This window comes from Pararge aegeria, chromosome Z, assembly GCF_905163445.1.
Source record: "Pararge aegeria chromosome Z, ilParAegt1.1, whole genome shotgun sequence".
NCBI classification, from domain to species: Eukaryota; Metazoa; Arthropoda; class Insecta; order Lepidoptera; family Nymphalidae; genus Pararge; species Pararge aegeria.
In genome coordinates this window covers 22,305,352-22,370,168 of record NC_053208.1, presented here as the reverse complement: position 1 = coordinate 22,370,168, position 64,817 = coordinate 22,305,352, and the positions used below count along the sequence as shown (strand labels likewise).

At 35.6% G+C, this 64,817-nt stretch overlaps 4 long non-coding RNA genes across 5 annotated transcripts; all 4 read left to right on the top strand.

Annotated features, from left to right (window-relative positions):
* Positions 1-20,540: 20,540 nt before the first annotated feature.
* LOC120636010 lies at positions 20,541-21,094 on the top strand. The gene is made up of 3 exons (XR_005659330.1): positions 20,541-20,612; positions 20,791-20,881; positions 21,060-21,094. It is a non-coding gene; the product is annotated as an uncharacterized LOC120636010 (long non-coding RNA).
* A 1,182-nt stretch (positions 21,095-22,276) lies between these two features.
* LOC120636008 lies at positions 22,277-23,740 on the top strand. Its single transcript, XR_005659328.1, has 3 exons — positions 22,277-22,314; positions 22,736-22,869; positions 23,709-23,740. It is a non-coding gene; the product is annotated as an uncharacterized LOC120636008 (long non-coding RNA).
* A 21,242-nt stretch (positions 23,741-44,982) lies between these two features.
* Positions 44,983-49,219, top strand: LOC120636226. The gene is made up of 3 exons (XR_005659359.1): positions 44,983-45,107; positions 48,061-48,202; positions 49,200-49,219. It is a non-coding gene; the product is annotated as an uncharacterized LOC120636226 (long non-coding RNA).
* A 1,343-nt stretch (positions 49,220-50,562) lies between these two features.
* Positions 50,563-52,897, top strand: LOC120636224. 2 transcript variants are annotated; one of them, XR_005659356.1, is made up of 6 exons: positions 50,563-50,635; positions 50,814-50,904; positions 51,352-51,443; positions 51,622-51,712; positions 52,269-52,354; positions 52,772-52,897. It is a non-coding gene; the product is annotated as an uncharacterized LOC120636224 (long non-coding RNA). The 2 variants fall into 2 exon arrangements; XR_005659357.1 differs by lacking the exons at positions 52,269-52,354; positions 52,772-52,897 and adding an exon at positions 51,891-51,955.
* Positions 52,898-64,817: the final 11,920 nt, after the last annotated feature.

The window sequence follows — 64,817 nt, the reverse complement described above, 5'->3', positions numbered from 1 at the left end:
TCAGCTGCATACGTAAATATAGGAAAAATAAGTGCGCGGACCAGACGCACTTTTGTCTTGATTGAGATATTCCTGTCTTTCCAAGTCCTATGTAGCTGTGACATTGCGCTTTTGGCCAATCCGATTCGCCTTCGAACTTCAGTTTCACAAGAACCAGTGGCACTAATATTGGAACCCAGGTAAATAAAGTTCTCCACGATTTCGAGATTTAGCGAGCCAGTGAGCTCCAACCTTCCTGCACGATCTACCACCATAGCTTTAGTTTTGGATCTATTTATGAAAAGACCCATGGCATTGCTTATTCGCTCCATCCTGTCCAGTAGAGACGTCATCTCAGTCTCAGATGCTGCTAGGAGAGTTGTGTCATCAGCGTACCGTAAGTTGGTCAACTTTACTCCACCTATTCTGACACCACCATCCCATCCTTCGAGAGTTCGCCTCATAATGTATTCCCCGTATATATTGAACAGAATGGGGGAAAGCACACAGCCTTGCCTAACTCCTTTACGGAATTTGAAGGGTTTAGAGGTAATCTCATCTATCCTTACAACTCCTTCACTGCTGCAATAAAGATTTTTGAGCAGCGCTATTAGATGTTCTGGCACTCCTAATTCTGTAAACACTCTCCATAAACAGCTCCAATCAACGCAATCGAAAGCTTTACTGTAGTCAATAAAGCACATGATAATTGGCGTATTGAATTCATAGGCTTTTTCAACTAGTTGCCGTACATTTAGGATTTGTTCACGGGTGCCTTTGCCTTTCACGAAACCCGCCTGCTCTTGCGGAATTTGCCAATCCAGGTAGTGACGGATGCGGTTATTAATTATGTAGAGCAGTATTTTGCCGGCGTGGGATATGAGCGCTAGTGTACGATAATGGTCACATTTTCGCGTACAACCTTTTTTATGTAAGGGGACAACTACTGACCTGGCCCAGTCTTTTGGCCATTCACCGTTGAGCCAGATAAGGTTGCAGATCCTGTGCAGCATGTCAACACCAGTGTCCCCCAGAGCAATGAGTGTTTCAGCTGTTATTTGATCGGGTCCGGGAGCTTTCCTCGTTTTTAGACCTTTTAAAGCTGCGAGAATTTCCGAACGAAGTATGCATGGCTCCAATTCCAGATTGTCACAGTTTACGTATGACGCTTCTGAACCATTGGAATTCTTGTATAGATCTTCGCAGTAATTACGCCATCTTTCAGCTATTGCGTCAAGCTCGTATATGGGACTGCCCTCGGAATCCTCTATGACCCACGCCTTTGGTTTGAACTGCCTAGATAAGAGTCGTACTTTTTTGAACAGGTCTGATGTTTGAAATTTTTGAGAGTGGTGTTCGATCTCGCTACATATATCTTCAATATATTTGTTCTTGTCTTTGCGACAGCTTCTAAGGATATCTTTGCATATACCAACGTAATCTTCCATCACCCCTGAATTCTGCAGTCCTTTCAGCTTTACAGCTTTCCTCCTATGTATCAATTTCCAAGTGTCTTCTGTTAACCACTGTTGTTTTCTGGGTTCAGTAGCTTTTGGCTTTGAGATTTCATTAAGTGTTTCTGTGATAGCAGTTTTAAGGTGATTCCAAAGAGAGTTGGCATCAGGATGAGAGGGAGGGTTATCTTTTAGCCTATTTTCCAGTATGTTTTGAAAATTTGATCGCTCAGAGGAGTTTAGCAGTTTCATCGGTGCAGTTCGCCTTCTGGGTGCTTTAAGTCGAAGTGAGAAATCAGCCACAAGAAGGTTGTGATCCGAGCCGCACTCAGCTCCAGGAAAAGTCTTTGTGTTCGAAACAGATGACCGCCATCTAGAGTCAATGAGCATAAAGTCAATCTGATTTCTAACTCTATCACCTGGTGACTTCCACGTGTACAGCCGTCGGGGGTGGTGTTGGAAGCATGTATTTAGTATAGTGAGATTCCGTTCTATGCAATATTCAATTAGTCTCATACCTCTTTCGTTTCTCACGCCAAGTCCATGTTTGCCCACAGTTTTTCTGATATGGTCATCTGTCCTTGTATTGCCGACTTTGGCGTTCCAATCTCCAATTATGAGTGTTATTTCGCGGCTTGGTATTTTGCTAAGAGTGGTATCGAGTACTCTATAAAAAGCGTCAATATCATCCTCCGAAGCCAGCGAAGTAGGAGCATAGACCTGTACTATATTAAGAGTACACGGTCTGGTATTTAGTTTTATTGTTATAATTCTGTCAGAAACGGGGTTGTATCCAAGAACATGTTGATTAATTTTCGGAGGTAGTATGATTCCAACGCCATAATAACTTGAGTCCTCTGATCCACAAAAATACATAGTGTTTCCGTATGCTGTCCTAAAATGACCCTGACCACGCATGTGTGTCTCGCTAACACCTAATATAGAAAGATTGTGATTTTCCATTTCCTTCTCCACGATGCTCAATTTACCCGGTTTTAGAAGTCCTCTGACATTCCAGGTAGCAATACGGTGATGGGCTCGTATTGAAGTCTTGCACAATGTAGATTTCTCATCATTAATATTTCCGTTTAAAGAGGCCTGACAAGGAACCTCTCCAACAGCCGTCAACTCACTAACCTTTTATTTTGCATATCCTCGCTCTCACAAACCATGCATCACTTATAATAGTTTTGAATAAGGTCAAAGTCAAGATATAAAATTACATGATTCGTATCACCACGAGCAAGGCTATGGTAGGCAGGAGACGATTATCTCCCCGTGGAAAGGATGAATATGTATCTTTTAATAATATACGTGTAATAAAAAACTGGGGTAAACTTCTCCTATTCCATGTTCCCGTGCTTTAGCAGGTGGATACTTTAATAATATCCCCTGTCATCGGATAAAATCGGGGGATATAATTTTTGTCATCTGCCTGTGCTAGCCGTGCTGTGGCAGCACCAGTGGTATCGTATGACACTGCCCCTGCCACGCGCTGTGCACGGAACGCAGTCGGAGTGACGCGTTCCATACAGTTTCATAGGATACGACGGGGGTCCAAGTCTGCTATTGCAATTTTAAATCAGTGGTCAATTTAGTTAAGGTCGTCCACAGTTTTGTTGTGATACTACCTTTACCTAAATAAAAAATTTGAAATTCCTTTTAGTGAACGGTTAACTTAATGTTGAAACGTGTACCAAATTGCAATATATTCTTAAAGTATATTTTAAAAACCGTTCCATGCCTTTGGTGGGCATCCTACGGTGCGATTATTCCTTTATTTCACCATCAGCAATTTAAAAAAAAAGTACTTTGTTACCAAGCAAATTGGTTCATGATCTTATACTATCCATACATATTATCACTACTTAATCCAATTTTAGCATAAAATTTCATTCATCATCAACTATCATTCATTCAACCCTCATTTACATCACGAGCAAGTGTCTGTATTTTAAAATTCTATTTGAGTACGTAGGTACCTACTATAATTAGATTTAGTAGAAAAAAAAAATTAAACTAACATTAAGTGAATTTTTTTAAGATATTGTAATTGTTTAGGCTACTTTAAGATTCTGTACGTATTTTTAAAACTTTGTTATAATAAAGTTATATAATAAGTTAATAATTTGATCGAGTATAATGACTCTCAAAGCGAGAACACTCAGCAGGATTATAGTTAAGGCTCGACAGGAATATAAATTCCTTGTAGCTAGATAGGTACTCTTTGTAATATTGATTCATTGTAAATAGAATTAAGTACGCGTAGTTTAAGATTGAACTGATTATATTCCGTTGACATTCTGCCACTCTGATGGTCTTTCAACCAGAATTTTCACAGATTCTCATACAACAAGAAATCCATAAAAGTTAAAGATACTAATAACTGTCATCGCACTTTTATTAATAGATTCACATATTTTACCAAAGTTTATTTGAAGCAGTGATAGCCAAGTTTTGCGTGGGCCGAGTTCGAATCACTTTCTTTACTTACACATATATTTAATTAAGCCCCATTTACATCAGTGAAAATAAACTGGTAATCCAAAATTGATCAATGAAAGCTGACAATATTAATGAAAATTCGTATGAATATGTGTTACGTTGTTTGTAATAAATTGCCGTAGTAGGTAGGTACTGAAATGTTGATAGCGCATTGGGCAGGAACTCGACCTCACCTTCACCACCAAATTGGTGAGTTAAATCTTAAAAATTCTGATGAGCTGCGGTTAATATATAACCAACATACATTACATTTACCAGCATTAGGTACCTACAACGCCGTGTAGAAGGTAGTGCCTGCTAAAGGATACTAATGCAATTTTACTCTTCAACCAATTATATGGGTTTAGCGCCAGACTGCCTGCATCAAGCACCAAGTTATAGGGTAATAAAAAATACTAAAACATCTGATAATATTATTAAAGCATAAATTACCTTCGCAAAAATTCTGCAAAAGACAGCTCATCCGATAGTTCACAGTTATTTTAGGATGATAATATAAATGTAAGATAATTTAAATTTAGTAGGTACCTACTTAAGATTAGGATAAACCTACTTAAGATTAGGATAGACTTATTCCGTCATTTATTATAATGTCTATGATCTAAGTATAGCGATACTTTAGTCTACTATCTAAGCATTTTTTTTATATTTTTTTGTATTTTCATATAAAAACTAATATACTAAATCTATATTTAGCTTATTTATATTTAATTTTTTTTTCTTTTTTGTCTTTTTTTAGTTTTATATTTTTTCTATCTACTTTTTCAAACTTTTGGATTAATTTACAGTATCTTATTGTCTTATATCATAACTTTTTTAAATTCTATTCTTATTATTCTTTATTTTAATATATACATTAATATTAATTAAGTGTGATTACTAGAGTCCTTTAAGCAGCAAAACCTAGATTTAGCAGTGGAAACCGCCGGATAGCTTGTGTTATAGCTATTCATTTTCCATAGTCTAAATCAAAGGCTCGTTAAGATAGCATAATAACATGCCTTTCTTAATGGTTTAAGCAAGGCATGTTATTATATACCTGCATTAATTAGTAACTACTATGATAAATTGGAAAAAAAATAACCTAATCAATATTTAGGTTTATACGTGTAATAAATAGTAAACGGGTGTAAACTTCTTCTATTCCATGTTGCCGTGCCTTAGCAGGTGGATACTTTCATTATATCCCCTGTCAGCGGATATAATCGGGGGATATAATTTTAAGGAGGTTTATAAGCAATAGGGATAATTAAGGAAATTATAATTTCAAAACTGCTGCTAGTTTCGTACAGTCGATAATAGGTAAACATAACTTAAGTTTAGCGCTAGACTGCCAGCATCAAGCACCAAGTTATAGTTAAGTAAAAAATACTAAAACATCTGATAATATTATTAAAACATAAATTACCTTCGAATAAATTCTGCAAAAGACAGCTCATCCGATAGTTCACGTTCAGTTATTTTAGGTTGATAATATAAATGTAAGTAAGATAATTTAAATATAGTAGGTACCTACTTAGATTAGAATTTAGTACCTATGTATTTTTGTAAGACTCTGCAAATAGATGATATTGATATAGTCAATACGATTTTAGAAAATAGGAAGTGACTCCGCTGATCTTCCAGCCTGCTGGACTGCAGTTTGAAAGTTACGTCTATCTCCTCGCCTTTTTTGATAACAGACTATTTGAATTAATTTCAGTCTTGATTAATACTTAAATTGAAATGCAAACGAAACCTCGATCGTACTGAAATTTATTGGATTAGAAAAAAATAATATTAAATATTGATTTTGTAAAATAGAAGAATGACTTGACCTAAACGATTTTGTCACAACCTGCACAGCTGGAATGGGCAAGGCACTACTTTCTCCCCGGGGAAAGGATAAAAATGTATCTTCTCGCACAGCTTTATCAACTCTCAGAGCATTGGCACAAAAGTGGAAATAATATCCAAATAATATACGTGTAATAAAAAACTGGGGTAAACTTCTCCTATTCCATGTTCCCGTGCTTTAGCAGGTGGGCACGTTAAATTTATCCTTTGTCAGGGGATATAATTTTTGTCTCATCCCTGTGCCAGCCCAGCAGAGGCTTCAAAATGTTACTCTCAATTATGTTTTATTTACGAATGAAGATGATATATACACTTATAGGACGTTGTGAAAAGCGTTGCAGCTGCTTGATTTACTTACTTTTCCAACCAGTTCCCAAATCGTTTTTTAAGGTAGGTTGCCAGGCCTTGTCACGGTTGCATAAGTTAGTGAATCGGGCAGCAGAAACGCACTTCGCAACGTCCTATTAGCCTGGAATAAACTCATTATTTAATAATTTATATGATACATATGGCGTTTAAATGTTATCTATACTCGTAAATAAAACATAATCCCTTATCCTTTTATCGTTTGTCATTTCACCTACCATAAAATCATTGATTTCCATTTGAATATTATATTATATTACTTAAAATGAAAAAGAAATGAAATTTAATCCTTAATACAGACACGTTAATTTGGGCCCTGCTTCTCTATTTTATTCTTATCGTAACATTATGTTAGCCTCGATAAATGATGTTTAAATTTGCATTGCGAGGTGCCTTTATGACCGTCGCAAAAAGCGGTCCGCTCGCAGGTTAATTTTTATTGATATAGAGACTCAGGACCCTTGTATCGTATCGGAAAAAGCTTGAAGATCAAGCAGAGTTACGAGTTATTGTAATTCTTATGTGCTATCTTGTTAATTATAGTATTGCTTAATATTTTTGATAAATTATATTATCTTGTAGCCAGTAAGCACAGACTAAAGGTACAACAAAAGGGGAAGCTCATATTTCCCCAATGCCTCGGCCGCCGGTGCGAATGATGCGTCTTTGGCAGGACTCTAATGCATATTACCATAATTGATGCTTTAGCCTGTGTTTACGAACTGCTTTGTCTACCTAACCTAATACTAACTCTTGTCCACATTTAAGCTCAACATGATTAAGGTTATTGTATTATTATTTTGCAAAGTTGTATCTTTAATTATTTTCTACTTAAAAACCTATGGTATAAATTTTTGACTACAATTGTATTAATCGACCAAAACAACGTTCGGAAAATATTCTTATGTTTCACAAAATGTGGAAGGGAACAATGTAAGTAGTCGCTGTGTCTGTCTTTTTCGCATTGGTTTCTCGCTCAGGAGCTCGACTTCACCGTCGGAGGGCCGAGTTCGAATCCCAGCACGCACCTCTAACTTTTCTAAGTTATGTGCGTTTTAAGTAATTAAAATATCCCTTGCTTCAACGGTGAAGGAAGACATCGTGAGAAAATCTGTGCATCCCTGTGAGTTCTACATAATGTTCTCAAAGGTGCGTGGTGTCCACCAATCCATCATGGGGGACTACGGCTTTAACCCCTCCTCATTGTGGCAGGAGGCCCGTGCTCTGTCTGGTAATGGTAAAATACTAACTACCAACATATCAATTTTCTAAATATATTTCACAAAAGAAGCCAAAAAAATTGAGAAAAGCAATACCTAAGGCCGGTGATGGAAGTCGAGAACTGCGGATTATAAATTCCACAAAAATTACCATTAGAAAATAGCAAAACGTAGTTTTTTTGAGAATCTTAGACAGAAGACTTTGAATCAAAATGCTATGGGATTTGAGCAGTGACACAAATTGTACCGAATTGAAGGAGGCTAGTGTGCATACACGGCCAATTACAGGGATAAAGCAATCACCTCTACACTTTTCAAAAGTATGGACCGTGCATTGAATAAGATGCTCTTGGCATACCTCGAGGATAAACACCGAGGACAGAGGCTTTTGTCGTAAACGACCCACGGGTGACCTTTTAGTGTAGGTATGTCATGGGCTAAGCGATCGACAAGCACGGTGAAGCGCTTACCGCTTCACTTGACGCGTCGAAGTTGTTGGTGTATAATGAAGTGTTATGCTTAGCTCGGGTTTGTGTTCGTCATAAGGGCCTTTTTTATAGTTATGAAGTACCCAGCAAACTTAAATCAATTGGACCGCACAGAGGCTTTGGCAGGTGTGGTCTTATTTTGGAGATTCCAATTTAGTCAATTTTAATACTAAACTACCAAAATCATTAAAATTGTACGACGTGATAAATTTATAATACTTTCTATAGCCAACCGCTGAAATCATTATCTTTGGATGGACTTTCTCAATAGACAACTTATGCAAATTGTTCTTAAAGTAAATATGTCACTGTCAACTTGCGGACACCACATTAGAGCGATCTTATTCATTGTTCTTAGTAACGATCATATTTATATTTTTACATCTTTGCCCTTCGATTTTATTTTAATAACAATGCACACTTGATACGTTAGTAGCACGTGTGCGTGACAGCAACCAGCTGCATCGTATGAAATTGTATGGAACGCGTAACTCCAACTGCGTTCCGGGCACAGCGCGTGGCAGGGGCAGTATCATACGATGCTACAGCTGGTGCTGCCACGCAGACCCACATCCACTGTCATGGTGTGTATTGCCCTTTAGTGTTGAGAGGAGTATTTAGAGGACTGTTTTCTACCTATCTGCATCGTAAAACGTTTCTGGGCTATAAAATTCGTTAGGTAACTTAAAAAAATAACAACTCATTTTAGTTGATACTATGTTCTTGTATCTACTTACCTACTTTGTTTATTCAAAATATCAAAACTTCCAAGTAAAAAAACAGATAAAAATTAAAGCATATAGTATATATAGTATATTATAGTCTCTAAAATACAGGTCACCTAGTGTGTAGATCAACAGCCAAGCCAAAATATTCGTGCACTTTCCATCAAAATCTCGGTAACGTCGCTACTCAAATACGAATTAGCTCGTATCAGGCTCATAATGGTACCGTTACCGAAATTATGAAGTATCCCGAAATTATTTTAATAACCAAATATATCGACATGACGCCTTATTTTCGTACTAAATTTCATATGAAGGTACCTAATCTACTTACAATATAAATGCAGATGCAGCGACGCGACGCATTACCCAACTTATTAAAACCACAGTGACATTAAGTATATACCTACTTGGAAATATTTTTTTTTTGTTTTTCTTTAGGGTAAGTCTAATTATAAAAGGAAGGAATTTATATAGGGATAAATCTATTTATTTTTTAAGGACTCTATTTTAAGCCATATCTACAATTATTTACGATACATACTAAAAATAGAGTCCATATTGCGTTGCTTTGTTCTCTACCTCGGTTTGCACCTACTTTAAGAGCACAAAATACAGGTAAAAAGAAGACTGAAAGAGTATTTTTAAAATTATCTACGTTTAAGGATATGTAGTTTGATAACTAATAACAGGGCTGGTTGCCGTAAATGGGTGAACAAATGAACTCTTTGAGTCTTTCCATACCAAACGACGTATTTTGGTCGATTAATATTGTGGTTTGTACCCTCAGTACAAGTTTAGTACGTTCGCAGTCTTAGACGTTTCGAGTATCTAAACACAATAACTCTATAGTTTAATGGATCTAAAATTACTTCTGCCATGAGAACTAGCTGAATATGTAGATAATTTCCTTTTACTCTTGAGCTTCCAGCGTTTCGATACTCGAAAATGACTTCACGGTTTGAAGTGTACTAAGCTTTCATTTTGAGGTAAGCGTAATATTATTTTTGTATGCAACATATTCTTCAAATTACTAATATGGTATTTTTAGATTTATACTTATATTAGATTTATTTTCTACTTAGATATAAGCCTACTAAGTATTCCATATAGAGGCTTCAGATGGAATCAATATATTAATTGTGCCCATTCTGGTAAAAGCAGTAGATACCTAATACCTACACAATTTACAGATTATTATCAAATACCAGAAAAAGCCAGTTTCCATACTAATAATTTTTATCTATTTAGTTAGGCCGATACCTTCTAATTTAACGCGATGATTGACTTGAAACTGAAAATTTTATGAAATCATAGTTTTATTTGATAATAGCTATACTAGTATTTAATTAGTAATAAGATTACTATTTTTATTTTGGTCCCATAGCCAAACTTTTACTGAGAGGATTATACTTAAATCAGTGTAACGAACTTTCTTTACAGAACACGTAAGAATACTACCTACTCTAAAGTTTTGGCAGATGTTTAACGACATAATTTTTGGTGGAGTTAATACGGTTTATCTATAAGTAGTTCTAGCCATTCAGTACATACTGAAAGCTATTCAACTGATCGTAAATTAGTCAGCATTCTAAATTAAAGATCAAATTCTAAGAAGAAACACGTTAAATTCCAGGTTTTGTTTAATAAAACTAAACTTTGCTTCGATTAAAACTAAAATTTCCCTTGCTCAATCTCTTCTTCTTGCTATACTGGATTATGCCGACTCGTGTTATCCTGACCTTACCGAAGAGCTTCTTAATAAGCTCGAGCGCCTTCAAAATGTACGCATCCGATTTGTGTTTGCACTGCGTAAATTTGATCACATATCGGAGTACCGAGCTAGACTAAAGTGGTTGCCTATCCCTTTACGCCGTGAACTTCATCTACTTTCCTTCTTTTATTCTATTATTAAAAGTCATTTATCTCCCTCTTATTTAAGGGATCGTTTTCGCTTTATCTCTGACTCATCTTCTCATTCCAACCTTCGATCCCGCCTTGGTAACCATCTGGTACTCCCATTTTGTAAAACGAAGTTCTTCAGTAATTCTTTCATCTTTGAGGCAATTATGCTCTGGAACAATCTGCCTGCTGAAATCAGTGGAAGTAGTTCCCTTCCGATATGTAAGAGTCGTCTGAAGGGCTACTACCTCTCTTTGAGTGATGGAATCTGAAGTATATTCTTTCTTTTAAATTGTGTGTTAAAATCTACTTATGTATATTATGTTTGTTATATATTGATATATATTATGAATATTTATATATTGCGTATATTTATTTAAATTATATATGTATTTGTATCTTTACATTTATATATCAACACTCTTGGCACCATCCCGTTCTCTCGCTGTAAGTCCTATCTACAAAGGTTGCCTGTAAGAGATTGCTTGCAGCAATAAGGCCGCCTTTGCATGTCTACATTGTGTTCTGTATACTCCTTACTGTTTCTTTTCCTGTATGTTATACGTGCAATAAAGTGTTTCTTCTTCTTCTTCTTCAAACGAATAATAACTTAGCCACTTACCACACTATAACACATTAGGTTAGATCAAATTATGATAACCGTATTGACACTATCAAATGTCGAGTATCTTAAACGTAATAAAACTAGTTGGTAATACTATCTATTTACTAAACCATTATACTTATTAATAAGTACTCATTATACTATCGCAAATACATTTTATGTTACTTTCTTTGCCTGAGTGGTTTGATTTATAGCCCTGATTACCTTTTCTAGTCACTAAGATAAATTATTGTTTTTATAAATAATTTAAATTCTACTTCCAAGAATTAAACAAGAACAAGAAAAGCAGAACAATTTTTTGAAGTAAAACTTCTTTAGGCGCGACTAGGGACGTAGGTTTTTTCTGACGGAAGTAACACTTACGTCAGACGTCTGTGTAGTTTCCGCCACTGAAAAATAATAATTTGGATTGGTAGTAAGTATATGACGTCATATAGTTCGAAGACGTTCTTTCAAGTGTCAGTTTATGAGTCTCCTAAAACTTACGATCTGCCGAATCGGTACTTTAAACGGAACCTTACGTCGTTAGACATCACATAAGATTTTTTGAAACTTTAATTTCTCTAGGATTTACTTAAATCACTAGGCATCCGATTAAGGCGACTTCGAGGTTTAGTTAAAACGGGCATAACAACACGTGAAGAAGCGTCTCTTAACGCATTGAAGACTTTTCTTAGCAATAAAATAAAGAACTTAGACAAAAGACTATCAAGTACCTATCACGAAGAACAATACACAAGACTTCCTTCAATAACTGCTACACCCGATATGACGATATTCGGCTCTAAGATTTCATCTGTTTTGTACTTACGTTTTGTTCCAGAAAAGCACACGGAAACCTTTCGTGCAGCAGTTGTATAATAGTAACTACGTAAGTAGTAGGTAGGTAAGTTTCGTATTAACTAGGTATTACGCATACCCGATATACAGAACTCTAAATATCTTGTAGTGTAACTGATGTTTTAATCTACCTTTATTCTGGTATACACGTACCTACCTAGTAACATCATAATTTATTATAAGTTCTATTAAAGTATTGCATTTGATTCGATGGTAGAACATTTTTGAAACGTGACGACATCAAACGAGTCGCTGGGAGCCGATGGAAACAAGCGGCCCAGGACTGTGGATTTTGGAACTTTCTACAAAAGACCAATGTCCAGCAGTGGACTTCAATCGGTTGAAGTGATAATGATGATGATGAAGAGTTAGTATTAGGTTATGTAGAAAAAGCAGTTCGTAAACACAGGCTAAAGCATCAATCTGCATTAGAATCCTGCCATGGCAGCAAAGACACATCATTCGCACCGACGGCACACTAACTTATAAAATATAACGGCGTGAATTAGCTTTTGACGACGTAAACTACTCTCTCGCTAAAGTGATCCAATGGTTGAAGCTAATAGTTTGGTTCTTAAAGGAAAAAAATCCAAGTGTATAAATTTTACTTCACCAAATGTTAAACACGTGAAAACCACTGCACTACTTAATAATGAGAAACTGAAACTGAAGGATACGACAGTTTTTCTAAGAATAACGTTAGATTCTTAACTTCAATGGGGCCCTGATGTACCTAAATAATTTATCAAAAAGGCTTACTTCTGCTGCCTATGCGGTAAAGAAGATACGCCATATGACCGTAGTATGCCATCTATGGAATCAAACTCGGGATCACCTAATAAGAATCTAATACTAGCTTCTCGCTCTCCTTCTGTAAACGTATTCAGTACAACTCAAACGTAACCATAGTCAAAAATACTAACCACTAGTAGCCTATTCATCATAGGTTGACGTATGAACTGAATGGTACTAACGCCAATATATTTCACGCGTCACGTTATGATGAAAAAACTAGTCTACTATTTTAATATTTTTAAATTTATCAATTTATATTTTCAACCAGCGTTTTTAAAATGTAATTACCAATCATATGTATTTTTTATTGTAATCTAAAGACTTTCTTAATGAGTCATTATTTTATGCCTAAACCCAGAAAATTAACCGATTATATTAGCGAGCACGACTTTTATTGATTTTTCTGCTTGGCATCGCCCATTTTGTTTCTAGTCTTCGCTGCGTTTGGTTTGGAGTTTTCTTCATTTTGTTAATTTAATTTTAGTCATAATTGGGCTTATTGGTTATTTCATCTTTTTGTTTTGTAATGTGTGAGGTGTGCTGCAGAAATTATCATTAATAAGGGAAATATACTACAGATACGAAGAATCTCAAGCCGATGTAAGTATTTCATAGTACGCATGCAGTGCAATATATGTATATTTTTATTTTGTATTAATAAAGTACCGACGACAATTTGTTTATTTTACTTTTCTGTGTAAGTCTTGTAAATAATAATGTTTGGCGACTTCTTTTATTTTATTACTCTTTATAAATATGCATATTACTCGTTTTATGTATCTATATCTACATATCTACATAATCTATTAAAACTTTTTTTAAATATAATCATTGTTAAAACGCCCTTTTTGAGAAGCTTGGCAAATGCAACCTTATCGCACGCATGTGCTGAATTATTTAACTGAATGATTTTTACTGTATTGTTTTAAACTTTTTTATCTTTACCTACTAATGTTATAAAAGCGAAATTTTGTATATTAGTTACTTTATACTCTGTAGACTTCCATGTAGCGGCGTATCGATGTTGTATTTTGGTTATACAATATAGAGCTAGAGTTAGTTTTAGGCATATTTTTGAGGATGAAATTCGATGTTAATATTCTCCATTACATAAAATGCACAAAATATTTTTAATAATACAAGTTTTAATAAATTAAATTTGTATTATTGGAGCAGAGATGATGCACAGTATCTATGAGAGTGCCAACGCTTTTTCACAATTTTTTTTATAGTAGGTAATAATAGTCAGACCCAGCAGGTGGGCCGCCTGATGGTAAACGGAGACCATAGCCTAAAAACAGAGCAACACTTCATAGGGCATGCAAGGAGAACGTCCTGCAACACGGCTCCGTGTCCATCGAATTTGAGCCGTCGGTGTAAAGCCTCACGTACCCTGTAATTACACCGGCAACCACGCATTTCAGACCGGAACACAGCATTGCAACAATGCTGCTTAGCGGCAGAAATAAGCATGGCGATAGTAGTTCCCCGGACGAGCTCTGTCACAAAAAGCTAAAGATATTCATACTACTAAAGCCTAATACTGAAGCGGTGCTGTAATTGCAAGAACAACCAAATGTAAGTTGGTAATGCGCCGAGGGATGTAACCGAAATTACAGTCGGTGCAGCTCATGGATCTATCCTAGGTTATCTATGTTATCCAGAATACGTAAACGAAAAATACTGTGCAAAATTCCAATATGCAGACTCAGGAACATAGCACATGCATAAATAGCTGCTAAAAAGCTAAGATCAATATTTAAAATTAATAATGCTTGACCATTTTGCCTTCACGGGCCTCCACGTGTTTAATCTTACAATCGACTATACAGATTGGCTCTGAACTGCATGCGATCCCAGCAAAAAATCGTCTTCAGCAAATTCCATACCACATTGCTCGGAGGAGACGTTGGGGTCCCAAGGTGCTGGAATGGCAGCCCCGCACGCAGCGTTGGTCGACCCCCAACGAGGTGGACAGACGACATTTAACGCGTCGCAGATAGCCGCTGGATCCAAGCGGCACAGAACCGTGGAATTTGGAACTCCCTACCTACCTAAGACCTTTGTCCAGAAGTGGACGTCTATCGGTTGATATGATGACGATAAATTTCCATACATAAAACAAATATAAAATAACAAATGTAGGTACACGCCTTAGGTGAAAGCGTTTTATTATCCATCTATTACATTTTTAGTATACTTATTATTTTTATGGAACAAATAAAAAAATGCAATACAGTATATTGAAAAAAATTCAACTGGACTGAATTGCAACTTTAAATATGATAACTCTCAAATACGATTTCTTTTTAACTTTTTTTTTATTAGTTATGGAGTAGCGCTTGACTACTGTCTCGCCTGATGGAAATTGCAGATGTGGCCTAAGACGGGACGCGCTTGCCTAGAAGATACATATTGACTCTTGAATTAAAGATACCCAAGTTGTAAGATTTAGGAAACACAAAACTCGGCAGGGCGTTGCAAATCCCAGCCATGCGTATAAAAAAAAATGCAAATCGCTTTGTGTGAGATTTTTGGGATACTAACAATATAAGGACGTAAACACGCCCGGTGTCTTACGGTGCCATTGTAAAATGGTGAAGGGGGAACGAGATCGAACAATTCCTGAGTACACTTCTCGAAGTATATCCAAAAAAACACCGACAATCTGGCTACCCTACGACTATGATCGAGATTTTGGAGTTTAGCCAAAAGTGGTGAAACCTCGCCTATAAGTCTCTTGGGACGGCAATCTACAGCATCTAAAGCGGCCAATTGATATTTGGCTGAGCCATCATAAAGCCATTACTACTTCAGTACTCCATGCACAACCGCACCTGAGCCTGATATAGGGTAACCAGTTGGTGGGGCATGAAGTACCGCCTCACATTATTGAGAATACCAATTATTTTTTGGTGGCTGGTGGTTCTTTAGATTCTATGGATCTACCGAAGTTGATGTTAGCAGAGATATCAGCTCTCAGGAGGTCAATTAGGTCAGTGTTCCGTTCGGAAATACCTTGAAAAAGTTGGAGTCAGTCAGAATAGTAAATTTGAACTCCACTAAATTCGCATCACTCCAATCAGAAACTTCTTCAAGGGAGGATTTCAAGCATTGTTTCATTTCACTCTGAGATCTACATCGCGTTACTTCTTGTGCTTGGAGTCGTAACTCTCCGTTACAGTGCTACCATCCCAAGGATTCCAGGCTTTAGCAGATCATTACGGTGCAGAAGAAACAGATATTATGTAATACTCCTAATCCAGCTACAAATAACATTATCACTACTCATAAGCAAAGTTTTAAATTATAATAACAAAATATATGCTTGGGAAATTAACTAGTTATAAGAGTAAAAAAATTGTGTTAAATCCAAATAACCATTATGTAAAATATCGACTACCTTGTACCAAGTTTAATAAAGAGCCTGGCTTTTCGATTAAGGGTCTCAAACACAAAGAAAAAAACTTTGAAAAAAGTTATTAAAAATATCATATTGTAATCGATGTCATAAATTTAAACTGACAGGATTTGAACCTGCGACTCTGGCAGTCGCAGCCTGAGCTACGGCTCTTCAACTACCGATACCGATATTAGTATATGCATTTATATCTGATATTATATCTGGTTCTGATATTATATTCTGATCAATCACTAACAATCCCAGTGCTGGCAACGGGATTGCTTGACGCATTTACTTACCTCTTGGCGGTGTATCTTCACACCATTTGAGCTATAGAATATTAAGTATTTATGCAGTTTCAGGATATTAAGATTATGGTAGGTTTACCTACTTGGAACAAATCAATTTAAAATATCAACATGATAGGGCAGCGGGCTTTCAAAATACGTGGTCACATAAACACGTCTAAAATTAGTGAATTATTGTAAAATAGCGTTTACTAGACAAACCTATCCTAATTTAAAGTGGCATTTACCACGAGATCAAAGGCGTTGGACTTCTGTATTCTTCTTTATACTGTGACTATGCAGAGGACAGAGCGCATGACGAGAGTGGCACTGCAGGGTATTGATTTTCTCTAATAAAGGAGTGGCCTGCGTCCAGTTTGGCTCCAGTCATCGTTTCGTTTGGTTGTGTCTCAGTTATTTAAGGTATATTTTTTAATTCTCTATTTAGGGTTTTTGCGTGTGTGTATAAATGCAAGAGACATTCATTAAGCAGGAAATACTCTTCAAGTGCGGAGAATATAATGTCAACGTAAGTATATTGTAATATTAAATAATATGGTATATAGGTATTTTATATATATTCTTTAGGTTGCCGGTATCTAGTATGTATCTATTAGGCAGACAATGTATTTTACGCTAGATTTATCATCTGTGTTTAGTTACAGTGCATACACCCTTTTTGCTAAGCTCGCCCGGGTAAAGCTAGCATACGCATGCGCAGAATGTACCAATTGGGTATTGGGTGTAGCTTTTAACCAAGGTGACCTGAAAGATATCTGAGATTAAAACTCAAACTTACCTAAAATCTAGCCCCATTATCTTGTCATTATATCATATTTTTCACTACAGGCAAAAAAGTTTGTCACTTTGAAGAATGGTGGTAGAATACCACCAACCCATAACTTTAATTAAAAAGAATTCAGAACTTAATTATTATTAGACATATACAAATTGGTATACTCAAAATAAGCCATAATATTCTTTTTTAACTTTTGGGCAATAGACAGTGCAGTGTATCATTCTCAATCAGTGCGAATAATTTATTAATATTTGCACTGTGACCACGCCATTTTTTAAGCTCACCCGGGCAAAGCTAGCATACGCATGCGCAGAGTCTAGTCATCATTATTGGTTTTTTCCTTCAACTTTCACATCATATTGGATGGAGCTTTTAAACTTGATGGCCTTAAAAATTATTCTGACCATAGAAACTCAAACCTCAACCTTGTAAATGAGAGTCATCTTGTAAATGAGAATGTCAAGTTTGTAATTGAGATAATGCCACTTTGTTTACTCAGGCTACCTGAAATTACGACAACGTTGCGCGGTGCATAATGCTTAGGGAACTCCTCACTTATCAGGGGAAAAAAATATAAATTCGGTTTTTGTAATTCATAAGAAAAAATTTAATAATACAAACACAAAATACCACACCTTGTGGCATGAGACACAGACAATTGGTCAGTTTTTATTGATTCAACCACGAAACCATAATCTTAATTATTATTAGTAATAGTATACGTATACAAATTGGTATTTCAAAATAGACAGCAAAAATAATCTTATTTGCTTGGTTTACCACCTAATAACGCAGCTGCATAACGCATGCGCACACTTATTGATTTGATCATAACAAAGAACGGGCCGTGTTCAGTTGGTGGATCATTCTCGATCTGTGCAAACGTTTTTTGTTCATAGGATATACAAATTGGTATTTCGAAACAGTTAACTAATAGCCATATTCTTTATTAACTGGGCTTACCCACCCAATAACAACCACCACCACTTATTGCCTTTGTTCATCGATTGAAACCGTAAACGGGACACAGGACTGATGAACCATTTCCGTTGCAAAGCAGGACAATAAACAGTGCCGTGACTCTCAGTTGGTGGATCATTCTTGATCAGTGCGAACTTTTTCGTTGAGCGACATAATGTTATCTACTTTTTATTAAAAAAAGGTAAGATTCAGCATTTTGACACCCTCTTTGTAAGCTCGCCCGGGCAAAGCTAACATACGCATGCGCAAAGTCTACTCGTCATTAGTTATTTTTTTCTTCAACTTGCCCACCGGTTTTAAACTTGATGATGATTAAACTTGATACTTGAATGGAGCTTTTAAACTTGGTGGCTTTAAAAATATTTCTGACTTTGAAAACTCAAACCGGATCCCCTTATCTTATAATTCAAATTGATAATGCCTCTTTGTTAACTAAAACCACAAGTTTGGTTCGAGTTATATTAATCGGTTTCTACGCGACATCAAACCGGAAAGTATCGCTTACCGCCTTTTTTGAGACGTATTTATCGGTAGGGTGCTATCGTGGTAGCATGCCTGCAAACAGATATAATATTCTTTGTTAGCTCGGATGACTCGTCCAATAACGCAGCTGCATAACGCATGCGCACAGTTTTTGATTTGTTCATAACAACCATATCAAAGCAAGTAACCGCTTTTTCGTGGTAAAGCACGACAAGGAACAGTGCAGCGACTCTCACTTGGTGGATCATTCTCCATTAGTCATCATCATGATCAACTCTTTGCCGGCCCACTAAGGGGCACGGGTCTCTTCTCAGATTTAAGATGTTTCAGGCTTAGTCGACCACGCTTGCAAAGTGCGGATTGGTAGACTTCACACACATTTGAGAACGTTATCCTCCTCCTTCCTCAAGATGTTCTTCTTCACCATCAAAGCAAGTGATATTTAAAATGTCTTAAATTGTCACAGCTCTCAATCATTACGAACAGTTTTTGTTGTCCGAAAAGATTTAATCCCCATTCTAAATGGTAAGACTTAGCATTGTGATTGCACCTCTTTTGTAAGCTGACAAAAGAGCAGCAAAGCTATCATACGCATGCGCTGAGCCCACTCATCATTATCGATTCTTTCCTCCGTCTGTCACAGCGTACTGGACGAAGCTGTTATAAATTAAACTTAAAACAAACCCCCTAAAAAAGTTGCATTTTCACTTTGATTACGATAAAAAGATTGTCGGTTGGTAGTGATTTTACCGCGACACTATAATTTCAATTATTATATACAAATTGGTCTTTCAAAGCCGCCAGCAAATAGCCATTAAATTATTTGTTCGTTTGTGTTAATAACACAGCTGCATAACGTATGACAACTAATAAACTAATTGATTTATTATTAGAAGCTGCACTAAGAGCGGAGACATGAAATTTCGCAAACGCATTCAATTGTGACGGTTACTTTTACTTACCGCCAAGACTGGCTGTTGCAGGTGAAGATGATTACCGACGAGGAACTCGTCAACGGCTAATTGCACAGACAAAAACATTGAACATGCGTTCAATTTTAACATTTTATTCTAAATGTCTTCATGACATAGCTGTTGCATTCTGGGTTGGCATCCGACGAGGAACTCCTCAACGAATTTGACCACAGACTCAATATTTTGCATAGGTGTTTAATTCTGATCTTTGATTCATATTGAGAAAAAATCTTGTGGATAAATTCGAAATTCCTTCTTCAGCAGATGCAGATGGTGAGGCCGAGGCTCGATGTTCGTACTGTCCGCGGAGCAAGTCCGCACGCTTGTGGATATGGCTAAAACTTGAGCTCGATGGTGAAATTCGACGCCGGACGACACAGGCGATCAGCGATAAAGTTATCCGGTAAGAAGAACTCACTACTTTAATAGACAAATACTTATATTTAAATTTATTTTAAAATTCTGTTTAAAAAGCTCATTGCTAATCGGATGCTAATCGTTTCGAATGACATTTGATCGGGCACTCGCCTACCTATCTGTAATACCTGAAGCGTGTTCTTAGATTCACCCGTTTACTAAACCCTCAGTCATCATAGCTCTCCATATTATTTTTTTCAAAGTTTCATCCTCTGCAAAAAACCATGACTGAAAAAAAAACATACAACATTTCTCAGGAGAGATGATCACTAAATGAATCAGATCAGATCGATCAAAAATTTGTAAAATAATTTACTTCAGTAAAATTTCTACGAAATATTTTGTTCTCTTGTCAGAAAAACTGTTTGAATTTGTAGAAATAATGATAGCTTAGTTACCTGAAGTATCGCAATATAAGAAAATACTGTTTCATGTTTTCAGGGTACGGCACAAACAAGCGGGAAAAGCAGGCACCGTATTTAAACAGATGAGATGAGATGCGACATATGCTGTGTGATGCATACTTAGACCAGGTAAGCAGAATTTTTAGAACTATACAGTGAGGCGAAGAAAGGCCATTTTTTACTTCAGTAAAATTTCTACGAAATATTTTGATCTCTTCTCAGAAAAACGGTTAGAATTTGTAGAAATGATGATAGCTTAGTTACCTGAAGTATCGCAATATAAGAAAATACAATTTCATGTTTTCAGGGTATGGCACAAACAAGCGGGAAAGCAGGCACCGTATTTAAACAGATGAGCTGAGATGCGACATTTGCTGTGTGATGCATACTTAGACCAGGTAAGCAGAATTTTTACAACTATACAGTCAGGCGAAGATAGGCCATTTTTTACTTCAGTAAAATTTCTACGAAATATTTTGTTCTCTTGTCAGAAAAACTGTTTGAATTTGTAGAAATAATGATAGCTTAGTTACCTGAAGTATCGCAATATAAGAAAATACTGTTTCATGTTTTCAGGGTACGGCACAAACAAGCGGGAAAAGCAGGCACCGTATATAAAACAGATGAGATGAGATGCGATATATGCTGTGTGATGCATACTTAGACCAGGTAAGCAGAATTTTTAGAACTATACAGTGAGGCGAAGAAAGGCCATTTTTTACTTCAGTAAAATTTCTACGAAATATTTTGTACTCTTCTCAGAAAAACTGTTTGAATTTGTAGAAATGATGATAGCTTAGTTACCTGAAGTATCGTAATATAAGAAAATACAATTTCATGTTTTCAGGGTATGGCACAAACAAGCGGGAAAGCAGGCACCGTATTTAAACAGATGAGATGAGATGCGACATATGCTGTGTGATGCATACTTAGACCAGGTAGGCAGAATTTTTAGAACTATACAGTCAGGCGGAGATAGGCAATTTTACTTCAATAAAATTTCTACGAAATACTTGTTCTCTTCTCGGAAAAACTGTTTGAATTTGTAGAAATAATGATAGCTTGGTTACCTGAAGTATCGCAATATAAGAAAATACTATTTCATGTTTTCAGGGTATGGCACAAACAAGCGCAAAAGCAGGCACCGTATTTAAACAGATGAGATGAGATGCGACATATGCTGTGTGATGCATACTTAGACCAGGTAAGCAGAATTTTTGCAACTATGCAGTCAGGCGAAGATAGGCCATTTTTTACTTCTGTAAAATTTCTACGAAATATTTTGTTCTCTTCTCAGAAAAACTGTTTGAATTTGTAGAAATGATGATAGCTTAGTTACCTGAAGTATCGCAATATAAGAAAATACAATTTCATGTTTTCAGGGTATGGCACAAACAAGCGGGAAAAGCAGGCACCGTATTTAAACAGATGAGATGAGATGCGACATATGCTGTGTGATGCATACTTAGACCAGGTAAGCAGAATTTTTATAACTATACAGTGAGGCGAATATAGGCCATTGTTTACTTTGGTAACAACTTAAAAGGTTAACCCGGCTCAGTTTGTTATGGGCGCGTTTGGAACCCTCGTAGCTTTAGGTTTAAGTTGGCGAACGAAGTTATCACCATCCCCTTACAATTATGTCAACAAACATTTATCGTGATAGGCCTACATGAATAAAGAAATTTTAAATTTTAATTTAATTTGGTTAAAATAGCTAACAGAAATCTATCGTCTTGTTTTAGATTGGAAAATCTGGGCAAACCACATCACATTCAACAAGCAGCATTAGGCAGCAGCAGCTTTTAAGCAGCTTTTGGCAGTACTCTGGGTACGTAGAAGCAGGATTCAGTAAACATTTATAAAATTTGGCTACATTGTTCTTATTTACATCTTTGCTCTGTTTGCCTTGGCGAAATATAATAAAGTTATAATCGATGTGTATTAGACCGCGAAAGATGATATTAATTGCGCGATAGATAGTTATGTAGTAAAAGTATAAAAGGAGGAGATAATGAGGCTGATGATAAGGAGTTTTTACACGTCAAGTATTCAAAGTACTGGTAGTGTGCGTATTTGAAGAAAATAATAAAGGAAATCAAAGATGACAGTATGTTCTGCCGAGAAAATAGACGCCTGTGAGACGGGCAACATGAAGGAGATCGGCATCGAAAAATGACAACCAACATTGATATCATCCTCTTAAAATGTGTTCTATTGTCTTCTAAAACGGTTAATCGTTTTTATTTCAGTTCTAAAATTCCTACAATACTACTGTTGGGTTAAAAGATGTAACTAGAACAATGGAGCATGTAAGGAAGATTTGATCCCGGCAGCCAAGAAGCGACACCCCTGAACACCATTTAAGAAGGACAATAATAGACAGGTACAAACTTTAAAATTTATTTTGAGGAAAATATCAATTTTGAATTGGTTTAGTTCAAACCATCTTCATCGTCATCATCATCATCTCAACCACATGAAGCCCACTCCTGAACATAAGTATTTTTAGGGATTTTAACTCGATACGATTTTGTGCAACCAATAATATCTAGGCCTTGATTTTTCTTTAAGACATGGCTTTTTACATAAAATATAATTGATATATGATTTTACCCGTCGACGCCAGTTAAAACATTCCTTTATAAAGCTGTTTGGTATTAAACTTGGGACCGACATAAATTATTTTACACTTGTTTGTACTGTAGAACTTAGAACCGCGCGCTAACCTAGTTAATCAAAATAAATAGGTTCTTGTTAGTAAGGCAGATAAATGCAGAAAATAAAACATCCTCATTATGAAACGAATAAAAACATCATAAATAATACCTTGTTATCAAAGAATTAAGAAAAATAATTCTACCCCAGCAATGGCTGGCTGAGCTTTTCAAACTATTGTACAAGCCATGACACTGCTGCACAAGGACTATCAAAAAATATTTTAATTTTATTTTTTTTAAATTGGTAGGTACTTTCTAATGCGCGCAGGTTGGGAAGTCCTGCTATGACAAATTTCAAAACCAAGATGGCCGCTACCATAAAATGGCGAATTATATTTTTTGTAACAATTGCCTTAATATGCTTAAATTGAATAATATATTATTCACTACATTCAATTACACTATATTGATAGTCGGGGGTTTTCAAATTTTAAATTGATAGATTTGTTTTGTTTAAGACAGTTTACAGTTGTCATAGAAATAATAAAGAATTTTTCTTAACTAGGTGTTGGATGGTGGAGAAAGAAGTTGGCGTTGATGATTTAAAAGGAAAGCTGGAAGCTGAAAAAAGTGCTTACAGTGTATATTAATAAATTAACGCACCCGGTGGTTTGTGTAAAAATCTGGATTTTAAGTTTTTCGATTTAAGAGCCCGGTTCTTGCCGGACTTAAAAAAGGACCTCAATAATCCGATTTCCTTCGAAATCCTAAAACTACAATGAGAGAATTATTTACTATGAAGAGTTATTTATTGACTGAGTTTGAAGTTTTGTTATAAAAATGAAACAAATTTTTATAACGAAACTTTTTGTATACTGTTATTATTATTATTGTGTAACTTAAATTTTTTTTATACATCTTAAGATACACAATACTTTATGTGTTACTTAAGAACTTCTTAGGTATTCCGATAAAAATACTTGATTTCCTTTTTAAATGTAGTCACAGATCAAGTCAACGCCACTGAAGACGCAGACCGGAAGCGGCAGTTGGTCTTTGCTTAATAGATCTTTCGAGAACGCATAAATTACTTTTATGCTTTCCCAAAAACGTTTAAAATTTGTCTATTTTTTATAGTTTTTTTTAATAAATTCTACATGTAATTGTTTAATAGTATAATACACGCGTTATATTTAAAATATAAATATTATTAAGCGATTATTATTAAGCGGTTATTATTTGGTTAAGATGTCAAATAGTGACATAATTTTTTTGCATATTTTAACAAGAAGGGATGTCATAATTTCTTAACCTCAGTTTTCAACTCTGGGCGTTCATTGCATTGAAATCTTAATGCGCTTGAAATATATATGTTGTGATATCATACAAGTAAATAACATAATCAGGGCCACATCTGTTTCGAAAAGTTGTTTTTTGGGCCATTATTCTTGGGCTCGCGTTTGGATAACCTGCGCTCAAATTGACTAGTGCAACCTTGGTGTACGACCGCTGCTTATGATGTCGGGACATATTCCGCGGATAATGGTTCTTATGCACTCGGTTTCTTAATCCGTAATGTTATAATGGCCGCGGCACGGAAGAGGACACCGTCTGTAAAAATTACCCTTAAAATGTTCGGTATAAATAATTGACAAGGCGATATAACCTTTCTTATTTTTTATTTAATAAAAACAATAAATGTATTTACACGTAATTTTCACGCGGGTTATAAGATATGAAGCATTTAAAACACGTCGAATGTACAATTAGTGGTAAGTGCTTAATATATATATATATATCTCCTCTTTGGTTAGAAATTCCAATTTAAAATTTATACAGCTATTGATTGACCCATGCTTTTGTGTTTTGAAACCTCTAATTCATTGGTTTTTTCCTCTCAGTTTACAGAATGAAATATCGCGTTATTTACGAGTACGAGTTCCATCGTGTCACCAGTGCTGTAGAAATGATTCGAAGGATTACCCGACATAGGACCTATGGCGCCGGTGTCGCCAAAGAAAACACGGTTCGTTGTTGGTTCCAACGTTTTCGTTCTGGTAATTTCGACCTGCAAATCAAGCCCCGTGGAGGGCTGGAGACCAAAGTTTATAATGAAGAATTTAAGGCTTTTGTGGAAGCGGGTCCATCGCAATCCACTTCCGAGATAGCTGCAGGCTGCGGTGTTAGTGATAAAACTGTGTTTTTTACAAATGGAATCAATAAATTATTTATGAGATAGCAAATGTGCATAGATAGAAATGGTACATACTTCGATTAAATAAATATATTATATATTAAAAAAAAAAACGACTTTATGTTCCTCTCTTTCAAAACGCCAATTTCCTCTGGAGGATGTAATATTAATAAGTCATACATACGATAAAGTTTCAAATATTGCGTAGTATGTATATACTTATTCAATTAAACCTTTACCCCACTTTCTCTTATATATTTTAAGCGTACGTGAATAATAAAATTTAATGGAAGGTCAACTGATGTTTACATCGAACGTGAAAACAGCTGGAAGCTCAGGAAATTATTCTAAGAGAGGTGACGTTGGTAAATTGACACTTAAAAAACAATACCTTTAATAATTTTTAAGATAATTTAACAAATATATAACTATATCGTAACTCTTTGTATTTAGTACTTAAAGTTTCTTCAAATCTTCTACGAAGGTGAATTTACAGGATTCCAATAGCATATAATAATATTAGCGCACTGCAGTTTTAAGGTTGAAATGAAATAAATTGGAAGTTACTGACAATTAGACAGCACTTTAGAAGAGTTTCACCACTCGCTACCTAGACCCCTTCTTTTGACTCATATGTTATTTATCTTCTAGTATGTAGGCTTGTTTAGGCTCGAGTTTCCACTGGTAATCTTTGTCGAGACACTTCCATGGCGAAAGCACCGGACGTGCGCTCTCCGCAACCCGCGAGAACTATCTATTCAAATTTTTGAACCAATCTCGCAATGATTTCTTGCTCGGTTTTCGTTGTCTTCATACTATTCATCACATGCATGCAGTTCTGCGATTAATAATCCATAATCAATGATCTTTCATTGAATACATAAATGAAATAGATCAGATGAATTTAAGATTATTCAAGATGATCGTCAAACACGAGTAATTACAGCAAAAGCGAATCAGTAGCGAATTAAATCACATTGATCCCTTCTAATATACTCGTTATATAATAATAATACCATATAGTGATTCTTCGTCCTCCCTTTTCGGGGGAATGGCCGTATGCCATCTTTAACTTTTTTCTTATTACGTGCGTTTTGGACGTTTAAATAATGGAAGGTAAAAAAAAATCGTGGAGAAAATTGCATTCTTAAAAGTTTTCATAATGTTCAGAAAGGCGTAAGAAGTCTTTGTGCACTTCGTCAACATCTTGCATCGTGGACCACGGCCTAAAACCTCTCCTTCTTGCGACGGGATACCTACAACGGTTAGCAAGAAGTAAATGCATATTATTTGAAAAAAACATTTTATTTAATATCTAAATCTATTATCTAGCTTTAATTGTTAAGGATTGACTTGACGGCGATCAAAGAACAACATGAAACGTCGGAGAATACGGTGATAGCGTTTAGCGAGGAGTTGATATCCTTACCATCCAGTCCAGTAAACTCACCGTCACCGTCGCATGAAAATGTACACGCGATAATGCTCGGAGCGACTCAAAAACGCCACCCCAATAATGCGTTTTTAACGTCCGTCGAGTTACCTAGTTCCGTGTTTTATGTAGACCTATTAGTTGCCTGAATGAAATAAATAAATAAAAACAAAGGTTATAGAAACAAAATTAAGGTTGTTGTTTTTTTATCGAACGATATTAGTAAGCTTCATCCATCTCGAAGAGCACATGAATGAGATTGTAATGTAGCATCGTATTCCCCAGATAATGCTGCTAAATTGTTTGTTAGTAGTCTAAAGTAAACTTAAGAAATATTATCAGGTTTATCAACATTACCATTGTATGTACATAAAGTAGTACATTGTGTGTATTATAGAAAGACATTGATTTTAAACTTTCATTTAGTTTAGTTCAAATAGGGCGTAAAGCCGAATTAAGGCGCGCGGCGTCCAAGAGTTCATTCTTCGTTCGAAGGTTGCATACTTAAAACCGCTAAGGACGTAGTTTGGAAGCCTTTGTTTTAGAATATCAATTGCTTTAGACCAGGGCCAGTATTCTCTTTTGACGAGAAGAAACTCTCTAGACCATAGAAATCTAAATAATTGAAAAATATTATTTTCTGAACTAAAGCACGTTGCATATGAATCTTGAACTCTTCACATATCAATCGCATATCAGTCGTTTTCGCTATCCATCCAGTTTCGATACTACTAGACGTCTTCTGGATTGTTTACGTTCATAATTTGTTCTAAGCGTACATTGTGTTATCGAGGCATAGCATACATAAACAAATGTTCCTATGAAATATTAAAACAGTGCCTGATGTAAATTTACGTAGCATACATGGGACGGGACCTGCGTACTACCTACGTGAGACCAGACTGTCTCTAGCTTTATGGTAAAGATTTACTTTGTTATCAAAGAAAATGTTGAATTTTAAACCTATTGTCTTGGTTTTCTTAAAATTGTACGCAGAGGTCTCCTCTCAGTATGAGAAACTTATAGACCATAGACCACCAAGCTGGCCAAGTATGTTGCATGAGAAGGCTTGTAAAGTATTTCTATTTCAAAGCACGATGTCTTCCTTTAGAGTTTGAACAAGTTATACAGACACAGTTTATATAGACACGCACGTAATATTGAAAAGTTGGAGAAACGCGCCGTGCCAATCCTAAGATTACGTATCTGCAGTTCCTTGATGTTCATTTTTCCCTCATTATCATTGTATAATAGAGATATTTATAACGATATTTTGCCGTGTGGTGACGGCAGATCAGAATACGGTTGTCACCACCCCATCTCTACCCACGGGTGTCGTACGAGGCGACTAAGGGACTAGCAGAGAGCGGGCAGTAGCGTCCTCTGTGCTATTACTTCCATCTACTGCGATCACTAACCCGTTTGCCCAGCGTGGTTATTAGTCAAACCGTCTCCTTGGTATTTAGTCCAGCGGTGGACTGGTATAGGGCTATTGATGTTAAGAAGGTACTTAAGAAATAACTTTTCATGTAAATCTTCCATCGCCACTAGAAGAGTAAATGAACACTGTTTCTTAAGTAACTACTTCAAGCATTAATTAAAAAGAGGCATAAAACGGTAGGAAAGAAGAACAATTTTGCAAATACGCATCGATACTGAATCAGCGTACCTATTTTAAATTAGGTTACTAGGCTCACTAAACGTGTGTGCGAACTACCAACGTCGAAAGGTCGATTAGGATATTAATCTGATATTATATGTAAGGTCTTAGTAATAGGCATTTATAAATAAATGGGATCCCTTAATTCAGTCTTATACTATCTTCTTATTATTGCCATTTTCCCATGCTGTGTTGGTCGGAACACCATGTCTTCTTCCATTAAGTACCAGTAGCCGTCAGCTCACCAACCATTTATTTTGCATATCCTCGATCTTACAATCCATTCGTCACTTTTAATAGTTTCGTATAAGGTCAAAGACAAGATATTAAATTACATGATTCGTATCACCACGAGCAAGGCTGTGAAGGGCAGGAGACAATTATCTCCCCGGGGAAAGGTTAAAAATGTATCTTTTCCCACAGCGGTATCAACTCTTAGAGCACTGGCGCACAAGTGGAGATAATGTCTTAATAATATACGTGTAATAAATAATAAACGGGTGTAAACTTCTTCTATTCCACGTTGCCGTGCTTTAGCAGGTGGATACTTTAATTATATCCCCTGTCAGCGGATATAATCGGGGGATATAATTTTGGTCTCCTGCCTGTGCTAGCCGTGCTGTGGCAGCACCAGTGGTATCGTATGACACTGCCCCTGCCACGCGCTGTGCACGGAACGCAGTCGGAGTGACGCGTTCCATACAGTTTCATAGGATACGACGGGGGTCCAAGTCTGCTATTGCAATTTTAAATCAGTGGTCAATTTAGTTAAGGTCGTCCACAGTTTTGTTGTGACACTACCTTTACCTAAATAAAAAATTTGAAATTCGTTTTAGTGAACGGTTAACTTAAGGGTGAAACGTGTACCAAATTGCAATATATTCTTAAAGTATATTTTAAAAACAGTTCCATGCCTTTGGTGGGCATTCTACGATGCGATGATTCCTTTATTTCACCATCAGCAATTTAAAAAAAAGAACTTTGCTACCAAGCAAATTGGTTCATGATCTTATACTATCCATACATATTATCACTACTTAATCCAATTTTAGCATCAAATTTCATTCATCATCAACTATCATTCATTCAACCCTCATTTACATCACGAGCAAGTGTCTGTATTTTAAAATTCTATTTGAGTACGTAGGTATCTACTATAATTAGTTTTAGAAGAAAAAAAAATTAAACTAACATTAAGTTAATTTTTTTAAGATATTGTAATTGTTTAGACTACTTTAAGATTCTGTACGTATTTTAAAAACTTTGTTATTAAATAATAAAGTTATATAATAAGTTAATAATTTGATCGAGTATAATGACTCTCAAAGCGAGAACACTCAGCAGGATTATAGTTAAGGCTCGACAGGAATATAAATTTCCATGTAGCTAGATAGGTACTCTTTGTAATATTGATTCATTGTAAATAGAATTAAGTACGCGTAGTTTAAGATTGAACTGATTCTGATGAGCTGCGGTTAATATATAACCAACATACATTACGTCGTGTAGAAGGTAGTGCCTGCTAAAGGATACTAATGCAATTTAACTCTTCAACCAATTATATGGGTTTAGCGCCAGACTGCCTGCATCAAGCACCAAGTTATAGTTAAATAAAAATACTAAAACATCTGATAATATTATTAAAGCATAAATTACCTTCGCAAAAATTCTGCAAAAGACAGCTCATCCGATAGTTCACAGTTATTTTAGGATGATAATATAAATGTAAGATAATTTGAATATAGTAGGTATCTACTTAAGATTAGGATAAACCTACTTAAGATTAGGATAAACTTATTCCGTCATTTATTATAATGTCTATGATCTAAGTATAGCGATACTTTAGTCTACTATCTAAGCATTTTTTTTATATTTTTTTGAATTTTTATATAAAAACTAATGAACTAAATCTATATTTAGCTTATTTATATTTAAAACTTTTTTCTTTTTTGTCTTTTTTTAGTTTTATATTTTTTCTATCTACTTTTTCAAACTTTTGGATTAATTTACAGTATCTTATTGTATATCATAACTTTTTTTTTAAGTCTTTTCTTATTATTCTATATTTTAATAATGATTAAGTGTGATTACTAATGAGTCCTTTAAGCAGCAAAACCTAGATTTAGCAGTGGAAACCGCCGGATAGCTTGTGTTATAGCTATTAATTTTCCATAGTCTAAATCAAAGGCTCGTTAAGATAGCATGATAACATGCCTTTCTTAATGGTTTAAGCAAGGCATGTTATTATATACCTGCATTAATTAGTAACTACTATGATAAATTGGAAAAAAAATAACCTAATCAATATTTAGGTTTATACGTGTAATAAATAGTAAACGGGTGTAAACTTCTTCTATTCCATGTTGCCGTGCCTTAGCAGGTGGATACTTTCATTATATCCCCTGTCAGCGGATATAATCGGGGGATATAATTTTAAGGAGGTTTATAAGCAATAGGGATAATTAAGGAAATTATAATTTCAAAACTGCGCTAGTTTCGTACAGTCGTTAATAGGTAAACATAACTTAAGTTTAGCGCTAGACTGCCAGCATCAAGCACCAAGTTATAGTTAAGTAAAAAATACTAAAACATCTGATAATATTATTAAAACAAAAATTACCTTCGAATAAATTCTGCAAAAGACAGCTCATCCGATAGTTTACGTTCAGTTATTTTAGGATGATAATATAAATGTAAGTAAGATAATTTAAATATAGTAGGTACCTACTTAGATTAGAAGTTAGTACCTATGTATTATTGTAAGACTCTGCAAATAGATGATATTGATATAGCCAATACGATTTTAGAAAATAGGAAGTGACTCCGCTGATCTTCCAGCCTGCTGGACTGCAGTTTGAAAGTTACGTTTATGTCCTCGCCTTTTTTGATAACAGACTATTTTAATTAATTTCAGTCTTGATTAATACTTAAATTGAAATGCAAACGAAACCTCGATCGTACTGAAATTTATTGGATTAGAAAAATGAATATTAAATATTGATTTTGTATAATAGAAGAATGACTTGACCTAAACGATTTTGTCACAACCTGCACAGCTAGAATGGGCAAGGCACTATTTTCTCCCCGGGGAAAGGATAAAAATGTATCTTCTCGCACAGCTTTATCAACTCTCAGAGCATTGGGCACAAAAGTGGAAATAATATCCAAATAATATACGTGTAATAAAAAACTGGGGTAAACTTCTCCTATTCCATGTTCCCGTGCTTTAGCAGGTGGGCACGTTAAATTTATCCTTTGTCAGGGGATATAATTTTTGTCTCATCCCTGTGCCAGCCCAGCAGAGGCTTAAAAAATGTTACTCTCAATTATGTTTTATTTACGAATGAAGATGATACATACACTTATAGGACGTTGTGAAAAGCGTTGCAGCTGCTTGATTTACTTACTTTTCCAACCAGTTCCCAAATCGTTTTTTAAGGTAGGTTGCCAGGCCTTGTCACGGTTGCATAAGTTAGTGAATCGGGTAGCAGAAACACACTTCGCAACGTCCTATGAGCCTGGAATAAACTCATTATTTAATAATTTATATGATACATATGGCGTGTTAACGTTATGTTTACTCGTAAATAAAACATAATCCCTTATCCTGTTATCTTTCGTCATTTCACCTACCACAAAATCATTTGTATATTATATTCTATTATTTATAAATATATTTATGGTGTATTGTTATATTTGGCCCGGGTTTGGGTTCGTCATAAGGGCCTTTTTTATAGTTATGACGTACCCACCAACCTTAAATCAATTGGATATCTAATACCCTATCTAAGACTTTAACCGCAGAGAGGTGTGGTCTTATTTTGGAGATTCCAATTTAGTCAATTTTAAAACAAAACTACCAAAATCATTAAAATTGTGTGGTGACAAATTTTCAATACTATCTATAGCCAACCGCTGAAATCATTATCTTAGGATGGATTTTCTCAATAGGCATCTTATGCAAATTGTTTATAAAGTAAATATGTCACTGTCATCTTGCGGACATCACATTAGAGCAATCTTATTCATTGTTCTTAGTAACGATCATATTTATATTTATACATCTTTGCCCTTCGATTTTATTTTAAGAGCAAAGCACACTTGATACGTTAGAAGCACGTGTGCGTGACAGCAACCAGCTGCATCGTATGAAATTGTATGGAACGCGTCACTCCGATTGCGTTCCGGGCACAGCGCGTGGCAGGGACAGTATCATACGATGCTACAGGTGCTGCCACGCAGACGTACCTACTGTTACCCACTTTCATGGTGTGTATTGTTCTTTAGTGTTGAGGGGAGTACTTAGAGGACTGTTTTCTATCTATCTGCATCGTAAAACGTTTCTGTGCTATAAAACTCGTTAGGTAACTTAAAAAAATAACAACTCCTTTTAGTTGATACTATGTTCTTGTGTCTACTTACCTACTTTGTTTATTCAAAGAATAGATAAGTTTTCTTTGTAAAATGTATTCATTGAAAGTAGAAATAATTACGCGTAGTTAAAGATTGAACTGATTATGCTCCGTTGACATATTGCCACTCAGATCGTTTTTCGTTTTATTTCGGTTAAATAAAATATATTTTACCACTTTCCTAAAAGCTACACTAAAGTAAATTCTAGAAACATCTTTAATAACACATAATAGTTTATTTTCATTATAAAGTGTTAAGTGATTAATAAATAACAAAGATAATACAAACACCGCCATAGATTATTATTACTATATTGTGCCACGTGGTGACGGCAGAACAGAATACAGTTGTCACCACCCCTCCTCTACCCGCGGGTGTCGTACGAGGCGACTAAGGGAATATAGCAGAGAGCGGGCAGCAGCGTCCTCTGTGTATTACTTCCATCTACTGCGATCACTAACCCGTTTGCCCAGCGTAGTTATTAGGCAAACTGGTATAGGGCTATTGATGTTAAGAAGGTACTTATGAAACAACTTGTCACGTAAATCTTCCGTCGCTCCTAGGAGATTAAATGAACATTCTGTTTCTTAGGTACCTACTGCAAGCATTAATTAAAAAGAGGCATAAAACGGTAGAAAAGAAGAACAATATTTGCAAACTTATTTTTTCATTAATATAATCATTAATAATAGGTTTATTATGCTTTCGCAATAGGTCGATTAGGATATTAATCTAATATTATATGTAAGGTCTTAGTAATAGGCATTTATAAATAAATGGGATCCCTTAATTCAGTTTTATACTATCTTCTTATTATTGCCATTTTCCCATGCTGTGTTGGTCGGAACACCATGTCTTTTTCCATTGACTACCAGTAGCCGTCAACTCACTAACCTTTTATTTTGCATATCCTCGCTCTCACAAACCATGCATCACTTATAATAGTTTTGAATAAGGTCAAAGTCAAGATATAAAATTTCATGATTCGTATCACCAAGAGCAAGGCTATGGTAGGCAGGAGACAATTATCTCCCCATGGAAAGGATGAAAATGTATCTTTTAATAATATACGTGTAATAAAAAACTGGGGTAAACTTCTCCTATTCCATGTTCCCGTGCTTTAGCAGGTGGGCACGTTAAATTTATCCTTTGTCAGGGGATATAATCGGGGGATCTAATTTTTGTCTCCTCCCTGTGCCAGCCCAGCAGAGGCTTATAAATGTTACTCTCAATTATGTTTTATTTACGAATGAAGATGGTATATACACTTGTAGGACTTTGTGAAAAGCGTTGCAGCTGCTTAATTTACTTACTTTTCCAACCAGTTCCCAAAGAATTTTTAGGTAGGTTGCCAGACCTTGTCACGGTTGGATAAGTTAGTGAATCGGGCAGCAGAAACGCACTTCGCAACGTCCTATTAGCCTGGAATAAACTCATTATTTAATAATTTATATGATACATATGGCGTGTAAATGTTATCTTTACTCGTAAATAAAACATAATCCCTTATCCCGTAATCTTTCGTCATTTCACCTACCACAAAATCATTGATTTCCATTTGAATATTATATTCTATTATTTATAAATGAAAAAGAAAATGAAATTAAATCTTCAATACAGCCAGCTAATTTGGGCCCTGCTTCTCTATTTTATTCTTATCGTAACATTATGTTAGCCTCGATAAATGATGTTTAAATTTGCATTGCGAGGTGTCTTTATGACCGTCGCAAAAAGCGATCCGCTCGCAGGTTAATTTTTAATGATATAGAGACTCAGGACCCTTGTATCGTATCGGAAAAAGCTTGAAGATCAAGCAGAGTTACGAGTAATTGTAATTCTTATGTGCTATCTTGTTAATTATAGTATTGCTTAATATTTTTGATAAATTATATTATCTTGTAGCCAGTAAGCACAGACTAAAGGTACAACAAAAGGGGAAGCTCATATTTCCCCAATGCCTCGGCCGCCGGTGCGAATGATGCGTCTTTGGCAGGACTCTAATGCATATTACCATAATTGATGCTTTAGCCTGTGTTTACGAACTGCTTTGTCTACCTAACCTAATACTAACTCTTGTCCACATTTAAGCTCAACATGATTAAGGTTATTGTATTATTATTATGCAAAGTTGTATCTTTAATTATTTACTACTTAAAAACCTATGGTATAAATTTTTGACTACAATTGTATTAATCGACCAAAACAACGTTCGGAAAATATTCTTATGTTTCACAAAATGTGGAAGGGAACAATGTAAGTAGTCGCCGTGTCTGTCTTTTTCGCATTGGTTTCTCGCTCAGGAGCTCGACTTCACCGTCGGAGGGCCGAGTTCGAATCCCAGCACGCACCTCTAACTTTTCTAAGTTATGTGCGTTTTAAGTAATTAAAATATCCCTTGCTTCAACGGTGAAGGAAGACATCGTGAGAAAATCTGTGCATCCCTGTGAGTTCTACATAATGTTCTCAGAGGTGCGTGGAGTCCACCAATCCATCATGGGGGACTACGGCTTTAACCCCTTCTCATTGTGGCAGGAGGCCCGTGCTCTGTCTGGTAATGGTAAAATACTAACTACCAAAATATCAATTTTCTAAATATATTTCACAAAAGAAGCCAAAAAAATTGAGAAAAGCAATACCTAAGGCCGGTGATGGAAGTCGAGAACTGCGGATTATAAATTCCACTAAAATTACCATTAGAAAATAGCAAAACGTAGTTTTTTTGAGAATCTTAGACAGAAGACTTTGAATCAAAATGCTATGGGATTTGAGCAGTGACACAAATTGTACCGAATTGAAGGAGGCTAGTGTGCATACACGGCCAATTACAGGGATAAAGCAATCACCTCTACACTTTTCAAAAGTATGGACCGTGCATTGAATAAGATGCTCTTGGCATACCTCGAGGATAAACACCGAAGACAGAGGCTTTTGTCGTAAACGACCCACGGGTGACCTTTTAGTGTAGGTATGTCATGGGCTAAGCGATCGACAAGCACGGTGAAGCGCTTACCGCTTCACTTGACGCGTCGAAGTTGTTGGTGTATAATGAAGTGTTATGCTTAGCTCGGGTTTGTGTTCGTCATAAGGGCCTTTTTTATAGTTATGAAGTACCCAGCAAACTTAAATCAATTAGACCGCACAGAGGCTTTGGCAGGTGTGGTCTTATTTTGGAGATTCCAATTTAGTCAATTTTAATACTAAACTACCAAAATCATTAAAATTGTACGACGTGATAAATTTATAATACTTTCTATAGCCAACCGCTGAAATCATTATCTTTGGATGGACTTTCTCAATAGACAACTTATGCAAATTGTTCTTAAAGTAAATATGTCACTGTCAACTTGCGGACACCACATTAGAGCGATCTTATTCATTGTTCTTAGTAACGATCATATTTATATTTTTTACATCTTTGCCCTTCGATTTTATTTTAATAACAATGCACACTTGATACGTTAGTAGCACGTGTGCGTGACAGCAACCAGCTGCATCGTATGAAATTGTATGGAACGCGTAACTCCAACTGCGTTCCGGGCACAGCGCGTGGCAGGGGCAGTATCATACGATGCTACAGCTGGTGCTGCCACGCAGACCCACATCCACTGTCATGGTGTGTATTGCCCTTTAGTGTTGAGAGGAGTATTTAGAGGACTGTTTTCTACCTATCTGCATCGTAAAACGTTTCTGGGCTATAAAATTCGTTAGGTAACTTAAAAAAATAACAACTCATTTTAGTTGATACTATGTTCTTGTATCTACTTACCTACTTTGTTTATTCAAAATATCAAAACTTCCAAGTAAAAAAACAGATAAAAATTAAAGCATATAGTATATATAGTATATTATAGTCTCTAAAATACAGGTCACCTAGTGTGTAGATCAACAGCCAAGCCAAAATATTCGTGCACTTTCCATCAAAATCTCGGTAACGTCGCTACTCAAATACGAATTAGCTCGTATCAGGCTCATAATGGTACCGTTACCGAAATTATGAAGTATCCCGAAATTATTTTAATAACCAAATATATCGACATGACGCCTTATTTTCGTACTAAATTTCATATGAAGGTACCTAATCTACTTACAATATAAATGCAGATGCAGCGACGCGACGCATTACCCAACTTATTAAAACCACAGTGACATTAAGTATATACCTACTTGGAAATATTTTTTTTTTGTTTTTCTTTAGGGTAAGTCTAATTATAAAAGGAAGGAATTTATATAGGGATAAATCTATTTATTTTTTAAGGACTCTATTTTAAGCCATATCTACAATTATTTACGATACATACTAAAAATAGAGTCCATATTGCGTTGCTTTGTTCTCTACCTCGGTTTGCACCTACTTTAAGAGCACAAAATACAGGTAAAAAGAAGACTGAAAGAGTATTTTTAAAATTATCTACGTTTAAGGATATGTAGTTTGATAACTAATAACAGGGCTGGTTGCCGTAAATGGGTGAACAAATGAACTCTTTGAGTCTTTCCATACCAAACGACGTATTTTGGTCGATTAATATTGTGGTTTGTACCCTCAGTACAAGTTTAGTACGTTCGCAGTCTTAGACGTTTCGAGTATCTAAACACAATAACTCTATAGTTTAATGGATCTAAAATTACTTCTGCCATGAGAACTAGCTGAATATGTAGATAATTTCCTTTTACTCTTGAGCTTCCAGCGTTTCGATACTCGAAAATGACTTCACGGTTTGAAGTGTACTAAGCTTTCATTTTGAGGTAAGCGTAATATTATTTTTGTATGCAACATATTCTTCAAATTACTAATATGGTATTTTTAGATTTATACTTATATTAGATTTATTTTCTACTTAGATATAAGCCTACTAAGTATTCCATATAGAGGCTTCAGATGGAATCAATATATTAATTGTGCCCATTCTGGTAAAAGCAGTAGATACCTAATACCTACACAATTTACAGATTATTATCAAATACCAGAAAAAGCCAGTTTCCATACTAATAATTTTTATCTATTTAGTTAGGCCGATACCTTCTAATTTAACGCGATGATTGACTTGAAACTGAAAATTTTATGAAATCATAGTTTTATTTGATAATAGCTATACTAGTATTTAATTAGTAATAAGATTACTATTTTTATTTTGGTCCCATAGCCAAACTTTTACTGAGAGGATTATACTTAAATCAGTGTAACGAACTTTCTTTACAGAACACGTAAGAATACTACCTACTCTAAAGTTTTGGCAGATGTTTAACGACATAATTTTTGGTGGAGTTAATACGGTTTATCTATAAGTAGTTCTAGCCATTCAGTACATACTGAAAGCTATTCAACTGATCGTAAATTAGTCAGCATTCTAAATTAAAGATCAAATTCTAAGAAGAAACACGTTAAATTCCAGGTTTTGTTTAATAAAACTAAACTTTGCTTCGATTAAAACTAAAATTTCCCTTGCTCAATCTCTTCTTCTTGCTATACTGGATTATGCCGACTCGTGTTATCCTGACCTTACCGAAGAGCTTCTTAATAAGCTCGAGCGCCTTCAAAATGTACGCATCCGATTTGTGTTTGCACTGCGTAAATTTGATCACATATCGGAGTACCGAGCTAGACTAAAGTGGTTGCCTATCCGTTTACGCCGTGAACTTCATCTACTTTCCTTCTTTTATTCTATTCTTAAAAGTCATTTACCTCCCTCTTATTTAAGGGATCGTTTTCGCTTTATCTCTGACTCATCTTCTCATTCCAACCTTCGATCCCGCCTTGGTAACCGTCTGGTACTCCCATTTTGTAAAACGAAGTTCTTCAGTAATTCTTTCATCTTTGAGGCAATTATGCTCTGGAACAATCTGCCTGCTGAAATCAGTGGAAGTAGTTCCCTTCCGATATGTAAGAGTCGTCTGAAGGGCTACTACCTCTCTTTGAGTGATGGAATCTGAAGTATATTCTTTCTTTTAAATTGTGTGTTAAAATCTACTTATGTATATTATGTTTGTTATATATTGATATATATTATGAATATTTATATATTGCGTATATTTATTTAAATTATATATGTATTTGTATCTTTACATTTATATATCAACACTCTTGGCACCATCCCGTTCTCTCGCTGTAAGTCCTATCTACAAAGGTTGCCTGTAAGAGATTGCTTGCAGCAATAAGGCCGCCTTTGCATGTCTACATTGTGTTCTGTATACTCCTTACTGTTTCTTTTCCTGTATGTTATACGTGCAATAAAGTGTTTCTTCTTCTTCTTCTTCAAACGAATAATAACTTAGCCACTTACCACACTATAACACATTAGGTTAGATCAAATTATGATAACCGTATTGACACTATCAAATGTCGAGTATCTTAAACGTAATAAAACTAGTTGGTAATACTATCTATTTACTAAACCATTATACTTATTAATAAGTACTCATTATACTATCGCAAATACATTTTATGTTACTTTCTTTGCCTGAGTGGTTTGATTTATAGCCCTGATTACCTTTTCTAGTCACTAAGATAAATTATTGTTTTTATAAATAATTTAAATTCTACTTCCAAGAATTAAACAAGAACAAGAAAAGCAGAACAATTTTTTGAAGTAAAACTTCTTTAGGCGCGACTAGGGACGTAGGTTTTTTCTAACGGAAGTAACACTTACGTCAGACGTCTGTGTAGTTTCCGCTACTGAAAAATAATAATTTGGATTGGTAGTAAGTATATGACGTCATATAGTTCGAAGACGTTCTTTCAAGTGTCAGTTTATGAGTCTCCTAAAACTTACGATCTGCCGAATCGGTACTTTAAACGGAACCTTACGTCGTTAGACATCACATAAGATTTTTTGAAACTTTAATTTCTCTAGGATTTACTTAAATCACTAGGCATCCGATTAAGGCGACTTCGAGGTTTAGTTAAAACGGGCATAACAACACGTGAAGAAGCGTCTCTTAACGCATTGAAGACTTTTCTTAGCAATAAAATAAAGAACTTAGACAAAAGACTATCAAGGACCTATCACGAAGAACAATACACAAGACTTCCTTCAATAACTGCTACACCCGATATGACGATATTCGGCTCTAAGATTTCATCTGTTTTGTACTTACGTTTTGTTCCAGAAAAGCACACGGAAACCTTTCGTGCAGCAGTTGTATAATAGTAACTACGTAAGTAGTAGGTAGGTAAGTTTCGTATTAACTAGGTATTACGCATACCCGACATACAGAACTCTAAATATCTTGTAGTGTAACTGATGTTTTAATCTACCTTTATTCTGGTATACACGTACCTACCTAGTAACATCATAATTTATTATAAGTTCTATTAAAGTATTGCATTTGATTCGATGGTAGAACATTTTTGAAACGTGACGACATCAAACGAGTCGCTGGGAGCCGATGGAAACAAGCGGCCCAGGACTGTGGATTTTGGAACTTTCTACAAAAGACCAATGTCCAGCAGTGGACTTCAATCGGTTGAAGTGATAATGATGATGATGAAGAGTTAGTATTAGGTTATGTAGAAAAAGCAGTTCGTAAACACAGGCTAAAGCATCAATCTGCATTAGAATCCTGCCATGGCAGCAAAGACACATCATTCGCACCGACGGCACACTAACTTATAAAAAATAACGGCGTGAATTAGCTTTTTACGACGTAAACTACTCTCTCGCTAAAGTGATCCAGTGGTTGAAGCTAATAGTTTGGTTCTTAAAGGAAAAAAATCCAAGTGTATAAATTTTACTTCACCAAATGTTAAACACGTGAAAACCACTGCACTACTTAATAATGAGAAACTGAAACTGAAGGATACGACAGTTTTTCTAAGAATAACGTTAGATTCTTAACTTCAATGGGGCCCTGATGTACCTAAATAATTTATCAAAAAGGCTTGCTTCTGCTGCCTATGCGGTAAAGAAGATACGCCATATGACCGTAGTATGCCATCTATGGAATCAAACTCGGGATCACCTAATAAGAATCTAATACTAGCTTCTCGCTCTCCTTCTGTAAACGTATTCAGTACAACTCAAACGTAACCATAGTCAAAAATACTAACCACTAGTAGCCTATTCATCATAGGTTGACGTATGAACTGAATGGTACTAACGCCAATATATTTCACGCGTCACGTTATGATGAAAAAACTAGTCTACTATTTTAATATTTTTAAATTTATCAATTTATATTTTCAACCAGCGTTTTTAAAATGTAATTACCAATCATATGTATTTTTTATTGTAATCTAAAGACTTTCTTAATGAGTCATTATTTTATGCCTAAACCCAGAAAATTAACCGATTATATTAGCGAGCACGACTTTTATTGATTTTTCTGCTTGGCATCGCCCATTTTGTTTCTAGTCTTCGCTGCGTTTGGTTTGGAGTTTTCTTCATTTTGTTAATTTAATTTTAGTCATAATTGGGCTTATTGGTTATTTCATCTTTTTGTTTTGTAATGTGTGAGGTGTGCTGCAGAAATTATCATTAATAAGGGAAATATACTACAGATACGAAGAATCTCAAGCCGATGTAAGTATTTCATAGTACGCATGCAGTGCAATATATGTATATTTTTATTTTGTATTAATAAAGTACCGACGACAATTTGTTTATTTTACTTTTCTGTGTAAGTCTTGTAAATAATAATGTTTGGCGACTTCTTTTATTTTATTACTCTTTATAAATATGCATATTACTCGTTTTATGTATCTATATCTACATATCTACATAATCTATTAAAACTTTTTTTTAAATATAATCATTGTTAAAACGCCCTTTTTGAGAAGCTTGGCAAATGCAACCTTATCGCACGCATGTGCTGAATTATTTAACTGAATGATTTTTACTGTATTGTTTTAAACTTTTTTATCTTTACCTACTAATGTTATAAAAGCGAAATTTTGTATATTAGTTACTTTATACTCTGTAGACTTCCATGTAGCGGCGTATCGATGTTGTATTTTGGTTATACAATATAGAGCTAGAGTCAGTTTTAGGCATATTTTTGTGGATGAAATTCGATGTTAATATTCTCCATTACATAAAATGCACAAAATATTTTGAATAATACAAGTTTTAATAAATTAAATTTGTATTATTGGAGCAGAGATGATGCACAGTATCTATGAGAGTGCCAACGCTTTTTCACCATTTTTTTATAGTAGGTAATAATAGTCAGACCCAGCAGGTGGGCCGCCTGATGGTAAACGGAGACCATAGCCTAAAAACAGAGCAACACTTCATAGGGCATGCAAGGAGAACGTCCTGCAACACGGCTCCGTGTCCATCGAATTTGAGCCGTCGGTGTAAAGCCTCACGTACCCTGTAATTACACCGGCAACCACGCATTTCAGACCGGAACACAGCATTGCAACAATGCTGCTTAGCGGCAGAAATAAGCATGGCGATAGTAGTTCCCCAGACGAGCTCTGTCACAAAAAGCTTTAGATATTCATACTACTAAAGCCTAATACTGAAGCGGTGCTGTAATTGCAAGAACAACCAAATGTAAGTTGGTAATGCGCCGAGGGATGTAACCGAAATTACAGTCGGTGCAGCTCATGGATCTATCCTAGGTTATCTATGTTATCCAGAATACGTAAACGAAAAATACTGTGCAAAATTCCAATATGCAGACTCAGGAACATAGCACATGCATAAATAGCTGCTAAAAAGCTAAGATCAATATTTAAAATTAATAATGCTTGACCATTTTGCCTTCACGGGCCTCCACGTGTTTAATCTTACAATCGACTATACAGATTGGCTCTGAACTGCATGCGATCCCAGCAAAAAATCGTCTTCAGCAAATTCCATACCACATTGCTCGGAGGAGACGTTGGGGTCCCAAGGTGCTGGAATGGCAGCCCCGCACGCAGCGTTGGTCGACCCCCAACGAGGTGGACAGACGACATTTAACGCGTCGCAGATAGCCGCTGGATCCAAGCGGCACAGAACCGTGGAATTTGGAACTCCCTACCTACCTAAGACCTTTGTCCAGAAGTGGACGTCTATCGGTTGATATGATGACGATAAATTTCCATACATAAAACAAATATAAAATAACAAATGTAGGTACACGCCTTAGGTGAAAGCGTTTTATTATCCATCTATTACATTTTTAGTATACTTATTATTTTTATGGAACAAATAAAAAAATGCAATACAGTATATTGAAAAAAATTCAACTGGACTGAATTGCAACTTTAAATATGATAACTCTCAAATACGATTTCTTTTTAACTTTTTTTTTATTAGTTATGGAGTAGCGCTTGACTACTGTCTCGCCTGATGGAAATTGCAGATGTGGCCTAAGACGGGACGCGCTTGCCTAGAAGATACATATTGACTCTTGAATTAAAGATACCCAAGTTGTAAGATTTAGGAAACACATAACTCGGCAGGGCGTTGCAAATCCCAGCCATGCGTATAAAAAAAAATGCAAATCGCTTTGTGTGAGATTTTTGGGATACTAACAATATAAGGACGTAAGCACGCCCGGTGTCTTACGGTGCCATTGTAAAATGGTGAAGGGGGAACGAGATCGAACAATTCCTGAGTACACTTCTCGAAGTATATCCAAAAAAACACCGACAATCTGGCTACCCTACGACTATGATCGAGATTTTGGAGTTTAGCCAAAAGTGGTGAAACCTCGCCTATAAGTCTCTTGGGACGGCAATCTACAGCATCTAAAGCGGCCAATTGATATTTGGCTGAGCCATCATAAAGCCATTACTACTTCAGTACTCCATGCACAACCGCACCTGAGCCTGATATAGGGTAACCAGTTGGTGGGGCATGAAGTACCGCCTCACATTATTGAGAATACCAATTATTTTTTGGTGGCTGGTGGTTCTTTAGATTCTATGGATCTACCGAAGTTGATGTTAGCAGAGATATCAGCTCTCAGGAGGTCAATTAGGTCAGTGTTCCGTTCGGAAATACCTTGAAAAAGTTGGAGTCAGTCAGAATAGTAAATTTGAACTCCACTAAATTCGCATCACTCCAATCAGAAACTTCTTCAAGGGAGGATTTCAAGCATTGTTTCATTTCACTCTGAGATCTACATCGCGTTACTTCTTGTGCTTGGAGTCGTAACTCTCCGTTACAGTGCTACCATCCCAAGGATTCCAGGCTTTAGCAGATCATTACGGTGCAGAAGAAACAGATATTATGTAATACTCCTAATCCAGCTACAAATAACATTATCACTACTCATAAGCAAAGTTTTAAATTATAATAACAAAATATATGCTTGGGAAATTAACTAGTTATAAGAGTAAAAAAATTGTGTTAAATCCAAATAACCATTATGTAAAATATCGACTACCTTGTACCAAGTTTAATAAAGAGCCTGGCTTTTCGATTAAGGGTCTCAAACACAAAGAAAAAAACTTTGAAAAAAGTTATTAAAAATATCATATTGTAATCGATGTCATAAATTTAAACTGACAGGATTTGAACCTGCGACTCTGGCAGTCGCAGCCTGAGCTACGGCTCTTCAACTACCGATACCGATATTAGTATACCCATTTATATCTGATATTATATCTGGTTCTGATATTATATTCTGATCAATCACTAACAATCCCAGTGCTGGCAACGGGATTGCTTGACGCATTTACTTACCTCTTGGCGGTGTATCTTCACACCATTTGAGCTATAGAATATTAAGTATTTATGCAGTTTCAGGATATTAAGATTATGGTAGGTTTACCTACTTGGAACAAATCAATTTAAAATATCAACATGATGGGGCAGCGGGCTTTCAAAATACGTGGTCACATAGACACGTCTAAAAGAATTTACAATAGTCATATGATAGGGCTGAGCCCCAAAGCGTTGAGTTTTCAAAAAAATATCAACGTAGACTTCACAAGGCAGCCATTCTTAAACATGGATTAGAAAAGCTGGTGTTAATCTGAGCTAAATTAGTGAATTATTGTAAAATAGCGTTTACTAGACAAACCTATCCTAATTTAAAGTGGCATTTACCACGAGATCAAAGGCGTTGGACTTCTGTATTCTTCTTTATACTGTGACTATGCAGAGGACAGAGCGCATGACGAGAGTGGCACTGCAGGGTATTGATTTTCTCTAATAAAGGAGTGGCCTGCGTCCAGTTTGGCTCCAGTCATCGTTTCGTTTGGTTGTGTCTCAGTTATTTAAGGTATATTTTTTAATTCTCTATTTAGGGTTTTTGCGTGTGTGTATAAATGCAAGAGACATTCATTAAGCAGGAAATACTCTTCAAGTGCGGAGAATATAATGTCAACGTAAGTATATTGTAATATTAAATAATATGGTATATAGGTATTTTATATATATTCTTTAGGTTGCCGGTATCTAGTATGTATCTATTAGGCAGACAATGTATTTTACGCTAGATTTATCATCTGTGTTTAGTTACAGTGCATACACCCTTTTTGCTAAGCTCGCCCGGGTAAAGCTAGCATACGCATGCGCAGAATGTACCAATTGGGTATTGGGTGTAGCTTTTAACCAAGGTGACCTGAAAGATATCTGAGATTAAAACTCAAACTTACCTAAAATCTAGCCCCATTATCTTGTCATTATATCATATTTTTCACAACAGGCAAAAAAGTTTGTCACTTTGAAGAATGGTGGTAGAATACCACCAACCCATAACTTTAATTAAAAAGAATTCAGAACTTAATTATTATTAGACATATACAAATTGGTATACTCAAAATAAGCCATAATATTCTTTTTTAACTTTTGGGCAATAGACAGTGCAGTGTATCATTCTCAATCAGTGCGAATAATTTATTAAAATTTGCACTGTGACCACGCCATTTTTTAAGCTCACCCGGGCAAAGCTAGCATACGCATGCGCAGAGTCTAGTCATCATTATTGGTTTTTTCCTTCAACTTTCACATCATATTGGATGGAGCTTTTAAACTTGATGGCCTTAAACATTATTCTGACCATAGAAACTCAAACCTCAACCTTCTTAGTTTGTAATTGAGATAATGCCACTTTGTTTACTCAGGCTACCTGAAATTACGACAACGTTGCGCGGTGCATAATGGTTAGGGAACTCCTAAAGTGACACTTATCAGGGGAAAAAAATATAAATTCGGTTTTTGTAATTCATAAGAAAAAATTTAATAATACAAACACAAAATACCACACCTTGTGGCATGAGACACAGACAATTGGTCAGTTTTTATTGATTCAACCACGAAACCATAATCTTAATTATTATTAGTAATAGTATACGTATACAAATTGGTATTTCAAAATAGACAGCAAAAATAATCTTATTTGCTTGGTTTACCACCTAATAACGCAGCTGCATAACGCATGCGCACACTTATTGATTTGATCATAACAAAGAACGGGCCGTGTTCAGTTGGTGGATCATTCTCGATCTGTGCAAACGTTTTTTGTTCATAGGATATACAAATTGGTATTTAGAAACAGTCAACTAATAGCCATAATATTCTTTATTAACTGGGCTTACCCACCCAATAACAACCACCACCACTTATTGCCTTTGTTCATCGATTGAAACCGTAAACGGGACACAGGACTGATGAACCATTTCCGTTGCAAAGCAGGACAATAAACAGTGCCGTGACTCTCAGTTGGTGGATCATTCTTGATCAGTGCGAACTTTTTCGTTGAGCGACATAATGTTATCTACTTTTTATTAAAAAAAGGTAAGATTCAGCATTTTGACACCCTCTTTGTAAGCTCGCCCGGGCAAAGCTAACATACGCATGCGCAAAGTCTACTCGTCATTAGTTATTTTTTTCTTCAACTTGCCCACCGGTTTTAAACTTGATGATGATTAAACTTGATACTTGAATGGAGCTTTTAAACTTGGTGGCTTTAAAAATATTTCTGACTTTGAAAACTCAAACCGGATCCCCTTATCTTATAATTCAAATTGATAATGCCTCTTTGTTGACTAAAACCACAAGTTTGGTTCGAGTTATATTAATCGGTTTCTACGCGACATCAAACCGGAAAGTATCGCTTACCGCCTTTTTTGAGACGTACCGCCTTTATCGGTAGGGTGCTATCGTGGTAGCATGCCTGCAAACAGACATAATATTCTTTGTTAGCTCGGATGACTCGTCCAATAACGCAGCTGCATAACGCATGCGCACAGTTTTTGATTTGTTCATAACAACCATATCAAAGCAAGTAACCGCTTTTTCGTGGTAAAGCACGACAAGGAACAGTGCAGCGACTCTCACTTGGTGGATCATTCTCCATTAGTCATCATCATGATCAACTCTTTGCCGGCCCACTAAGGGGCACGGGTCTCTTCTCAGAATTAAGATGGTTCAGGCTTAGTCGACCACGCTTGCAAAGTGCGGATTGGTAGACTTCACACACATTTGAGAACGTTATCCTCCTCCTTCCTCAAGATGTTCTTCTTCACCATCAAAGCAAGTGATATTTAAAATGTCTTAAATTGTCACAGCTCTCAATCATTACGAACAGTTTTTGTTGTCCGAAAAGATTTAATCCCCATTCTAAATGGTAAGACTTAGCATTGTGATTGCACCTCTTCTGTAAGCTGACAAAAGAGCAGCAAAGCTATCATACGCATGCGCTGAGCCCACTCATCATTATCGATTCTTTCCTCCGTCTGTCACAGCGTACTAGACGAAGCTGTTATAAATTAAACTTAAACCAAACCCCCTAAAAAAGTTGCATTTTCACTTTGATTACGATAAAAAGATTGTCGGTTGGTAGTGATTTTACCGCGACACTATAATTTCAATTATTATATACAAATTGGTCTTTCAAAGCCGCCAGCAAATAGCCATTACATTATTTGTTCGTTTGTGTTAATAACACAGCTGCATAACGTATGACAACTAATAAACTAATTGATTTATTATTAGAAGCTGCACTAAGAGCGGAGACATGAAATTTCGCAAACGCATTCAATTGTGACGGTTACTTTTACTTACCGCCAAGACTGGCTGTTGCAGGTGAAGATGATTACCGACGAGGAACTCGTCAACGGCTAATTGCACAGACAAAAACATTGAACATGCGTTCAATTTTAACATTTTATTCTAAATGTCTTCATGACATAGCTGTTGCATTCTGGGTTGGCATCCGACGAGGAACTCCTCAACGAATTTGACCACAGACTCAAAATTTTGCATAGGTGTTTAATTCTGATCTTTGATTCATATTGAGAAAAAATCTTGTGGATAAATTCGAAATTCCTTCTTCAGCAGATGCAGATGGTGAGGCCGAGGCTCGATGTTCGTGCTGTCCGCGGAGCAAGTCCGCACGCTTGTGGATATGGCTAAAACTTGAGCTCGATGGTGAAATTCGACGCCGGACGACACAGGCGATCAGCGATAAAGTTATCCGGTAAGAAGAACTCACTACTTTAATAGACAAATACTTATATTTAAATTTATTTTAAAATTCTGTTTAAAAAGCTCATTGCTAATCGGATGCTAATCGTTTCGAATGACATTTGATCGAGCACTCGCCTACCTATCTGTAATACCTGAAGCGTGTTCTTAGATTCACCCGTTTACTAAACCCTCAGTCATCATAGCTCTCCATATTATTTTTTTCGAAGTTTCGTCCTCTGCAAAAAACCATGACTGAAAAAAAAACATACAACATTTCTCAGGAGAGATGATCACTAAATGAATCAGATCAGATCGATCAAAAATTTGTAAAATAATTTACTTCAGTAAAATTTCTACGAAATATTTTGTTCTCTTGTCAGAAAAACTGTTTGAATTTGTAGAAATAATGATAGCTTAGTTACCTGAAGTATCGCAATATAAGAAAATACTGTTTCATGTTTTCAGGGTACGGCACAAACAAGCAGGAAAAGCAGGCACCGTATTTAAACAGATGAGATGAGATGCGATATATGCTGTGTGATGCATACTTAGACCAGGTAAGCAGAATTTTTGCAACTATGCAGTCAGGCGAAGATAGGCCATTTTTTACTTCAGTAAAATTTCTACGAAATATTTTGTTCTCTTGTCAGAAAAACTGTTTGAATTTGTAGAAATAATGATAGCTTAGTTACCTGAAGTATCGCAATATAAGAAAATACTGTTTCATGTTTTCAGGGTACGGCACAAACAAGCAGGAAAAGCAGGCACCGTATTTAAACAGATGAGATGAGATGCAATATATATGCTGTGTGATGCATACTTAGACCAGGTAAGCAGAATTTTTAGAACTATACAGTGAGGCGAAGAAAGGCCATTTTTTACTTCAGTAAAATTTCTACGAAATATTTTGATCTCTTCTCAGAAAAACTGTTTGAATTTGTAGAAATGATGATAGCTTAGTTACCTGAAGTATCGCAATATAAGAAAATACAATTTCATGTTTTCAGGGTATGGCACAAACAAGCGGGAAAGCAGGCACCGCATTTAAACAGATGAGATGAGATGCGACATATGCTGTGTGATGCATACTTAGACCAGGTAAGCAGAATTTTTAGAACTATACAGTCAGGCGGAGATAGGCAATTTTTTACTTCAATAAAATTTCTACGAAATACTTGTTCTCTTCTCGGAAAAACTGTTTGAATTTGTAGAAATAATGATAGCTTGGTTACCTGAAGTATCGCAATATAAGAAAATACTATTTCATGTTTTCAGGGTATGGCACAAACAAGCGCAAAAGCAGGCACCGTATTTAAACAGATGAGATGAGATGCGACATATGCTGTGTGATGCATACTTAGACCAGGTAAGCAGAATTTTTGCAACTATGCAGTCAGGCGAAGATAGGCCATTTTTTACTTCAGTAAAATTTCTACGAAATATTTTGTTCTCTTGTCAGAAAAACTGTTCGAATTTGTAGAAATAATGATAGCTTGGTTACCTGACGTATCGCAATATAAGAAAATACTGTTTCATGTTTTCAGGGTATGGCACAAACAAGCGGGAAAAGCAGGCACCGTATTTAAACAGATGAGATGAGATGCAACATTTGCTGTGTGATGCATACTTAGACCAGGTAAGCAGAATTTTTACAACTATACAGTCAGGCGGAGATAGGCCATTTTTTACTTCAATAAAACTTCTACGAAATATTTTGTTGTCTTCTCGGAAAAACTGTTTGAATTTGTAGAAATAATGATAGCTTGGTTACCTGAAGTATCGCAATATAAGAAAATACTATTTCATGTTTTCAGGGTATGGCACAAACAAGCGCTAAAGCAGGCACCGTATTTAAACAGATGAGATGAGATGCGACATACGCTGTGTGATGCATACTTAGACCAGGTAAGCAGAATTTTTACAACTATGCAGTCAGGCGAAGATAGGCCATTTTTTACTTCAGTAAAATTTCTACGAAATATTTTGTTCTCTTCTCAGAAAAACTGTTTGAATTTGTAGAAATGATGATAGCTTAGTTACCTGAAGTATCGCAATATAAGAAAATACAATTTCATGTTTTCAGGGTATGGCACAAACAAGCGGGAAAGCAGGCACCGCATTTAAACAGATGAGATGAGATGCGACATATGCTGTGTGATGCATACTTAGACCAGGTAAGCAGAATTTTTGCAACTATGCAGTCAGGCGGAGATAGGCAATTTTTTACTTCAATAAAATTTCTATGAAATACTTGTTCTCTTCTCGGAAAAACTGTTTGAATTTGTAGAAATAATGATAGCTTAGTTACCTGAAGTATCGCAATATAAGAAAATACTGTTTCATGTTTTCAGGGTATGGCACAAACAAGCGGGAAAAGCAGGCACCGTATTTAAACAGATGAGATGAGATGCAACATTTGCTGTGTGATGCATACTTAGACCAGGTAAGCAGAATTTTTACAACTATACAGTCAGGCGGAGATAGGCCATTTTTTACTTCAATAAAACTTCTACGAAATATTTTGTTCTCTTCTCGGAAAAACTGTTTGAATTTGTAGAAATAATGATAGCTTCGTTACCTGAAGTATCGCAATATAAGAAAATACTATTTCATGTTTTCAGGGTATGGCACAAACAAGCGCAAAAGCAGGCACCGTATTTAAACAGATGAGATGAGATGCGACATACGCTGTGTGATGCATACTTAGACCAGGTAAGCAGAATTTTTACAACTATGCAGTCAGGCGGAGATAGGCCATTTTTTACTTCAGTAAAATTTCTACGAAATATTTTGTTCTCTTGTCAGAAAAACTGTTTGAATTTGTAGAAATAATGATAGCTTAGTTACCTGAAGTATCGCAATATAAGAAAATACTGTTTCATGTTTTCAGGGTATGGCACAAACAAGCGGGAAAGCAGGCACCGTATTTAAACAGATGAGATGAGATGCGACATTTGCTGTGTGATGCATACTTAGACCAGGTAGGCAGAATTTTTAGAACTATACAGTCAGGCGGAGATAGGCCATTTTTTACATCAGTAAAATTTCTACGAAATATTTTGTTCTCTTGTCAGAAAAACTGTTTAAATTTGTAGAAATAATGATAGCTTAGTTACCTGAAGTATCGCAATATAAGAAAATACTGTTTCATGTTTTCAGGGTATGGCACAAACAAGCGGGAAAAGCAGGCACCGTATTTAAACAGATGAGATGAGATGCAACATTTGCTGTGTGATGCATACTTAGACCAGGTAAGCAGAATTTTTACAACTATACAGTCAGGCGGAGATAGGCCATTTTTTACTTCAATAAAACTTCTACGAAATATTTTGTTCTCTTCTCGGAAAAACTGTTTGAATTTGTAGAAATAATGATAGCTTGGTTACCTGAAGTATCGCAATATAAGAAAATACTATTTCATGTTTTCAGGGTATGGCACAAACAAGCGCAAAAGCAGGCACCGTATTTAAACAGATGAGATGAGATGCGACATATGCTGTGTGATGCATACTTAGACCAGGTAAGCAGAATTTTTGCGACTATGCAGTCAGGCGAAGATAGGCCATTTTTTACTTCAGTAAAATTTCTACGAAATATTTTGTTCTCTTCTCAGAAAAACTGTTTGAATTTGTAGAAATGATGATAGCTTAGTTACCTGAAGTATCGCAATATAAGAAAATACAATTTCATGTTTTCAGGGTATGGCACAAACAAGCGGGAAAAGCAGGCACCGTATTTAAACAGATGACATGAGATGCGACATATTATGCTGTGTGATGCATACTTAGACCAGGTAAGCAGAATTTTTATAACTATACAGTGAGGCGAATAAAGGCCATTGTTTACTTTGGTAATAACTTAAAAGGTTAACGCGGCTAAGTTTGTTGTGGGCTCTTCTTAGACCAGGGCGCGTTTGGAACCCTCGTAGCTTTAGGTTTAAGTTGGCGAACGAAGTTATCACCATCCCCTTACAATTATGTAAACAAACATTTATCGTGATAGGCCTACATGAATAAATAAATTTTAAATTAAAATTTGGTTAAAATAGCTAACAGAAATCTATCTTTTGGTTTTAGATTGGAAAATCTGGGTAAACCACATCACATTCAACAAGCAGCATTTGGCAGCAGGAGCTTTTAAGCAGCTTTTGGCAGTACTCTGGGTACGTAGAAGCTGGATTCAGTAAACATTTATAAAATTTGGCTACATTGTTCTTATTTACATCTTTGCTCTGTTTGCCTTGGCGAAAAATAATAAAGTTATAATCGATGTGTATTTGACCGCGAAAGATGATATTAATTGCGCGATAGATAATTATGTAGTAAAAGTATAAAAGGAGGAGATAATGAGGCTGATGATAAGGAGTTTTTACACGTCAAGTATTCAAAGTACTGGTAGTGTGCGTATTTGAAGAAAATAATAAAAGAAATCAAAGATGACAGTATGTTCTGCCGAGAAAATAGACGCTTGTGAGACGGGCAACATGAAGGAGAGCATCGAAAAATTACAACCAACATTGATATCATCCTCTTAAAATGTGTTCTATTGTCTTCTAAAACGGTTAATGGTTTATTTTCAGTTCTAAAATTCCTACAATACTACTGTTGGGTTAAAAGATGTAACTAGAACAATGGAGCATGTAAGGAAGTTTTGATCCCGGCAGCCAAGAAGCGACACCCCTAAACACCATTTAAGAAGGACAATAATAGACAGGTACAAACTTTAAAATTTATTTTGAGGAAAATATCAATTTTGAATTGGTTTAGTTCAAACCATCTTCATCGTCATCATCATCATCTCAACCATATGAGGCCCACTCCTGAACATAAGTATTTTTAGGGATTTTAACTCGATACGATTTTGTGCAACTTGTTACGCTTTTATGAAAATAGACAAAGATATTTATCTCTTAAAAGATTAGGGGACTTGCTTATCTAGTCCTTGATTTTTCTTTAAGACATGGCTTTTTACATAAAATATAATTGATATATGATTTTACCCGTCGACGCCAGTTAAAACATTCCTTTATGAAGCTGTTTGGTATTAAACTTGGGACCGACATAAATTATTTTACACTTGTTTGTACTGTAGAACTTAGAACCGCGCGCTAACCTAGTTAATCAAAATAAATAGGTTCTTGTTAGTAAGGCAGATAAATGCAGAAAATAAAACATCCTCATTATGAAACGAATAAAAACATCATAAATAATACCTTGTTATCAAAGAATTAAGAAAAATAATTCTACCCCAGCAATGGCTGGCTGAGCTTTTCAAACTATTGTACAAGCCATGACACTGCTGCACAAGGACTATCAAAAAAAAAAATTTTTTAATTTTATTTTTTTGAAATTGTAGGTACTTTCTAATGCGCGCAGGTTGGGAAGTCCTGCTATGACAAATTTCAAACCCAAGATGGCCGCTACCATAAAATGGCGAATTATATTTTTTGTAACAATTGCCTTAATATGATTAAATGTAGTGAATAATATATTATTCACTACATTTAATTACACTATATTGATAGTCGGGGGTTTTCAAATTTTAAATTGATAGATTTGTATTGTTTAAGACAGTTTACAGTTGTCATAGAAATAATAAAGAATTTTTCTTAACTAGGTGTTGGATGGTGGAGAAAGAAGTTGGCGCTGAAGATTTAAAAGGAAAGCTGGAAGCTGAGAAAAGTGCTTACAGTGTATATTAATAAATTAACGCACCCGGTGTTTTGTGTAAAAATCTGGATTTTAAGTTTTTCGATTCAAGTGCCCGGTTCTTGCCGAACTTGAAAAAGGCCCTCAATAATCCGATTTCCTTCGAAATCCTAAAACTACAATGAGAGAATTATTTACTATGAAGAGTTATTTATTGACTGAGTTTGAAGTTTTGTTATAAAAATGAAACAATTTTTTATAACAAAACTTTTTGTATACTGTTATTATTATTATTGTGTAACTTAAATTTTTTTATACATCTTAAGATACACAATACTTTATGTGTTACTTAAGAACTTCTTAGGTATTCCGATAAAAATACTTGATTTCCTTTTTAAATGTAGTCACAGATCAAGTCAACGCCACTGAAGACGCAGACCGGAAGCGGCGGTTGGTCTTTGCTTAATAGATCTTTCGAGAACGCATAAATTACTTTTATGCTTTCCCAAATACGTTTAAAATTTGTCTATTTAGTTCTTATAGTTTTTTTTAATAAATTCTACATGTAATTGTTTAATAGTATAATACACGCGTTATACTTAAAATATAAATATTATTAAGCGATTATTATTAAGCGGTTATTATTGAGTTAAGATTTCAAATAGTGACATAATTTTTTTGCATATTTTAACAAGAAGTTCCTCAGTTTTCAACTCTGGGCGTTCATTGCATTGAAATCTTAATGCGCATGAAATATATATGTTGTGATATCATACAAGTAAATAGGAATCAGGGCCACATCTGTTTCGAAAGGTTGTTTTTTGGGCCATTATTCTTGGGCTCGCGTTTGGATAACAAATTGACTAGTGCAACCTTGGTGTACGACCCCTGCTTATGATGTCGGGACATATTCCGCGGAAAATGGTTCTTACGCACTCGGTTTCTTAATCCGTAATGTTATAATTGCCGTGGCACGGAAGAGGACACCGACTGTAAAAATTACCGTTCGTTAATTATATGTTCGTTATAAATAATTGACAAGGCGATATAACCTTTCTTATTTTTTATTTAATAAAAACAATAAATGTATTAAAAAAGTTTCACTTACACGTATTTTTCACGCGGGTTATAAGATATGAAGCATTTAAAACACGTCGAATGTACAATTAGTGGTAAGTGCTGAATATATATATATATATGTCTCCTCTTTGGTTAGAAATTGCAATTTAAAATTTATACAGCTATTGATTGACCCATGCTTTTGTGTTTTCGAAAGCCCTAATCATTTGTTTTTTCCTCTCAGTTTGCAGAATGAAATATCGCGTTATTTACGAGTACGAGTTCCATCGTGTCACCAGTGCTGTAGAAATGACTCGAAGGATTACCCGACATAGAACCTATGGCGCCGGTGTCGCAAAAGAAAACACGGTGGGTTGTTGGTGCCTGCAAATCAAGCCCCGTGGAGGGCTGGAGACCAAAGTTTATAATGAAGAATTGAAGGCTTTTGTGGAAGCGGGTCCATCGCAAACCACGTCCGAGCTAGCTGCAGGCTGCGGTGTTAGTGATAAAACTGTTTTCAAATTGGGAAGGTGTAAAAACTTCAAAGGTGGGTACCTCATGGACTGAGTGCAGCAATCCGACGACGCGCGACGACTGCTGGGTTACAGCACCTGCTGATTCCCGTCCAAATGGTTTTTTTACTAATGGAATCAATAAATTTTTTATAAGATAGCAAATGTGAATAGATAGAAATGGTACATACTTCGATTAAATAAATATATTATATTAAAAAAAAACGACTTTATGTTTCTCTCTTTCAGAACGCCAATTTCCTCTGAAGGATGTAATATTAATTAGTCATACATACGATAAAGCTTCAAATATTGCGTAGTATGTGTATACTTATTCAATGGAATCCTTTACCCCACTTTCGACTTTTGAAATATTTATTTTAAGTAAGTATTTAAAATGACAGTAATTATTATTTATTTGTTTGGTAACTATTATTTACCCTTACTAGTTAAGTAAAATACCTTTAGTTTTTTGTTTACTTAGAATTAAATATCTAACGAATTTAATGGAAGGCCACCTGATGTTTACATCGAACGTAAAAACAGCTGGAAGCTCAGGGAATTATTCTAAGAGAGAGGACGTTGGTAAATTGACACTTAAAAAACAATACCTTTAATAATATTGAAGACAAGGTCACAAATGTATAACTATATTGTAACCCTTTGTATTTAGTACTTAAGGTTTCTTCAAATGTTCTACTAAGGTTAATTTACAGGATTCCAATAGCATATAATAATATTAGCGCACTGCAGTTTTAAGGTTGAAATGAAATAAAATGAAAGTTACTGTCAATTAGACAGCCGTATGCGATCTTTAACTTTTTCTTATTACGTGCGTTTTGGACGTTTAAATAATGGCACATAAATAAAAAAATCGTGGAGAAAACAGCATTCTTAAAAGTTTTCATAATGTTCAGAAAGGCGTAAGAAGTCTTTGTGCACTTCGTCAACATCTTGCATTTCGGACCACGGCCTAAAACCTCTCCTTCTTACGGGATACCTACAACGGTTAGCAAGAAGTAAATGCATATTATTTGAAAAAAACATTTAATTTAATATCTAAATCTATTATCTAAAGCTATAATTGTTAAGGACTGACTTGACGGCGATCAAAGAACAACATGAAACGTCGGAGAATACGGTGATAGCGTTGAGCGAGGAGTTGATATCCTGACCATCCAGTCCAGTAAACTCACCGTCACCGTCGCATGTAAATGTAAACGCGATAATGCTCGGAGCGACTCAATAACGCCACCCAGCAATAATGCGTTTTCAACGCCCGTCGAGTCACCTAGGGATAATGACCGCGCAAATAAAGCGTACGTTCGGAAAAAATAACTGAACTTCCAGTACAGTTCCAGTATTCACAAGCAGCCATAAATGTAGCCATAATAAACATCTCGGAAGGTCCCGCTGACGTTTTCGAGTCCTGCGCAGTCTACTAACCAAATCTCAATCCCAGCGGATGCATAGATGCGGATAACTTTTATCTAGTGGAGACGAACCGCAGGCTGATTAGAAATAAACAGGGTACAGTACCGTCGGAAAAAATGCTGTAAACGGCAAAACAATGTCGCTTTACATTGGAGTCAATTGGATCATGATAACGTCTGGTTGAGGGGAACAGGTGTTGCGCTCGCAACGTAGAATTACACATGACTCAGGAAAAGCCTATGTCGCGGTGGGCAACCTATTTTACTTCGAGCTTACAGTTCCGGCCGGGTGCAAAGAATTGATGATGAAATGAGATGAAGCTTTAGGGAAGCTAGACAAAAATTCTCGTCTTGGATTAAATTTTTTATTTATTGTTATTTTTATAAATTGTATGGTATCCGTGTTTTATGTAGACCTATTAGTTGCCTGAATGAAATAAATGAATAAAAACAAAGGTTATAGGAACAAAATTAAGGTTGTTGTTTTTTTATCGAACGATATTAGTAAGCTTTATCCATCTCGAAGAGCACATGAATAAGATCGTAATGTAGCATCGTATTCCCCAGATAATGCTGCTAAATTGTTTGTTAGTAGTCTAAAGTAAACTTAAGAAATATTGTCAGGTTTATCAACATTGCTATTCTTTCACATTGTATGTACATAAAGTAGTACATTGTGTGTATTATAGAAGGACATTGATTTTCATTTAGTTTAGTTAAAATAGGGCGTAAAGGCGTAAAGCGCGCGGCGTCCCAGAGTTCATTCTTCGATCGAAGGTTGCATACTTAAAACCGCTAAGGACGTAGTTTGGAAGCCTTTGTTTAAGAATATCAATTGCTTTAGACCAGGGCCAGTATTCTCTATTGACGAGAAAAACTCTCTAGACCATAGAAATCTAAATAATTGAAAAATATTATTTTCTGAACTAAAGCACGTTGCATATGAATCTTGAACTCTTCACATATCAATCGCATATCATATCGTTTTCGCTATCCATCCAGTTTCGATACTATTAGACGTCTTCTGGATTTTTTGCGTTCAAACTTTGTACTAAGCGTACATGTGTTATCGAGGACTTACGCGTAGCATGCATAAACAAATGTTCCTACGAAATATTAAAACAGTGCCTGATGTAAATTTACGTTGCATACATGGGACGGGACCTGCGTACTACCTACGTGAGACCAGACTGTCTCTAGCTTTATGGTAAAGATTTACTTTGTTACCAAAGAAAATGTTGAATTTTAAACCTATTGTCTTGGTTTTCTTAAAATTGTACGCAGAGGTCTCCTCTCAGTATGAGAAACTTATAGACCATAGACCACCAAGCTGGCCAAGTATGTTGCATGAGAAGGCTTGTAAAGTATTTCTATTTCAAAGCACGATGTCTTCCTTTAGAGTTTGAACAAGTTATACAGACACAGTTTATATAGACACGCACGTAATATTGAAAAGTTGGAGAAACGCGCCGTGCCAATCCTAAGATTACGTATCTGCAGTTCCTTGATGTTCATTTTTCCCTCATTATCATTGTATAATAGAGATATTTATAACGATATTTTGCCGTGTGGTGACGGCAGATCAGAATACGGTTGTCACCACCCCATCTCTACCCACGGGTGTCGTACGAGGCGACTAAGGGACTAGCAGAGAGCGGGCAGTAGCGTCCTCTGTGCTATTACTTCCATCTACTGCGATCACTAACCCGTTTGCCCAGCGTGGTTATTAGTCAAACCGTCTCCTTGGCATTTAGTCCAGCGGTGGACTGGTATAGGGCTATTGATGTTAAGAAGGTACTCAAGAAATTACTTTTCATGTAAATCTTCCATCGCCACTAGAAGAGTAAATGAACACTGTTTCTTAAGTACCTACTTCAAGCATTAATTAAAAAGAGGCATGAAACGGTAGAAAAGAAAAACAATTTCGCAAATACGCATCGATACTGAATCAGCGTACCTATTTTAAATTAGGTTACAAGGCTCACTAAACGTGTGTGCGAACTACCAACGTCGAAAGGTCGATATTAATCTGATATTATACGTAAGGTCTTAGTAATAGGCATTTATAAATAAATGGGATCCCTTAATTCAGTCTTATACTATCTTCTTATTATTGCCATTTTCCCATGCTGTGTTGGTCGGAACTCCATGTCTTCTTCCATTAAGTACCAGTAGCCGTCAGCTCACTAACCATTTATTTTGCATATCCTCGATCTTACAATCCATTCGTCACTTTTAATAGTTTCGTATAAGGTCAAAGACAAGATATTAAATTACATTATTCGTATCACCACGGGCAAGGTTGTGAAGGGCAGGAGACAATTATCTCCCCGGGGAAAGGTTAAAAATGTATCTTTTCCCACAGCGGTATCAACTCTTAGAGCACTGGCGCACAAGTGGAAATAATATCTTAATAATATACGTGTAATAAATAATAAACGGGTGTAAACTTCTTCTATTCCACGTTGCCGTGCTTTCGCAGGTGGATACTTTAATTATATCCCCTGTCACACATTTAATCTTAGAATATGTACGAGAATAGAAAGTAAGTAGTAGACATAGATAATATACTAACCTGGGGGTGGTAGGCGATGTTCATCCGAAACCATTGCAGCGTGCGAAAGTAGTCAGTTAGTAACATTAAGTACCATGTAAGATCAATACCATTTAAAAAAAAAAATCAACTTTAAAATTGAAAAAGTAAAGATTCTTAAGTATCGGTTCTTAAGAACGGTTTACTTAAGAGTGAAACGTGTACCAAAGTGCATTATATTCTTGAAGCATATTTTAAAAACAGTTCCATGCCTTTGGTGGGCTTCTTACGATGCGATGATTCCTTTATTATTGCCTTTATTTAACTATCAGCAATTTATAAAAAAAAGAACTTTGGTACCAAGCAAATAGGTTCATTATCTTATACTATCCATAGATTTTTTGGATTTCTTTTAGACCGGAAGAGGATAATATTCGTCAAAAAAATCCGCGTTACGAAGTTCGCCGGGACAGCTAGTTATAAATATAAATAATTTGATCGAGTAGGTATAGTGACTCTCAAAGCAAAGGTACTCAGCGGATTAATAGTTAAGGCTCGACAGGAATATAAATTCCTTGCAGCTAGATAAGTTTTCTTTGTAAAATGTATTAATTGAAAGTAGAGTTAATTACGCGTAGTTAAAGATTGAACTGATTATGCTCCGTTGACATATTGCCACTCAGATCGTTTTTCGTTTTATTTCGGTTAAATAAAATATATTTTACCACTTTCATAAAAGCTACACTAAAGTAAATTCTAGAAACATCTTTAATAACACATAATAGTTTATTTTCATTATTAAGTGTTAAGTGATTAATAAATAACAAAGATAATACAAACACCGCCAGAGATTATTATTACTATATTGTGCCGCGTGGTGACGGCAGAACAGAATACAGTTGTCACCACCCCTCCTCTACCCGCGGGTGTCGTACGAGGCGACTAAGGGAATATAGCAGAGAGCGGGCAGCAGCGTCCTCTGTGTATTACTTCCATCTACTGCGATCACTAACCCGTTTGCCCAGCGTAGTTATTATGCAAACTGGTATAGGGCTATTGATGTTAAGACAGTACTTATGAAACAACTTGTCATGTAAATCTTCCGTCGCTCCTAGAAGATTAAATGAACAATGTTTCTTAAGTACCTACTTCAAGCATTAATTAAAAAGAGGCATAAAACGGTAGAAAAGAAGAACAATATTTGCAAACTTTTTTTTTCATTAATATAATCATTAATAATAGGTTTATTATGCTTTCGCAATAGGCCGATTAGGATATTAATCTAATATTATATGTAAGGTCTTAGTAATAGGCTTTTATAAATAAATGGGATCCCTTAATTCAGTCTTATACTATCTTCTTATTATTGCTATTTTCCCATGTTGTGTTGGTCGGAACACCATGTCTTTTTCCATTGACTACCAGTAGCCGTCAACTCACTAACCTTTTATTTTGCATATCCTCGCTCTCACAAACCATGCATCACTTATAATAGTTTTGAATAAGGTCAAAGTCAAGATATAAAATTACATGATTCGTATCACCACGAGCAAGGCTATGGTAGGCAGGAGACGATTATCTCCCCGTGGAAAGGATGAATATGTATCTTTTAATAATATACGTGTAATAAAAAACTGGGGTAAACTTCTCCTATTCCACGTTGCCGTGCTTTAGCAGGTGGATACTTTAATAATATCCCCTGTCATCGGATAAAATCGGGGGATATAATTTTTGTCATCTGCCTGTGCTAGCCGTGCTGTGGCAGCACCAGTGGTATCGTATGACACTGCCCCTGCCACGCGCTGTGCACGGAACGCAGTCGGAGTGACGCGTTCCATACAGTTTCATAGGATACGACGGGGGTCCAAGTCTGCTATTGCAATTTTAAATCAGTGGTCAATTTAGTTAAGGTCGTCCACAGTTTTGTTGTGATACTACCTTTACCTAAATAAAAAATTTGAAATTCGTTTTAGTGAACGGTTAACTTAATGTTGAAACGTGTACTAAATTGCAATATATTCTTAAAGTATATTTTAAAAACCGTTCCATGCCTTTGGTGGGCATCCTACGGTGCGATGATTCCTTTATTTCACCATCAGCAATTTAAAAAAAAAGGACTTTGTTACCAAGCAAATTGGTTCATGATCTTATACTATCCATACATATTATCACTACTTAATCCAATTTTAGCATAAAATTTCATTCATCATCAACTATCATTCATTCAACCCTCATTTACATCACGAGCAAGTGTCTGTATTTTAAAATTCTATTTGAGTACGTAGGTACCTACTATAATTAGATTTAGTAGAAAAAAAAAATTAAACTAACATTAAGTTAATTTTTTTAAGATATTGTAATTGTTTAGGCTACTTTAAGATTCTGTACGTATTTTTAAAACTTTGTTATAATAAAGTTATATAATAAGTTAATAATTTGATCGAGTATAATGACTCTCAAAGCGAGAACACTCAGCAGGATTATAGTTAAGGCTCGACAGGAATATAAATTCCTTGTAGCTAGATAGGTACTCTTTGTAATATTGATTCATTGTAAATAGAATTAAGTACGCGTAGTTTAAGATTGAACTGATTATATTCCGTTGACATTCTGCCACTCTGATGGTCTTTCAACCAGAATTTTCACAGATTCTCATACAACAAGAAATCCATAAAAGTTAAAGATACTAATAACTGTCATCGCACTTTTATTAATAGATTCACATATTTTACCAAAGTTTATTTGAAGCAGTGATAGCCAAGTTTTGCGTGGGCCGAGTTCGAATCACTTTCTTTACTTACACATATATTTAATTAAGCCCCATTTACATCAGTGAAAATAAACTGGTAATCAAAATTGATCAATGAAAGCTGTCAATATTAATGAAAATTCGTATGAATATGTGTTACGTTGTTTGTAATAAATTGCCGTAGTAGGTAGGTACTGAAATGTTGATAGCGCATTGGGCAGGAACTCGACCTCACCTTCACCACCAAATTGGTGAGTTAAATCTTAAAAATTCTGATGAGCTGCGGTTAATATATAACCAACATACATTACATTTACCAGCATTAGGTACCTACAACGCCGTGTAGAAGGTAGTGCCTGCTAAAGGATACTAATGCAATTTTACTCTTCAACCAATTATATGGGTTTAGCGCCAGACTGCCTGCATCAAGCACCAAGTTATAGGGTAATAAAAAATACTAAAACATCTGATAATATTATTAAAGCATAAATTACCTTCGCAAAAATTCTGCAAAAGACAGCTCATCCGATAGTTCACAGTTATTTTAGGATGATAATATAAATGTAAGATAATTTAAATTTAGTAGGTATCTACTTAAGATTACGATAAACCTACTTAAGATTAGGATAGACTTATTCCGTCATTTATTATAATGTCTATGATCTAAGTATAGCGATACTTTAGTCTACTATCTAAGCATTTTTTTTATATTTTTTTGATTTTTTATATAAAAACTAATGCACTAAATGTATATTTAGCTTATTTATATTTAAAACTTTTTTCTTTTTTGTCTTTTTTTAGTTTTATATTTTTTCTATCTACTTTTCAAACTTTTGGATTAATTTACAGTATCTTATTGTATATCATAACTTTTTTTTGAAGTCTTTTCTTATTATTCTATATTTTAATAATAATTAAGTGTGATTACTAATGAGTCCTTTAAGCAGCAAAACCTAGATTTAGCAGTGGAAACCGCCGGATAGCTTGTGTTATAGCTATTCATTTTCCATAGTCTAAATCAAAGGCTCGTTAAGATAGCATAATAACATGCCTTTCTTAATGGTTTAAGCAAGGCATGTTATTATATACCTGCATTAATTAGTAACTACTATGATAAATTGGAAAAAAAATAACCTAATCAATATTTAGGTTTATACGTGTAATAAATAGTAAACGGGTGTAAACTTCTTCTATTCCATGTTGCCGTGCCTTAGCAGGTGGATACTTTCATTATATCCCCTGTCAGCGGATATAATCGGGGGATATCATTTTAAGGAGGTTTACAAGCAATAGGGATAATTAAGGAAATTATAATTTCAAAACTGCGCTAGTTTCGTACAGTCGATAATAGGTAAACATAACTTAAGTTAAGCGCTAGACTGCCTGCATCAAGCACCAAGTTATAGTTAAGTAAAAAATACTAAAACATCTGATAATATTATTAAAACATAAATTACCTTCGAATAAACTCTGCAATGGACAGCTCATCCGATAGTTCAGGTTCAGTTATTTTAGGATGATAATATAAATGTAAGTAAGATAATTTAAATATAGTAGGTACCTACTTAGATTAGAAGTTAGTACCTATGTATTTTTGTAAGACTCTGCAAATAGATGATATTGATATAGCCAATACGATTTTAGAAAATAGGAAGTGACTCCGCTGATCTTCCAGCCTGCTGGACTGCAATTTGAAAGTTACGTTTATGTCTTCGCCTTTTTTGATAACGGACTATTTGAATTAATTTCAGTCTTTATTAATACTTAAATTGAAATGCAAACAAAACCTCGATCGTACTGAAATTTATTGGATTAGAAAAAATTAATATTAAATATTGATTTTGTAAAATAGAAGAATGACTTGACCTAAACGATTTTGTCACAACCTGCACAGCTGGAATGGGCAAGGCACTACTTTCTCCCCGGGGAAAGGATAAAAATGTATCTTCTCGCACAGCTTTATCAACTCTCAGAGCATTGGCACAAAAGTGGAAATAATATCCAAATAATATACGTGTAATAAAAAACTGGGGTAAACTTCTCTTATTCCATGTTCCCGTGCTTTAGCAGGTGGGCACGTTAAATTTATCCTTTGTCAGGGGATATAATTTTTGTCTCATCCCTGTGCCAGCCCAGCAGAGGCTTAAAAAATGTTACTCTCAATTATGTTTTATTTACGAATGAAGATGATATATACACTTATAGGACGTTGTGAAAAGCGTTGCAGCTGCTTAATTTACTTACTTTTCCAACCAGTTCCCAAATCGTTTTTAGGTAGGTTGCCAGACGTTGTCACGGTTGCATAAGTTAGTGAATCGGGCAGCAGAAACGCACTTCGCAACGTCCTATGAGCCTGGAATAAACTCATTATTTAATAATTTATATGATACATATGGCGTGTCAACGTTATGTTAACTCGTAAATAAAACATAATCCCTTATCCTGTTATCTTTCGTCAATTCACCTACCACAAAATCATTGATTTCCATTTGTATATTATATTCTATTATATATAAATATGTTTATGGTGAAGTGTTATATTTGGCCCGGGTTTGGGTTCGTCATAAGGGCCTTTTTTATAGTTATGACGTACCCACCAACCTTAAATCCATTGGATATCTAATACTTTGATTACTATCTAAGACTTTAACCGCAGAGAGGTCTTATTTTGGAGATTCCAATTTAGTAAAT